This window comes from Dipteris shenzhenensis, chromosome 7 (assembly GCF_047967505.1).
Source record: "Dipteris shenzhenensis isolate YYH24624 ecotype China chromosome 7, Dip_SZ_1.0, whole genome shotgun sequence".
NCBI classification, from domain to species: Eukaryota; Viridiplantae; Streptophyta; class Polypodiopsida; order Gleicheniales; family Dipteridaceae; genus Dipteris; species Dipteris shenzhenensis.
Window position 1 is genome coordinate 2198522 of NC_141602.1, and position 72089 is coordinate 2270610.

Genomic DNA, 72089 nt, shown 5'->3' on the forward strand with positions numbered 1-72089 from the left:
TATGATGATTGTAGTGTACTTAGTGGGTCATTTTTCAATGGGTTGTACCATCTTGATGCCTATGAAATACAGCCAGCTTTTGAAGCAAATTTGGCCTCTAAACTTATCATTCAATATTCAAATTTGTGGCATGAGAGATGGGGGTTGGTGAATATTAAAATTCTTATAAAAATGCATTTAAAGGATATGGTTGTAGACCTCCCACCCATGCATGCACGTGCCAAACATGTCTATGAGGGTTGCTTATTGGGCAAAATGCATCGGTTCTCATTTCCCAAGATGGGGCCATTGGTGCATCGAGGAAGTTGCATCTCATGCATAGTGATGTATGCAAGCCGATGCAAACAACATCACTTGGGGGTGACTTATACTTCTCCACTTTTGTGGATGACTTCACCAGATTCACTTGGGCTTATGGCATGAAGGCCAGGTCAGATGTCTTCTCTTGTTTCCAGCACTTTCTTGCCATGTAGTTGTGCTTGACTTTTTTTCTTGCTTCTTTGTATGGAGCTTCTTTCTAAATTCATTTTATGGATTACATTTCATTGAGGGATTTTCTTGGAAGTTTCTTTGAGCCCAATAATGTGTGGTGTGATTTGGAGCTCTATTTTTCAGAGTCATCAAATCCAAACAAGTCTGATAATACACCATATAAACTCCTAAAGTGAGGACTATGGCTGAAGAGGTTTATTGCATCTTGGATCCTAGCAAATTCCTCTAAGTTAAAAGTGATATTGCATTGAGAGGCTCAAAAGTGGGTACTAGTGTTAAGCAGCAAAAAGAAAAGGTATAAAAAATAATAAAAAGAAGAGGGAGATTTGGAGTCAGCTAAGGAATGATGGGGTTAATAAATGACGATGGAAAAAATCTTTGAGGATCACAAGAACCTCATCTAGGTCCATTTTTATGTCATCAAATTCCCCTTGCAATCAAACAATCCTTTGGAGTTATTGGTGTAGGACCACTTGTTGTTCCATATATGGAGGAGTGCCTTGGGACACTAAGGGTTGATATGTCTTCAATTGGCCTTAGACCTTGATGAAGTAATTAAGGTTGCATATCCTTTGTTGGTGAGGATTTTCTTTCCATGGTAGCAACATTTTTTTAAGGTCTCTGGTATCTTTTGTTTGCACCAAATCCTTGTGGGTCTACTCCATTGTTAGCAAGAGGTTTCTTGTGGGTCTATTACTATGGAGTTGGACTGAATGCCGCATTGAAGGAGTGACTTTGTATTTCCTCATGGGAAAACCCATTAAGGCCTTGAACTATCATTGCCTTGCCCTTTGTGGACCTTGCATAGGTTCTTGCCTCACTATTTCCTTTTTAGGAGTAGGTTTTTGTGTAGCCACTATTAGTGTATCCTTTGTTGTTAGTGTTTTAGGCTCAAACTTTTATGCTCATTGTTGTGTCTATAGGGGGAGTGAAGTGACCCATGAGGTAAGCAAGAGAAGGTGGGATATTGTGCTAACAACACCTAGGGATCCACATTTGAGTGTTGCCATTGTAATATCCTTGGGCTTGTGGTAGTTCCTCCTTGATCCCAACCTTCTTGTGCCTTTGTCAATTGCATCCTTGAGCTCATAGTAGCTCCTTGATCCCAAACTTGTGCCTTTGTCAATTACATCCTCTTGCATGTTGCAAATTTGTTGGATCACCATACTAAACTGATGTATGCTTATTGTAGTAGCAAAGTTGAGTAGGACCGCAATGTCTCATATATCTTTTGTTTTTGTTGAGCCTAAGTTTTCGCTTCTAAGAAAGTTGCCAATGAAAATAATTCACCATTCACATTGAAAGGTTCTTTTGTAGCTTCCATGATGTTTAGCATGGTTTGTGGGATTGGTTCTTGAGTAGGTGCCATGAACCAAAATTTTCACTAAGGAAGGTTCTTGTGTAGCTCCCAAAGTAGATTCCCTTTTTGTCTTGGTATATGTTATTACCTCTTTTTTTGAGAGAGATTCTTGTGTAACTATGGTTTTCCTTGAAGATAATGCAATGAATTCAAAGGCCCTAGAATACATCTCAACTAGGATACAATACATTGAAAAAGTGGTACCACTTCCAACAATGAGGAATCATTATGTTTTAAGACATGAATTGAAAACTATATAGGTCTTTGTTGTAAATTTATTTTCAAGGTTTCTTTCCATAAGCCCACAAAATATGCATTTACTACTAAAAAACACTAGAGGGAAAAGCCTCCAAAGGTCTTTTCTAAACACCATAGGAAAAAACCATAGATGAGATAAAGGAAAACCTCCAAAGGTCTTTTCTAAATAACAAGGTATCGTTTCTATTTTGATTGCATTTGATCGTTCAATCCAATTGTCTTTCCTCAACAATAGGATTAGTAATGGGATTAATCACAAGTATGGTAATTAGCTCTTGAATTCCCTCTTCCATTTCTCCTTGTTTAACTCATTCATAAACCACACCTTTTGTGGGCTGATGCTTGCTAGCATTGACAAGCACTTTTGTAGGATCAAAGACCCAACCTCCCTTATAATCTTTTGGTGCTTGTCAAGAAATGTGTCAAGGCTCATTATCCTTTGCTTCACAAAGTCACATTGCAAAATATATTTCTCCATGGCCACCAAATGTCTTCCTTTCTTTAGTGCATAAGTTGTAGTAGTACCGATACCATCAAAGAGATCCAACATCCATTCATTTTTTGTGAAGAACTAGTCCAAAAGATTAGTAATTGACAAATGTGTTTTTGATAAGTATTCAAAAACTCCCCACTCGTATCCTTGGATGTATGGTAAATTTTATTTGTTTATATAGGTATTGACTAATATGAATGAGAAAAGACTCTTCTAGATGATCAAACTTTATATTTTCCATGGATAATCCTATAACAAATTTTAGGCTTGTCGTTGCTTGATTAGAAAACCCAAAGATAAACATAAATCTCAATTGTGAGCTACTTCTGGCATCACTCTCTATTTTCTAACATTATTGACAAAATATTGAAATCTCTATGAAGCTCCAACCAAAGCATCATCTTTCTATGGTTGTCACTAGTAAAATTACAACCAAACATATAGCAAATATCCATTCATCCAATTACTACAAAATAATTCATAAAAAGCAATAAGACATGCATAAATCTAGCTTAGTAGCATGACATGGAGATAAGAATAGATTTGTAATTTATTAAAAACATTTCATGACGAACACATATTGGATGCTAGCATTCTTGACATGCAATCAAATAACCATCATGCAATTAAAGTTAATGTGATGCTAGCATCACAATTGCTAAAAAATATTTCATGAAAAGAAAAAAGACATGCATAAATATAGCTTAGTAGCATGACATGGAGATAAGAATAGATTTGGAATTGATTAAAAGCATTCATTAAAATTCAAAGGGGTGATAGCATCCCAAAAGTCACAAACCTTTCTATGTCGTTTATAACATTTGGTATGATAGCATCTAGAGCTAGAGAGCTCAGACAAGGATCCTAGCATCCCTTCAATAGGTTTGGAATGCTAGCATCAAGTTCATGAGTTGCAAGCAATTATAGATGCTAGCAGCCTCTTATTATGAGAGAGACAAAGTTTGTAGTAGTGTTACTACCAAATAAAGGGATGCTAGCATCTATAATTGCTAGCAGCCTCTTATTATGAGAGAGACAAAGTTTGTAGTAGTGTTACCGCCAAATAAAGGGATGCTAGCATCCAACAAGATTCATAGTAGCAAATGAAAAAAACAATTATGCATAAGCTTAAAAATATAATAAGAGTAAACACACCATTTCTTGAAAGACATAGAATGGACCAAGGATTTTCCCCTTTTAAGAGACTCTAATATCCCATGAGCCATAGTTCATATTTATTACCATACACTCTTGTATCCACGTAAAAATTTTAATGTCTTCAAAAAAGTGCTTTTACAAATGTAATGACCAAAAGAGTGAAACAAAAATGGATGCCACCAACTAGAGGAGGAAACTAGAAAGACATCAAACAAGACCACCAATTCCACCATAAACAAAGAATATTATGTCATTAACACAACAAACAAACAAGAGAAGTCATGTTGAGAACATGTATCCTTCATGAAAGCCATAATCAATTGCATCATCTCGCTCTCTCTCCCTCCTTCCCTCCCTCCGTCCACCCTCCCTCTATCTATCTATCTATCTATCTATCTATATATATATATTTATATTTATATTTATATTTATTTATTTATTAAATTTTTTGTCTTTGTGCGCGTGCGCATGCATGCATGGTTCACATTGTGAGTTTCTTTTTTATTTTTTTAAACTATCGGAAGGAGATTGAAAGGTATAGTGCATTAAATACCCAAAGTAGGAAAATTTCTACCTAATGAGACCATATTTGCGTGATGTGTTTGGGCACTTGTTTTGGAGGGATTGGATCCATGTGTCCTCAAGCATGAGGATGTCACTGAATATCATTGGTTGGCTATTTTCAAACACTTGAGGGACACCTCTTACCACCAGAGTAAAGTCCAACTCTATCAAAGATGATGTTTACCACAAGATATGATGTTCTTCCATCATATGGTGTTCTAAAGGTTGCCCACAAATAGACACAGTCATCTCTCCTAGGCTACATGCTTGAAAAGTGTTGAGTTTACCAAAAGGGTGAAGGAAAAGGCACAAAAATGTACATTATGGTATGTGCTTACCAAGCACCATGTCAAAGGACATGTAAGAAAAAGGTTATTTGTAGTGCCAAATGCTAAAGTGGAAGGCCAATAATGAAGAAAACAATTTGCCAATCCATGGGACTAGGCAAGAAGCCCTAGCAAAGATGATGAAAAATCAAATGAATTTGGGCCAAGCATTGTGCTTAGAACTTTCACTATGGAATGCCAATCAAGCCTTGAACATGCGAAAATGGCTTTAAATATGGTGTAATGCATTGAAAACGTGCTTTGTAAGGTAAGATCAAACATGTAGTGTGTTTGTACATGTGTAATGGAGGAAAAGATTAAGAAGAGGAGCACTCAAACAATGTTTGGAGCTATGAAAAGTATTTGGGGGACTCTATTATCTACACAAGAACAATTGATGGCCCTACAAGCATGCATGGGTGAACTTGAGAAAATATACGTAGAGGTTAAAGAGATTATCACTTATTTAAAATAATATTATAGCTACTTCTTTTTCCAAAGGTAGATGTATCATGCTAGAGAGACGAGACAATCTACCAATCTAACTAAACTTGTATTTCTTCTTATTAGTATTATGTCCTATCTTACTCAAGCCAAAAATCAATCTATTGCTTATATTGCCTTCCTACTACTATAAAAAATAAACAATAAATACTTAACATGAAATTGAAGGGCAATATAAGCTCACACTTAAGATGTTACATAATTTAGAGAAACAATAACATGACATTATTATTCCCTCCCCACCACATGCATGTGTTGACAATGTTGGTTGCTTGTACTTGAGGATAGATGTGCTAGCTGTTGTCTCCTATCTAGGATGAACATGTAGTCAAGCTAGTCATCTTACCTTACAAACATAGCCACCACTTGATTTGCTTTGTTATGATGTGCTTCATGGGGCTAACCACGTTGTTTTGGAAAACCATACAAAGAACCCAAAGGGAGGCAAGATTGTTGTAGTGTATGTGAAGATGTTAAGATAATTTGAATGAAGATTGATCTTGAATTGTGTTATTTAGCACAAATAACATAGTTTTAGCATTTAGTTTAATGTGGTTATTAGTACTATAGATAGTGCTAGCTAATAGACTTGGTGACCATTCTTTGCGAAATGCATATTAGCTTTGTTGACATTTCCAATTAGCACTCTTGACAATGCTAATACTCACTAAACAACACTTCTAACTACTACTTGCTAGCACTACTCATAGTTCTTATTAGCAATGCATAAATGTATATTAAGATAGTCATGATGAGCATTATTTACTATATTGTTTGATATGCTTTCAAGCACTATTAAGAGACTAGTAGCAATGCTTGTTAGGACTACTAACAATGCTAAGTATCAGTTCCAAAAGTGCAAATTTAGCACTCTGAATTTTCCATTATAACCAATATTGAGTAGCAGTAGTAGACTCATTATTCCCTATTAGCATGACAAGGTTGTTAGTACTATTAACATAATTTGAGCATTTTGTTTGATGTGGTTATTAGCAATGTAGATAGTGCAAACTAACAATCTTGATGACCATTATTTAGGCAATTCATATTAGCTTGTTGACATTGCCAATTAGTCCCCTTCATAGTGCTAAATATCACCTCTAAAATGACCAATCTCTAAAACTATTCACAGTGCTTGTTAGCAATGTACACAATGTATATTGACATAGTCCTAATGACAATTATCTACTATGTTGTTTGATGTGCTTCTTAACACTATTATATATTCGTATTAGCACTCTTAATAAGCACTCTTGACATGATAAATACTAGCCTTGATAGTGATAATTAGCATTGCTGATAGTGATAAATAATAGTCTTGATAGTGCTAATTAGCTTTGCTAGTATTGGCAACTACCTCTCTACAAAACCCATTGTAGCCAATGCTAATTAGCATCCTACTCCTTGTTTGAACTTTCATAGTGCTTATTATCAATTTAGATAGCATTGTTGGCACTCATGTTAGTAACAACTAGCATGTTATATTATAAAGGTATGTTTGACATGCTCATGATTTTTGGATGGAGCTCATGGAGGCTTGATAGAGGAGATCATTGCTAAAGTGATTGTTGATATGAAAAAAGGTGTGAGAAGCCTATGTAAGGAATTACACTAGAGAAGATGGTTCCAAAGAGAAGCAAGAATGACAAGGCCATCATTGTTGCTTCATCACCTTCCTAAATAGTCAAGTGAGCTCTTCCAAAGCCTATTAGTAGGTGCAAAGGGCTTGCCCTCAAATGCATCACCTGAGAGAGCTGTAGGGAGCTTGCCAACTATGTCACCAAAGAGAGCTAGGCCACGGGCTTGCATATTTGCTATGTTCATACACTTGATGCCAATGTAATGTTGACTCTTTGTAATAATCCATTATGCAATATAATATCTACTTTGTACATCGTGGAATTATTTATTAGCTGTACATGGACTCCAATAAATATTTACTTTTTACAATATGCAACTATTTATTAGTTGTACATGGACTACAAGAATTTGCATTATGGATTTATGCATAGATGCACCAATAACAAAGTGAGTAAATATGCCATATAAAGGCACAAACAAAAATGGTCCATAGGGTTATTTGCAAGTGGAATGTCACTATCATGACATGGCTATCATTGTTTGTCAAAGGACCATTCATATTGTGGTGGAAAAAAAAATCAATCAAAGGGCCATGCTATGCCATCCTTGTTGAAAGGCCGTTTTTAAAACTAAATATGGTTTGGTACAACAATAAGGTACCAATATTCTTGCCATTATCAACCTAGCCCACCCATATGGTTCCTTTCCTTGAAAGTAATCTTTTTCCAAGATTATTTGTGAAGGAGCATCCTGCCTTGATCCTCGATATGAATGGGTTTCTAATGCATATGGTTGATTGACATAAAGATTGGTTTTTTCCTCCTTGGCACATAGCCTAGCATGATAGGTGATTGTTCTTTATCATGGCCCTCTAGGTTTTGACATCACATGGTTGGTGTGTAGAGATGTTGAATAGTTCTTGCAATGGGATTTCCAATGTTTTGATGTACATATGTGGCCCTCGCAATGCCTTGTATGGTTTTTCAAATGTCACTTTCCAAACATGGATCCAGCTTTATAGGCTTTCTTGGCCAAATACAATTTCTTTTTTGTTGGTGTGAAACAAATATTGCTCAAATATTTGCAAGTCTTTTGGGCACATTGGATGCACTATGGATTGGAGAGGATAGTGTTGCTGGATGATAACTTCCTTTGCATTTTCCTTAGCCCTTTGGGCCTTTGACTAAATTAGCAAGGAACCCAAATGCGGTTTACATAGTGGTGCTATCAAGATGTCGCAATTGGAGCATGTATGTTTTCTCATTCTATTCATAATCCATTGTTGATGGACAAGCTATGGACATGTAGACCTATGGAAGTTCTATTTGGGGGTGTTTTTAGTACTAGTAAGGATTATGAGAGCTTGTATGTAATGGAAAATTTATCATCTTGCATTGCTCTTATGCGTGTATTGTATAGTCAATAACTTTTGAAAACTATATACAAAAACTCCCTAATGTTGTGCTGAGAAAAATAGTATGGTTCTTATGTACGACTTATTTGATTGCATACCAACTCCTAATTAGCACCATCAAATGCTAGATAATAGTATTTTAAGTATGGTTCGTAGCTAATATTCTTTAAAATGCAATGTTGAATTTCTTCAAGTACATCAACTACTAGTTTCACTTATGCTAATAGTGCTAGTTTTACCAATGCTAGTCAATAGTGTAGTTGAAACTACTAACATAAACACTTGAAGTAGTGCAAACACTGCTAGTTACCACTTCAACTATTGCTAGTCAATAGTGTATTTAATACTTCTAATTAACACTTGAATCAATGCTAGTTAACACTTCTAGTCATCACTTAAAATAGTACTAGTTTTACTATTGTTAATAGTGCTAGCTAATAACATTAATAATTAATAATTTTATTAGTGTTAGTTAACATATTAGTTAAATAATCCTAACACATAGTGCTTGTTGACCCCAAGTACCCACATGTGCACAAGTAACCTTGGGTAACTAAGGAGCCAATCACCAGCAAAGAATGTGGCAAGTGGCACCAAGCGGTTAGGCAAATTTGCTTGGCACAGGGCATCAAGACCAACACGAGATGGCATAAAACAAGAGCAACCAAGTTGACATCTCCAAAACCCTGCTTTCATAAGGCATAAGCTCATAGAATGGGTTGTTATTGTCATTGTGGCTAATTAGACTATTGCTCGATTTTCATATAGACTTTATGTTGATAACATTTTGTCTAAAGTAGAGGCAAGAGCGAGTTTAGAGAGTTTAGGCAAATTTTATTCGCACATGGCCGCAAGACAAGCACGAGATGGCGCAAAACAATAGCAACCAAGTTGACATCTCCAACACCTTGCTTTCATAAGGCATAAGCTCGTAGAATGGGCTGTTGTTGTCATCGTGGCTAATTAGACTATTGCTCAGTTTTCATATAGACTTGATGTTGATAACTTTTTGTCTAGAGTAGAGGCAAGAGTAATTTTAGAGAGTTGAGAACATTCACTTGTTTAGCATTGAGCACTATGTTATAGCTACAACTATTATAAGGGGCTATGAGCCCTCTTTTGATGAATAGAAGTTGTCTTTTCCATTGTACTCTCTCTCCTCTCTTTGTATTTTGCATGCTCATTCCCCCATCTCCGTATGATCCTATCCATGCTTGCAATTACCTAGGAAGTAGATGCTCATTTCCTTGTAAGCAAACATTGATAAGGATGTTAAGTAAGTTGGGTAATGTAAGAGGGCATCATGGTAGCACACACATTGAGTCAAGCATCGAGTGCTAGTCAATCGAGGGGTGAGGGAAAAAGATTCAACATTTGGCAATCACGGTGTGCCATGCTACAAAATGAGTAGAGCAATTGAGTGGAATAAGTAATAGCAGTCACTAATCATAAGAGAGCGTGGTCACTGTGAGCATCAGTTCATGTTATCAAGCAAATGAGAGTCTAGCACAATGGGATGAGAAAGTCTGCACCTTGCTCAAATGTAATACTTGATCACTAAGTTCCCTATAATCAATGTACAACCATCCAAGCTGCCAAGGTGACATGGGCTAGACACGAAGAAGGCAATGTAGGCTATGGTGGCCCTTGCTTACTTCTTCAAATGCAGTTACCCCCATGTGCTGAGCATTAGCAACCAATAGTAAGATGTCTACTAATTCTAAGACCACTCTCATCAAGGCCAAAACAAAACATGCTATGGCTCAAGCTGCCTCTTTTGATGACAATTCCGTTGCACATGCCTAATTGCTCCTCGATGTTAGCTTCTAGGTAGGCCCCCTTGCTCCTCTCTATTACTAAGTTGTTGGCCCCTTCCATCCATGGGCTTTTATGCCTTGCCTCCCTTGTTTCTGGCTAGTCTTTCTTCACCAAGGTATTGGTCCAATGTGGCCACCCAACTTATTCCCCATAGATGGCACTCAATGCAAAGCCTCTTCATATCCACATCTAAACTTTTTTCCCTCCATTCTTCATCTCCCCATAGATATACTTCGAGCGATCCTTGGGGAGAGAGCTTACATATTGGATTTTGCACTTTTGTAGTCGTGCACAAGTCTGAGGCACCAAACCCTTACATGTATCAAACCTTGGCTCAAGTCATCCCACTTGATTATCTTCTAGATAAGGTTAGCTTATACAACCAAGCAAATCATGATTTTGATTGGGCAAAGCCATATCAATGTGGCATAATCTTTGGGATTCTCCCAAAGCCCTAGCACTATGTGATTTGAGCTACAAGTTGCTCACAAGTGCCTAAAATATAAATTTGCTCATCTTGGAATCATTGAACCAGATGTTGTCAAAGTGATTGAGATGTCGAAGAAAGCCTAGTGCATGTATTTTGATGAGTTCCTAATGGGAATCAATGCTTGATATCCATGGCCCCCAAAAATAATATTGGTTGGGGATTACAACATCATCTTTTTCGCTCCACCAAGGTCTCGTACCTCTTGTTTCCCTCCAATGACCATAGCCAGCTTCAAAGCACCCCATTATCCATACTGGCACAGTGTCTAGCCTCCCAGTTTTAAAGACCAGCTTGTCTCTGCAAACCCCTTGACTGTTGTTTGGCTTCCCAACCATGAGTACTCAGTCAATATTAGAGACAAGGCAAGATGTTGAGCTCGCATCCCCACAAGTACACAAATAATCTCGGGTGACCAAGGAGCCAGTCAGTAGTAGTAGCTGAGCTATCAAGATTGCAGTTTTAGTCGAGCATCAAAGAACATGGCAAGAAACAAAAGCAAGTTGCTTAGGCTTAGAGTTCATCAAGCTCCATCACTTAATGAAGACACTTGGTGATGGCTTCAGTCAGTGCCCGGCTACTACTCGGAGGCTTGGTAAGAGGAATTTGAAAAGGACCATGGCTTCTAGCATCCTGAATGGCGTTATGTTTATGGCAACCTTGGATGGTCATCTTAGTCTAGTCATTGAGCATTGTCCTATGAGTTGTGTAAGTTTGGATGCTTGAAGGCAATGCTCAATGGAACTTGAACAAAGGCCCTAATCTAAGCAAATCCATAGTGGCAATTGTATGTCAGGTATTTCTCATGAAAATTTCTTATTTTGAGAGGTTACTAAAGATTAAAGGATAAGGAGGGATCAATTATGGTGAAAGAAGGCTAATATGTCCATAGACATAGCCAATTTCTTGCTAGCATGTCCATCGATAGCATGGAAGATTCAATTTCTACAAGTTGGCACAAGAAGATGGTTAGACTCATTTTGGTCATGTTGAATAGAAATAGGTTTGTGTAGAATATTGGAGACTTGTGTTATTAAATCTATGCGATGCATGTCTTCAAGGTGAGGGAAAATGGAAAATGAAACTAAGAGTCCCTCCATAATGTTGGCTATGTTGTAATAGCTTATTGTCAATTAGCAATCTGGCAAGTTAATGACATGTCTTTTGAGGTTTTATATTATGTAAATGATAATGTATGCGGTACAACCATCTAGCTCGGTGGAAATATGAACATGTTTTTAGGGCATGCCTTTGGATGTGCTGGCTCTATCTAATCTATATTTCTTGGTGTTACAACTTTAGCAATGGCAGCTAATTGCCACAAATATGCCAAACTAAAAATCTCCTATTAACGTTAGCTATGTTGTGGTAGGTTGTAAGTGCTTGGTGTTTGATGGTAATTTGGCAAGATCTGGGAATAAGATGGCTTTTGGAAAAAAATATAGGTCAAGTCCATATGTGAACATTGCATCTTTGTAAGAGATAAGTTATAATGTACAACCCTTCTAGTATGGGGGAAATATGAATTATTTTTGGAGCATGCCTTTGGATGCTTTGGCTCCTTCTAATCTAGTTTCTTGCATATTACTACTTCAACAATTTGAGCTACATCAACAAGACAAATGTTGTATCATTAGATTCTTTAAAAAAGGGGATGGAATCCCCCACTAATTAAACCTCGGTGAGTATCACCTCTCCTTCATAAAAAGGAAACTAGCATGACTCTTGGTCAGTTTCCACGTTTGGTTGCAAGGCTAGAAGAAAAAAGGTTTTTAAAGATCTACTTGTAGAGACTTCTTACACATGGATTCAAGACATCATGTGATCTTTATTTAGATGCACTTCATTTGCATATGTGATAGCTTCCATAATGCGAGTGATATAGAGAATGCAAACCTCAAATGGAAATTTCCACTAGCATCATGTAGAAAATTGCTAGAGGGAAAATAAGAGCAAGCATATGTATAAATATATTTTTTAGGATTGTGAATCAAACTAGACAATTGATTAATGATTTTAAAATACTACGATTTCTTAAAAAGGATGAGCATACATAGACATAACTATTTTGTCCAAACTGATCAAAATCACTATAAAATTATCATCCCATTTGTACTCAAGAAATAGAACAAGACATTGTTTCCCTACAAGTCTTGTGGTCAGAGGACATAAGCATTGAGAGTAGGGTTTGTTACCCAAAAGCCTACTCCTAATGATGAAGAATTTCTAATTAAAAATGTGGGGGTTTGATCCCCAAATGTTGTAGGAAGTATAGATGCCTTAATGGGAAAATCACTGTTCAAAAAGTATGAAAAGAAGCCACAATATTATAGACGTGCTTGCATAAAACTAGTGAACTATGCATGAAAAGCAAGTATCATAGTAGTGCAATGACATTGCCAAGTTGTGAAGAAGAGTATAAAATACTATCTATAGTTGTGGCACACATTTAATACTTTTTACATGTAGTGGCCATTGCTTATGATGAAAAATTTGGCACTTAGTGACATTTGAGATGTAGAAACTTGATGTACATTCCTTTAACAAATTTGGAACACCAAATTTTTGAACTTTAAGTTTGTAACTTTGGGATACACAAACTAAATACATGAATTTTGGGATACACAAACTAAATACATGAATTTGAAAGAAGGTTCCAACATTGCATTATTGTCCATAAATTTTTTACTTACATAATTTTGAATTGTCACTTAGTAAAACTGCATGCAATTCAATTTATTGTCTTAACTTATTAATGTCATGTGATATATAGCTTAAAATATACATTTCTTTACTTTTTTCCCTTTTTTCTAAAGTATTTAACCATATGTTAAATATTATTGTACTTCAATTGATAATTATGGATTGACTAAGTTCCCTATAATGTTCTAGCTACAAACTTTCCCTTGTGTGATTATAGAGTATTGTACCATATGTGATTTTTTTAAAGTTAGAGTATGCATGTGACCTATAGAAGACACAAAACACATGTATGTCACACACTTTTCATCTTGTGCTAACAAACGTTTACACGAAATTAGGGCAACAAACATGCAGAGTCCTTCATGTTCCCTTTTTAGTGTTCCTAAATGTCATCAATCAACCCATTAGAATCAAATATATATTTTATCTCTTTTAAATTTGATGGCTAAGTATGTTTTCAAGAACATGTTATCTTAAATTTTTGTAGCATTGAGCTTAAATCATAGCCAAGTACACTAGCACAATTGAAATAGGTGCAACAAAAATATTGCATCTTTACATGAATATTGTAAGATCTTGAGAGAGTATAGCTTGAGACATTTAATTTTAGGGGAAGAAGATTTCAAGCAAGGAATACCATTTAGAAGCTGGGCAAACTTTATAGGCCAAGGAGAGAGGTCATAAGGTGTATGGGTACCAAAAGGCCATTAAATTTGAGAAGACCTAGGAATGTTGGGGAGGGTAGAGGGGGAGAGGGGAGGAGGGAGAATTCTAAAAATTGGGTGGTTCTTAAAGGAGTGTTCTTTTAAAAAACTAAGATATGTCTGATGTGCTATTTTCAAAGCATGAAAACATCACAAGTAAAGGAAGAGTCAGGGGGCCTATAGCATAGCTATTTTACTTTGTCATGCTATAAGCTTTAATCGATGAATATAAAATAAAGTTTTAATAGAAACTTTACAAGTTAGGAGGGTTTCCTTAATTCTTTAAAGGGTAAAACTGGTTGGCAACCCTACTGTAGCAATGTTTTAGACAGGGAATGTGCCCTTTTGTAAGCTATCATAAATATGTCCAAGGAGGGAAGAGCATGTCGAAAAGGTTAATAATAACCAATTTTTATCTTAATTTTATTGATTTAGATAGGTAGGACGCATGTATATTTTGTGCAAAGTGCTCTTATTAAGTTTTATTTAGTTACTAAAATTTCAATAAAGGTTTAGTAGTATTTTAAAAAATCTTCGTTTACATAAAATTGATGGCTAAGTGAAGCAAACTAAAAGTAAAATTTGGTGAATTATATATTACATAAGTAGTCAAAGCTTTCAATGAATGTAAATTCAATTCATTCAAGCTATCTTAAAGCCTTCAACAAAAAAATGTGCTGCCTAAGTCTTGAGCTAGCTTGCAATTCTAAAGATGTTAAAACCTTTGAAATACATTGAAAGGGGGAATATGCCACATATTAGAGATAGTAATCTTCTTGGCAAAGGGTTTGCATTAGCAATGATTAGCGTACATGTGAAGCCACAATGCTATTGGTCACTTTAAATAATAATATAGAGACATCATATAGTGTCAATTTTGTTAGCTCCTAAAGCCCATACAAGGATTACATACAATAGCATAAGTTTGTTTTGCCACTTTAGTATATGAAGAGCAATGGATTTAAGAGCTTCTTGATCACCTCTCAAAGTTACGATGGATTGATTGGAGGACTTTAGATGAGAATGCATATGGTTTGGAGCATGAAGAAGTTGACAAAGACAAACGCTTATACTTATTTATACCAAAACTACATGTACTTGTTGAAAAAATTGGTTTAACATGAAACTCCTTTTTTAGCACACCCCACATGATACAATTGGGAAAACCATTAGACTTTTCTTTCAAAAGTGGCTTGATAAATCAACCATTGTCTTTTAAGTCCAACGTGTACAATATAAAGCATTGTCATCAATGCCAAACTTTAATTGTTTGAAAAAAGTTTCACTAAACAATCAACAATTGGTGGGTGATAGGAAAACTTTGTAATAGAGAGCATCTCAAAAGCATTGCTTTGTGTTGGTAACCATAGTTGATTGCAATCGCTTCAATCCAAATCATAAGGTAATATTATAAAATTTGGCACATCCTATTGGTTTGCTGACGTCTTAGATAAAGGTGGTCCTGATTTGGGATAACACACTTCCTTCGATTTTGCATCCTTGCTAGCATGAAATGGGCATGGGGCATGGGATATAATTTATTTAAGCTTTACTAGCTAAGTGAACTTACATTCAAAACATGGAAGTATGGATCTATTTTCTTTTTATAATTTAAAATAACTAGTAGCACCATCACATAGTATTTCACGTGGCTATCATAGGCTACTACATTTAAAAGTCATTGATACGTTATGAATATCATTAGCTTTAAAGTCCTTTAGGTGTTAAAGAATGAAATCTAAAAGGGAAGTTGATAAGTAGTCTTGCATATATAGGAGTTGCAATCAATTATACTTGAAAGCTATTAGAGGCATGGGGAAGATCAAGCATAAAAATAGAAAGATAGGTATATACACACTTTAATCAAAAGATAGATATAGACACACTTTTTGTTCAAATCAAAATAAGAAAATGGTCAAGGTTATAACATCTGAGAGCTAGGGTAAGTTTGTACAAAACTTGGTCTAAGTGACATTGAAGGTTTTGGAAAGGATGCTTAATGACTCTTGCTAAGAAGTTAATATTTGAGTGTGTGCATTTGGGCTCTTTGCAAATACAACAAAACCTCATTTTAAACATAGCATATTTTGATTAAAGCATATAGTATGCAATTAGTAGGGCCCCAATGAGGGCAAAATTGACCTATGGGAGAAAAGTTTGTATTTATATAGTAAATAAATAAAATTTGAGTGGACGCGAGCTGATCAAATCCTGGACGAGTTCTTTTAAGGGAAGGGAGGGTTTACTTATGCCATCTAGGAAGAATATCATGGGGTTGAAATGAGGATAAGGGCAAAAATAAATAAAATTGTAAACTTAAGGGGATTTTACTTCATTGTAATAAAGGGAAGATGGGAGCTAATTTGGGGATAGGAGGGCTATTAGATGGATGGAGTCGGTCAAAAGGCAAGGGTGAGCGAAAGAATGAGGGATGCCTAAAAAAGGGGTTTTGTGGGATTGAAAATGAGGGGAAAGAAATGGGAAAGTAGGGAGACAAGACTGCATATGGGGCATATTAGGGTATGGGATATAGGGCTCTTGTTGTGTGTGAAACAAGAAGCACCTCTCACATATAACGGTGTGCATGCCAGTGATCACCTCATAATACCCATACAAAGAGAAGATACAATTGCACAGGTTTGCTTTGGTACCTTGGTGTATCAAAAGCAATGGATTTAAGCTCTTTTCAATCAACTTTTTGATGATACTATTGATTGTAGGGATATTCGAAATTATTGCACATCCTCGTTTTGTAAAAATGAAATAAAATAAGGAAAATAGCACTAAGAGAAAATCCCAAATGAAAGCATGACAAATAGATGGCCAAAAGATGTCATAAGCCTTTGAAAGCAATTCGCAATATTTCAAACAAGGAAATTACAATGCATCACGTGACTTCTCACAACACATTTGTTCGCATATGCTTTAATTGCTATGCACAATTTCATTCTTTATAACGTCATAAATTAGATGAATCTTAGTTTTAAAATATTTCAATTATGAAACTATCTGACAATGTATATAAAAGCTTGATGTTTTGTTATACGGATGATTACCCTTATCTAGAAAAGGCACAACAATCACTATCAGATCATATTAAACCTACTTAAACTTTAAAACTCTAAAAGTACTTATTTTAAAAAACAATAATTCTGCAATTAGTGATACAAAACAAATATTTAATAATATTTTGATAGATGCAAAGAAGTAACACGTGTTTTTGTGCTTCTTCTTTAATAAATTATTACATACTAGCGTGGTTATTAAAATGAGGTGAGAATGGATTTGATTTAGAGCATGAAAAAGTTGACAAAATAATAATGGTCAAACTTACTTTACAAAAAGTATAGACCCATTGTACTTAAAAAACATTTTTTGCGTATTGTCGAGATAAGGATTTTAGTCAAAGCTTTTACTAATATATTTGTCCTAGCATGTATCTCCTTTTTAGTACATCCACATAATATGATTAGAAAAGCCATTTTTTAATGAAGTGGAGATAAGTCAACCATCATCATTAAAAGTCAAACATATTCGTTTTAAAAGTATCATCATTAAATCCAAACATCAAGTACATGACAAATTATTCATCAAAGAATCATCGTAAAGTGAGTCCAAAAGTACACTCTTCTATCTTGAATGTTCTAGATGTTCTTTGAGTGATAGGCAAACTCTTCAATTGGGAGCATCATAAAAGTGTTGGAAGTCATACTTGACTACAACTACTAACATTCAAACTACAAGGTACAAAATACGAGCAGATTTTGTTAGTTTTCTATGCTTCTAGATAGATGGTTTTCTTATGCTTTTGGATAGATGGTTTCCTATTTATGTTAAAAAAAAAGAAAAAAGGCATTGCCCTAGATTTTATCTAATTTCGATGGATTGTTTAAGAAAGTTAGCCATGCAATATGCATATCTTATTATGTCAATTGGACTCTAATAAGTGACCTTTATTTAAACCATGGTAGCATAGGCCACTTGCCATTTCTTGAGCATAGCTTTTCATGTGGTAGCTGCATTTAGAATTAATTGACAAGTTATGAATATCATTGGCTTTGAGTCCCTTAGGTGTTAAAGAAGGAAATCTACATCATTGGTAATGTGTACATATAGATATTGGTCGCTCCATGGCCATTTGTTAGGGCGACTATGTTTTTAGCTATATGGGATGTAAGGAATCGCATGGTGTTCCAGCACGGCATTATCTTGGGCTTCAAGGCCACAACAGTAATTGCGGGGACAACCTTGTACATCAAAGACATCAGGGCAGGATCTAGTAGTTAGTCAAGCTCTTTTGGATTTGTATGCAAGTATGCTTGCAGGCTAGGCTGTCCGCAGCGCAGCCTTTTAATAAAATTTTCCAAAAAAAAAGTGTACATATAGATGGTGCATGTATACTTTTAGCCTTATCAGACATAGGAAAAGAACTACAAACCACTTTTGATCAATGTCGAGTATAACTTTGGGAAGTTTGGATGAAAGAGGGTGAAGTAGTTACATAATTTGAGAGGCCTTTGATTGAAAAATAATAAAAGATTGGAAGGAGAGGCTTGTTACGTTCGTTCATGGGAGATTGCATGGCTTGGACGTTCAAAAATTTGAATCCCCGGGGGCGGGCCAATCCAATCCAATGCAAGGAGAGTATTTTGGGGGGAAGGCATGGAGAATTAAACAGAGAAGGGCGAAGTTCAACTCAATTGGCTGGAGGAGACGAGGAATTAGGATTTATTAGGGTGGTGTGTGGAGCCCTTTGTCCTCGTTGGCGTTGGCGTTGGCGTTGGAGTTGGAGGAGCGCAAATCTTGCCATAAAAACACCCCCTCTACCTCCCTACCTACCTACCTCCACCTTCGCCACAGCACAGCAAACACAGCCTCTGCCACCCCCCTTCACCCTTGTGCCATGCAACAACACCACCGCACCCTCATTCCTGTGCAAATGCATCCCCTCGACGCCCAGCGCCATGGCCACGCTGCTCCTCCACCCGACACTCCCCAGGAATACATTGGCTTTGCCCCTTTTCATCCACAGCACCAATCAGCTCCCGTGCCTCGACAATCCGAGCCCTCTCTGTCTTTAAGCCTCGAACAGCCGGAACCTTACGCTGGCATGCCCGTATTTTCTGCGCTTGTACAGCAGCAGCGCCTCTCTATCCCCTCCTCCCGTATTCACCAACCTTTCCCTCATTCCCTTCTTCGTTCTTCCACCGTCCGCACATTCGACCTTGAGCAGCCTCTCCAACACGAAGAGCCGCACTTGCAGTCAATTTATTTAGGCAATACACAGTCGCTTGAACAATACAATCAGATACCACAGGGCTTTGAAATCAAGCAGATAACGGTGCCTGAGCATCTCGGCGTTCAGCCGTCGTCTCCCGACAAGGACCTATCTTCAGAGCAGGCTGACGGTCTGGAGCTTCAACTTGTACCAGCATCGGAATTCCACTCTCATGCTCAGAGCGACGGCGAGCGATATCCGCCGCCCTTGGCGACCCATGATGCCGTGATTCAGGATGTAGAACTCTTCAGAGTAACCCTCGACAATTTTCTGGCAGCTCTTGGGACGACGCTAACGTGAGTGGTAATTGACACTTTTCCGGACTGCACAAATCGGGAAATTAGAAAAAATGCATTTGCTGTGGTCTTTGAATCTGTAATCTTCTATGTGCCGCATTTTTGTTACGCGTGTGTATAGCATCATAAGGATAGTGATGGTTTCTTGCGTGGTCATGAAGCTCACCTCTCCTTCCAGTTAACAGTTTAGTGATGATGTGATGGGTCTAGGTCATTGGTCTTAAATTCTTGGATCCAATTAGATATCAACCTCTTGTGCCGTTAATTGAATTCTGTCACACGTGCTTGATCGATCTTAATAATTTATTCCTCGGACGGTCAGACGGCCCATTGGCATGCCTTGTCAATGATTGAGCGTATATAATAGCATGTTCTCCACGCCTGCCCACCAGAACCAGCAGTTTACCGAAATGCACGCATCTATAGTTTCGTCGAGGCAAATATTTTTGCATAGGATAACGGTGAAGGGGCGACTTTTGGTGGTGCCGAATAGGCAATCAAAGGAATGTTTTGTTGTGGCTTATAGAATGGTTTGTTGGACAGTATTTTGGTGATATCTTGGGCTAAAGGGAGTAAAACAAGTGAGTACAAGTACTCGTGAGCACTGCCTTAGGTTCTGCCAGATGCAAACGATTTTCAAGATGAATGGATGATGCAACTGCTTGCAAATGCAAAGAGATTTGCAAACTCTGCGTGTGAGAGAGAGAGAGAGAGAGAGAGAGTTCTTAAAAAAAGAAAGTGTGTGTGTGAGAGAGAGAGAACCAAAATAGAAGGGGGCCACTTGACAAGTAACTGTGGGGGACACTTTTTAACAAAGTGTTAGGATAGTGCTACTTGGAAGGCAATGCTAATAAACATCTCGCTCTTTCTAGAGAATTTTGGGGTGTATGGGGTTGTCAGGCACCTTGGGCTTACGTGAGCTCACCATTAACCCAAGTATTCGAGGAGAAAGCCTTTAACCACTATAGCGTTTCTCATGAATCTCTGACATATTGCACCTCGTCTACATCTTACTTAGAAAGGTTTTGGTGATTCTTCTTGACCAGAAAACGTGAGATCTAGGAGGGATTAATAGAGTCCCATAGGTCCCCTTAAGTAAAAGATAGATGTTAGTTTCGAGTATGGGCAGCAGTTCATTGAAAAAAGACAGTTAAGAAAATTGGATAATAGGGCTTTCAACTAAGTTGACCCTCAATTAACCAATGCTGCTATTGACAAATTACCATGCATATCGAGTGTCCCAGATTGATGTAAGGTTTCTTAAAGGATGAAGATTAACACCTAACTTGTATGGTTTGAAAATATTGTACCATCATTAGAGAATCCTGCATGTGAAATTATGTTAAAGTATATGATGACCTCATGTATCCTCTGTGTTCACAATTAGGCTCAGGATGTCAGAAGTTTACTCAATGTCTAGTCATCTTTGCACATGATGGTGTGATGGGAACTTAGGGTTGCCCTACCGCGTCGTATAAAATTCTTTAGGTTAATCAAGGAAGGAATCCAACCCGAGCGAGGGACGAGGAATCATCCCCAAGATTGGGATTGTTTTAGGGCATGATACAAGTTATCTCAAATGTTGAGTGTAGGAAATCTTGTATCTATAAATACTTCTTTGTAATCTGAACTTTAAGGACCTCTTATAAAGAGTGCGAATTCGGATGTATTTGGTGCCATGAAGTGCTAGCGTCTTTAGTGTTCTTAAACCAAGGTTTGTTCTTTGACAACCTTTTGCCACGAAATTCAGTGGGGAAAGGACCTTCATCGTTGTAGAAACAATTCTCGAGAATGCAACTGCACATGCTTTGATACCCATTTTGTCACATGAGTTATTCATGACCTATCCATTCTCTCCATCTTTCTAGTAATGACCTTTCTTACTGTCTCCAGTACGGTCTTATCTTTACCATTCTCAGCATGGTTACACCATCTATAGTATGGTGATGGATCCGCAGTATCCATGATAGTTGGGAGCTAGTGCATGAGGTGTACTTTACATCAGTGAAGCTGCGAATTGATCTCCTTACTGGATTGCCCTCCATTCGATAGTGAATTATCAACATGTCGTATGAGACTCACGACTCTCCGCCCATCCACAGGGTTTCCTAACACTCGTAGAGTCTACAATACTCCTTATTATCCTTGACACTTTCGGACTATCTTTGGGGGTGAGCCTTGGTGTGTTGGGAAATGACGTAGTTTTTACCATAAGATACATCAAGGTCACATAGTTCTTGATCATGAGGCAGATGTGATCTTCAAGACCGGGATTCCATGAGTGTAGTAATTAGCACCTTGATCACTCACATGCGCGCTAGCACATTGAGTTCTTATTGATGGTTTGAGTTTGGGTCAATTCTATGAACATAGCATGCATAGGATTATTTTTGTTCTAGACGTACATGTGCAATTAATGGTGTGAGAGTGGACAAGAGGCTAAAATTATTAAAAAGATAACTAAGAATCATTAAAAAGATTCTAGGCTAAATGAAATTTAAAGCTAGGATTAAATGTAATAAAGAGCCCCTTTTTCTTTACTTTTAGCTTTTAGCTTTCCAGCTTTCTTTTTAAAATTGGCTTTTAACTTTTAGTGGTCTCACTCCTCTGAAATCATAAGCTATCCGAGTTTCATGAAGCTTGCAAGGCTAAGCGAGATCATCTCACTAACATCAACACATCTAGAGCTCACTACTACTTCCCCTCTTCTGGCCTCACCCTCGCCATAACCTCATCTACTTTCAATATTGCACCTTCTTTTCCTCATTTTCATTGGCGGTTGGTGCTCCCTCCACATGCCAATCGCTTGGCATGGGTTGCTCAAAAGCCTCTTGTCATGGGCTGCATTTGGGCTTAGGGCCATGATAGAAAGCCTAGGGCTGTCGTACAAGTCCATGATCTCTCTAGACGCTAATTGGGGGTTTGAGAGGAGGGATGGGGACCCCTTGGAAGGCTCCACTGCCATACAGATGCAAACCACTATGCACGCTTAGAGAGAGTTCCATCTCTTGCTTGGCGTTTTTCTTTTTTAAAAGCGAATGCATCTTCTCTCTCTTCTGCTCCCAGTTGTCCAGACTCCCTCTACCTTGCTTGTTCTTTATTTGTAGCCTTTTTCCCTCCTTTCGAGTTTATACAATGCAAGGCGATGTGATAGAATAGCCGTGGAGCACTTTCCCAGCTTGTGACTTGCCTCTCCCTGTTCTTTTGTGGTCTAGAAAACAGCCTTGAAAGCAAAATTTGACTTTTTTGCTTGCTTTCCAAGCCAGCTAGCCAAACGTGGCTGTCCTTTACAGATTTAGTCAGTTTGAGGCCAGGTCAGTCACAGTAAATTTCTAAAAATTAGAAATTCACGTCCCCCGTGACTGGGTGCCATGTAACCCCTTCCTATCCATCAACACTTTATTTCTGAGGATTTTGTCTCCATAACGAAATATCTTTTCAGGTATGTACTTTCGGTCCCGATTCATCCATTGGAAGCAATCCTACAATAATTAGAATATCCCCTCCCACATGCTTGTGAAGCAAGGACATATGGAATACATCATGGATCTTGGTGGAGGAAGGCAGGTCCAACTTATAGGCTAAGTCACCAACTCTTTTAAGAATTGTAAGGGCCATAGAATCTGTGAGCTAGCTTGATGTTGGTGTTCTCTCTCAATGAGGCATACCTATGCTTGTGCAACTTGAGATACACCCAATCTTCTTTCTAAAACTCCACACGTCTTCTCTTCAAATCTACAAACTCTTTCATCCTATATTGTGCCCTGCGTAATTGAGTTTATAAGGTAGCTTCACTTGGCATTCATATAAAGCTTTAAATGGGGACACCCCAATGGAAGCCTTCCCTTGTAGAGTTATGACAGAATTCTGCCAAACATAACCACTTATCCCATGACTTTTGTGTGTCGAAATAGAAATGCCTCAAGTATTCTTCCAGCCACTTATTGACCATTTCAGTTTGATGATAAGATCGGGCATGGTAAGCTGTATATGGGTCCAACTGTAATAGTAGGGTACACTAGCGTTAGCAGTAGCTACCCAAATGGGGGCCCAATTAGCCTTTAAATGGGGTCACATTTCATGTACACTTCAGTGCTCTTTTGTACACTTTAGTAGGGTACTAGGCTTTATTGTGGGCTTGCCACGTGGCAGCCTGTTGTACTAGGTGTTGCTGGCCCAATTCCCAGAATATAAAAGGGGCTTCAGCTGTACTTCATTTACATTGAACACTAATACAATCACACATCTTTCATTGAGAGTTGTACCTCCTAAGCATCAGCTTGAAAGCTGTACATGCAAGAAGGACAGCACCTAGCTTCCATGCTAGCCAGCTCACATGTGTCACATGCACCCTTGCACTTGAGTGCAAAGTGACACAGTGGCTACATCGACAAGTGCGTAATCGTTCCCTAATAGGAGTTTTTGTCGTATGTTGTGACCCCTTTGTGAGCCCTATCCAGGGACAGTCAGGCACAAGCTACGTAAGTCAGTCTCTCAGCCTTAGGTCAAGTCGGAAGACCAGTCCTTGTTCACTAGTACCCACTGGAGAACCGTAGGGTAGTGTTTCCGTCTTAGGTTTAGGGATAGGTTTAGGTCCAGCCTAGGATAGGAGCCCTTCTGGGCCCCCTCAGGGCTGGAACAAGTGAAGAGAATGGCAGGGGAAGGGCTGCTTTTATAGGCTACCCTGCACCACTCCCTAGGCTGCCATCTATGGGGCCTAGGGCTGCTGCCTTTATGGGGCCAAGGGACCAGCCAACCAGCCCCAAAAGCCATATAAATAGGGGGCCTCTAGGTCCTCTTTACTCATTCAGTTCTCCCCTCCCTCAGCCTCCTACAGCTCCTCTCCAGCCCCCTCTGAACAGCTTGACACTCCTTGCAGTGGCATTCTAACCAGCCTCAGCCTTTGGCATCAGCTCAGCCCTCTGGGAAGGTGTTACGCAGCGCATCAGACGGGGAGTCGGGACAGAGATCGGAGTAAGGTTTGGGGTCTGTTTCAGCAGCTCTTTTCAGTTATCTCTTACAGTTTTACACAGCTCATTCTCAGCTCTTTATTTCAGTCATCTCTCAGCTCTCTTATAGGATCTATCACTCCTAGCTTTCACTCTCTCAGTCACGCAGTAACCTTGCATTCCAGTGGACAGCACAAGCCTCTCCCTTGCCTTGCAGAAGCGTTCTACATCGTCAGTGTGGACAGCATCAAGGTCTTGGTATTGGTCGGCGTTGCCTCTCAGGTCTTTGGGTCTGCTCTACGTGTGCACAGTGAGCTCTTCAGAAGCGCGTTTCGTGCTCTCTTGAAGAGTGTTCTTTGTATTTCTCAGTTCTCCAAGTATAAAGCAAATTCTCCCCTGATTGGGGCAAGGGACCCTCAGTGGGTACAGGGACCCAATCGGTTGTCGACTCTACTCTCTCTACCCTCATCTTTCTCTCTCTATGGTGTACAACGCTAATTCCTCACTAAAGGGTTAAAGGTGGTCTTGCTGTGAATTACACAATCAGATTACTGTTGCATGTTACACATAGGAGCTGCGAATTCCCATGCCCTCTTCCAAGTAAGAGAGACCTTCCATCTACCCCATTTCTGTGTTTTCTACCAATTCTTGCTATTCTCAACTATTCTAGTCCCTAAACTAGTAGCAGATAGCAGATTTAGTAGAACCTCTGTCTCATTTGGTATCAGAGCCCTTTTTTGGGACTTTTGTGGGTGAATATTCATGATCTCGTCCTGAAATTTGGAGCATCCTATCTTGGCCCAAGGGCTACCTCTGTGCAAGAAGTGCTTTGGATTTTGTTCTGCCACGTGTTGTTCTGGGACAACTCTGATTTCCAAAGTTATGTATCAATGTGTAGAAGATGGTTCCCTCATCAAAAGCCCTAAGGTATCACAGGGAAATTCTAAGTTTCAAGCTTGAAATTGCCCAAAAAACATTGCGCTGCCAGAAGTCTTAATCTGCTGTGATTTCAGATTGCCTGCTGCAAATGATGATTTAACTGCATACAGGGAGTCATCCCAGCAGCAGCTAGCCCCGTACCAAGTTTGGGTCTGATTGGATTTCATTTGCCCTTCATCTGACCAGAAGTCTGCTCCAGCAGGTGCAAATTAGGGTTTTTCTCTACCTAAGACCTTAGAGATTGGGGCTTTTCCATTCTACAGTCTATCCTGATCTATTCTCTTCTGCCTAACGCTAAATTGCAGCAAACATTGTTAATTGAGGCTTTAAAGTTGGAGAATTAGGGCAAATACGGTGGATTTTCCACGTGGCCACTTGATATTGCGTCAGATTGAACTTCTCTAAGCAGTCTGCACAGAGTTCTAAACAGGGTCTGAACAGTGCTTCAGAAAGTGTTTTTCTATTCAAAATCAGGCCCAGACAGAGAGCCTACTGTCCAAACACTTTCAGACAGTTACAGACAGTGTCTTGAGTGCCAATTGACTTGGATCACCTAGTTCTATGGCCCCAAGGAGGTCTGTTTCTATCTCTAGTAAGGGCAAGTCTACAAGGGATTTCAGCCCTGAAGCTGAGTATGAGGAAGCCCAATTAGTGGGACAAGCTGAAGCAATGGCACTTATGGAAGATGCTCAGGCCAGTGACCATGAGCCAGAAGAGGCAAGTCCTTCAAGATCCCCTAACCAATCACCAACCAAGTCCCCTCACCACAAGGACAAGCTGGATTTTGAGGGTTTCATGGCAATCATGTTGGAGCAGCAAGGCAAATGATGGACAAAGAGAGCAAACTGATGAAGCAGCTTGTGGACCAGCAGCAAAAGTTATTTGGCCAGCTAGGGCAACTCACTTCAGTGCTGGAACAAAGGGTTGAAGGTGTGGAAAGAGACTCGAAAGTTAAGTTTGACAATGCCTTCACTGAGTTGAGGACCATGAGAAGTGATGTGAACCTAGTAAGGAGTAAGGTTGAGCCAAAGGGTAAGGAGATTGCCAGGGATGATCCACATAAGAAGCCTATGGATCTGGGACAGGCTGGATTAGGAGTGAATTTATGGCTGATGCTAGAAAGTGACATCCACAACAATCTCCCAAATCCGTACCCTCATGGAATGTAAACTCAGTTAGGAGGTTCAGAATTTAGTCTAGCCCATGGGACAGTCTTGATGGTGTGCTCAGCTCATCCAAAGTGTATCAGGCCTCCCTTAGAAGAGGTGAATTCTTGACTCGGAAGTTGTTGGCCTACAACTAGTTAGATCCCTGAGGTGAGAGAAGCCACGACCTTTACTCAGTTTGTGAAGGCTACTCAAGGTGAAATTCAGGAGGGCTTGGGACAAAGGTACAAGCTTGGGCAAGGATTATAAGGATAAGATCATTTTACAGAAGCTCAAGGGGGAATCTAATTCACCTAATGAGCTGCAGGAATGGATAAGTAAGTTGGAAGACTACTTTAATTTGAGCCTAAGAAGTGATGCTGCCAAAATTCAGTTTGCAGTTCTTCATTTGAGGATTATGCCCACACATGGTGGAGGCATTACCTTCAGGAAGTGGACAGGAGACTTAGACCAGCTATTGCCACATGGGAAGAATTTAAACATGAAATGGTTATTACATTCCTCTCCCCTCTAATTGTGGATCATTTTGTGTGTCAGTGGTATTACTAGTCCAAATTGGGTCAGTTAGACACTACATCAAATAGTTTTGGAAGCTTTCCTTGTTTGCGAAGGGGCTAGATGAGAAGCAGAGGATGATCAGATTTATACATGGGTTGCAATCATCACTTGCCTCAGATGCAATGGCATCAAGACCCAAGTCTTTGGATGAGGCAATGCACCTTGCTGAGCTATATGAGCCCAAATACAACCCTAGCGAGAAGTCTAATGGAATTGGAACCTTCTAGAAGCCATCTTCTGTGGATTATTGTGGGAGGAAGACCATGGGTGAGCAGAAATTTCATCTGGGTACTAAGCCCTTTCCACCAATTTATGGGACCTCAGGTAAGGTAATTCCTGAATATCCTACTGTTAAGGTTTCAAAGGCTAATACAAAGGCTAATACTCTTGGCAAGGAATCTAAATAAGAAGGTAGACTGCCAGAACATGATAAGGATACGAAGGAGGCTCATAAGCAATTCTCCCACTCTCTAATGGACAAAAGGAGGAAGAAGGGCTTTGTTTCAGATGTGGAGAGAAGTGGAGTGTGGACCACAACAAGTCACGTAAGGCCAAGTCAACTCCAGGCAAGTTGAGCATGATCATTGAAATCTCAGATTCTGAAGGTGAGTTGTCTTCCTCAGAAGATGCAGAGGAGTTCCATGATTGTGGGCAAGAGGTTCAAAGGGATGATGAGGTATTGGATGAGAATCATCCAGGTGGACATTTCCATGGTGAACTGAGAGCTTTAAATGGCTCTAGATTTTGGAATTTGATGCCTTCTTCCTCACAGCAGGTACACAGCTCCTCTGCAACAGCAGGTAGTCATTGTTCCTACCATCTTGAGGCCTCTTTTGATTGCTGTGAGCCTTGCAGGGAAGCTGATGGTTATGGGACTGTGAGTGACGGGGAGGTTTTGTGGGACACCCAGCCAGAGTTGTATGCCATATCCACCCATCCTTTAAAGGGGATGAGCAGTCCTACAATCTTCAGGATTAAGGGCTAGGTAAGGAGGAGAGATGCCTACATTCTAGTGGATAGTGGATGCTCTCATAGCTTCATAAACTCAAAGTCTATTCAGTCCTTGAGGCTGCCAGTGGATGATCAACCTCACAGCCTAAAGAGAGAAGTGGCTAATGGCACCTTTGCCACAAGTCAAAAAATCTGTCTTGATGTTACTATTAAGCTCTCCTCTAGAGTATTCATGTATTATTGATTTCTTTGCTTTGGATTTGGGGCCTATTGACATAATACTTGGCTGTGACTGGCTCAGGACCCTAGCAAGGAGGTTTACATTGAATTTGCAGGACATGACCATCACTTTCCTAGACATGGGCAAGGAGGTTTTGTCTACTTGGAATTCAATCTCAGAAATTGTAGAAGATATCAGCCAAGCAACTCAGGATGCTTCTCAAGTTAGTTAAATTGCCCTAAAACTTGAGGAAGAGAGCACTCAAAATTCTGGTAAGATGTTCAAGGTGGATGATAAAGACATGCTGGAATTGCTGATGCAATATCAGGATATAGTCAGAGACCCTCCACCAGGTCTTCCCCAAAAAAGGGATGTGGACCATGCCATACATTTAGAAGAGGGATCCAGACCTTTCAAGAAGGCTCCATATAGGTTGTCCAAAGTGGAAAAAGAGGAGGTGGCTAGTCAGCTTTTGGATAAGGGATTCATCACCCCTAATCAGTCACCTTTTGCATCTCCAGTTTTATTGGTCAAGAAGGAAGATGGTACTTTCAGGCTGTGGATTGATTATAGGGAGTTGAACAAGATGACTGTCAAAAACAGGTTTCCAATTCCAAGGGTTGATGACTTGCTTGATGAACTCAAAGGGTCCAAATACTTTTCCAAGATTGACCTTGGGTTGGGATACCACCAAATAAGGATCAAGGAAGGAGATGTCTGATGAGTTCAAGACTGCCTTCAGAACTAAAAGAGGGCACTATCAATTCAAAGTGATGTCCTTTGGAAAGGGAAGATTTTGAAGAAAGTTGCTTTGAAACTAGAAGAATTCCCTTCGGTTAATTGCTCAAGGCAAAGTAACCATCTTTCTAAAGAAGATGAAACTCTTCTTCGAAAATTTCATAGGAATTTTGTCATTTCTTATATGGACAAATGTTCCAATAACTTTGTTTTTATTTGCAAAAAGTTTTACTTAGAATGTCTTTTGAGAGAAGTGAACTTGTTTGCCAAAACTTACGCCCTTGCCTTAGTTTCCCAAAAGGATTTGATCTCAAAACATCAGAGTTTTTGCAAGTCTTCTGGGTTTGTTTGCAATCCAAGTATACCTTTTCTTTGTGCTGCTTGGAAGTTTCACAAAACTCTAAAAAGGCCGAGATTTATTGCAGCTGCTTGTGAGACTACTTTGACAGATGTCTCTAAATGGCTAAGCTACTGCTTTAAAGCCATGTTGCCTAGTGTCCATGAACTTTGGAGGGATTTATGAAAAGAGGCAAGCTGGATTTTAAACGACTCTGTAGGAGTGATTCCTGTTGTAAAATTTTTAAATTTCTCTTGAAGCATTCAGGAAAAAGAGTCTCCTATTCTCCTTCAAACCTCAGAATTTGAACTTTGTTTGAATAGTAAGTCCTCTGTCAGAACACTATATAAGAGCCTGTGTGAGATTGAGAGCACTGACTGAGGCATGGTGTGGATTAATACTATCTGAATCAGAAAGTATCACTGATCAGGGCAGCAGATTCACTGCCATGTGTCAATCCTGACTGGACAGTTCACAGTTTGGAGTTCAATTCCCAACCAAATGTTCAGATTAGGTATATATGGGATAGAATAGGTCAGATTAGCTGGAAAAACTCAAAAGCCCCAAATTTTTGAGAAACCATAACTGCTGTTAGCCAAAACTGTACCTGCTGGAACCAATTTTGGAGTAGAAATTAGGGCAAATGACATCTGATCAACCTCAAACTTGGTATAGGGGTGTAATAAGCTGAGGCGAAATTGAGTATGCAGGAAAAACCAGACTTGGTGCAGTAAAACCCTAATTCAAAGCAGAATCAGTAAAACTGGATGCGCTCATAAAACTGTTATAATGGTAGTGAACCTCTACGTACTCGGTGGATTGCATGCAATAGCCAATTGCATCTGTAAATCAGCCTTAAGGCTGTAATTTGCAGAGTAAATGGCCAAGTGATAAGCATGTCATCCACGTAAAGAATAAGGATGAGCAAATCTGCTCCACAATTCTGGACATGAAGTCTTGTTTGAGTAGAGCTGTTCTAAAAACCAAGGTGTATAAAATGTTGGAGGTGGTGGCCTTCACCCCTCTAAGTGCATGGTTAAGGAAGAATGGGGGGATGCCCCGTGCTGTTGACACGTGTACTGAGGGGGATTTCCATCCCATAAGCACAAAGTACCCTTGGGTAACCTTGAATATATTAGACCTCTTAGCCCTCCACAGTCATCCCCTCCCGGGGTTCTTTTGGGGGGCTGTGGAGCATCCACGTGGCTATTGGGCAGGACTTGGGGACCCGCACCGGGTGTGATTTTCGAGACACGTGCAGCAGCTGCGTGTCTCTACATTAAATGCATAAATTTTGCCATACCATGCCTACAATACCAGCTTCAATCCATATAAGGCCTTACGCAGTCAGCATACCTTATTTTCAAATGCCTCAATCTCAAAGCCAGGATGTTGAATTCCTCAATTCACCATGAAGAAAGCCAATCTTGATGTGTAGTTGATGCTGTTACCAATGTCCATGAGCTGCAATAGCAATGACACAATCGATGGTAGTGATACGAAGTGCGGGCAAATGTTTCTTTGAAGTGAATGCCTTGCTGTTGAGTATAGCCCTTGGCAACAAGATAGGCTTTGTAGTGGTATATGCCGCCATCATCTTTCCACTTCAATTTGTGGACCCAATTTGTGCCAATGGCACGCTTGCCAAGAGGCAAGCCCCACAGCTCCCATGTGCCATTGTGGTGAATGGAATCCAACTCTGCCTTCATCCTTCCACTCCTTGCTCTCAAAAGCATCCTTGTGAAATATGGATCGCCATTATAGGCTGTGGCAATCAACGCAACATCTTAAAAATGACCATGCATATGACATTCAAACAACCAAAGACTCTCATATGTGAAATCACGAGCTTACGGCCTGTCCATGCCTCATAGGGTGTCGTCTTCAATCATCAATGCCCTTGTTGGTGCTCTATTCAGAACATAACAAGCCCCGTAGGGATGGGTTCTGTGTGATAGAAGTCTTGAAGAGTTTTAGTGAGAGTTATTGAGTCATTTGTTGTCTCAAGTTTCTTCTAAGCTCTTGAGTTCGTGTTTTCATTTTCGAAACAGCTAGTTTGATTAAGATCATTTCATGCATAAAATTATTTGAGGCACTTAGTTAGTTGCAAAGTGGAAGAACTGGACTTTAATGGAAATGGTCGGGTATGTTGAAGGGAAAGTCTTTGTCCAACAAATCTTGGTTGGATGCGATCATGTGTGCAAACTACACATGGTCCATGCTATCTGGCTGAAAAAGAATCGGTAATCACCCTTTAAGTGAAGTCTGGTTGAGCAGGTGCTTTTTAGTCATACGGACTTGTGAATGAAGATCACTACTTGTCTCTCACCTGGGTGAACCAAGAGGCTGGAGAGGGGTCCAAGTACATCTCAATGGTGGCAGACTTGGGTCTCATAGTATACAAGACATCTGAAAACAATGGGTTTCTCTGAATCAAGCTCATAGAGATCACATAGAGTGCAAATGCGGTCCTCCTCTAGGTATGCTCTAGACTTGCTCGGTCTTAATCCATGGTGGAAAGAATCCTTAGGTGGATTTGTGTGTAGGCAAGCTGATCAGTAAAGCCCTCCTCTGATATCTATAGGCAGTGCTCTTTGTAGAAGCTAAGCTTCGCATATTAGCTGCTAATGAGGTCCCGCTCTTTACAATAATCATGTATAGCCACAAAGGCTTACCAATCACACACACAAATGATGATCTCTACATGCGATATAACCAACAGCATCGCCTAGAGCCTGCCGCCTCAAAGAAGCTTGTCTTCCTCCACGATATCCGGCTAGCTTGACCTCGCATGTTTACGAAGAGTCCTCCACCTCCCAAGTTGCGGCCTGCTGGTATTGTGATAATTCTTTCTATCTTAAATGGTGCATTGCCCTATCAGCTAGATTTAGATTTAGATGCTCGTTGGGGAGAGACTAAAATGAAAACGTTTATAGACTTCACAAGTAGTTGTAGCTTGAATGAAGAGATTTTGGACTACCTTTTGATTAGCCTTCTCCTTTAGTGCTAGCCTTCGTTATGGCTAAGTCTGCCCTTCACCTCCGGAGTGCCGACAGAAACTCAGTACGAAGACTTTGTATAAATGGATGCTCAAGTATGTGTGGGTGTGTGGTATTGTATGTGTGAGAGCATATTTTTATACTATGGTCTACACCCACTGTTGGGCGTTGATAGGATGAGTAGCTATGGCGTAGAACAAGGCATTGAGAGGACAACCTTGTCTCATTGAACAAAAAGCATCCAATTATGCGTAATATCCCCTGCAAAGTTGCCAGTAACTTGATTGTCTTGATAAAGCCAATAAATAAGATGTTGCATTTTAGCCCCGAAACCCAGAGCTTACATAGTCTGGGAGATAAAATCCCATTGTCATGTGACAAATGCTATAGCAATGTCCACCTGCCACAAGAGCACATCCCGCTCGGTGTACTTGCCATATTCTATCCCCACATAAGCATTAGCAATATTGTCGGTAATATGCCTACGGGGAATAAAACCATAAGAGTATGGGTCTCCAATCTGTAAAGGACTCATATACGTTCTTTTTGGGGGAGTAATTTTACCAATCCTTTTTTCCAACTGGTTGGCATCTGTTGTGTGTCCCATGCTAGATTAACCATATATAGTATTGCAGGTGATATGGCATCCCAATATTGTAAATCAAATTATCCTAACCACTCCCTGTAGTTAGGGATTGTTAGGGGGGAAAACCTCTAAAGAGGGAAACCCACTTATTACATTACATTGGTCACTGCCTAGAATATGGCAATAATTCTAACACCCCTCTTGTAGTCCCAATGTGATGATGTACAAGGAAATGATCAATCATCAAAAGGAGATGAATTCAGGGCATTGTGAAATGCCTCAAACTTCTCACGTGGAAGTGCTTTGGTGAAGATGTCTGCAACATTGGCATGTGTTGACACATAGATCATACTGATCTCCCATGCATGCAACTTCTCTCTGACATAGTGATAATGAACCGTAATGTGCTTCGTGCGAGCATGAAACATAGGATTCTTTGCAATTGCTTTAGCACTTTGACTATCAACGAGAATTGAAGAAGGATCCTCCAATGAAAGATGATGATCAGCAAATAAGCGGCGTAGCCACACACATTCAACTGTTGCTCTGAAAGCTGCATTGTACTCAGCTTCACATGAGAAAGTAGCCACAGTGGATGGTTTCTTGCTTAGCCAAGAAATGCAAGCATGTCCCAAAAAGAAACAATTACCACTTGTGGACTGTCTGGTGTCATAATCTCCAGCCCAATTTGAGTCAATGTAAGCATGCATCTGCAAGCCATAAGACTTTGTGCCTTGCAAGTAATGGAAGATGTGTTTTACAGCCTGCCAATGTGTTTGTCTTTGGGCTGTGCATATATCTGTGCACCTGAGATACTGCGAACTGAATATCGGGCTGTGTATTGCACAAATAAATGAGGCATCCAATAGCTTGGTTGTAGAGTGTGGCATCTACTGATTCACTTGCATCATACATAGTAATCTTCAGCCCTGGCTCCATGGGACTGGCTGTAGGCTTGCAATCTTGCATGTTGAATCCATTCAAGAGCTTTTGCACATACTTGGATTAAGACATAATGATGCCACAACTCTCTTGTAAGAACTGGATCCCCAAATAAAAATGTGACATGCCCAAATCTGACACGTCAAATGTGGCTTTCAATTCAGCTTTGAAATCTTCAATTTTCTTTTCATTTGACCCTGTGAGCAGCAAGTCATCTACATAAAGAATGATGACCATGTAGAGAACTTTTCTGGTAAAAAAGGCATCAATTTTGGAGTACCATGCACGTGGGGCTTCTTTCAGCCCGTATAAAGCTTTATTTAGCTTGCAAACTTGATGTGCATTACCCGAAATTTCAAGGCCAGAAGGTTGCTTGACATAAACCTCTTCCAACAAATCTCCATTGAGAAAGGCTGTTTTTATGTCCAACTGATGAACATTCCAAACAAAATGTGGAGCCATAGCAATAACAGATCTAATCGTGGTCATCCTGGAAGCAAGAGCAAATGTCTCCTCACAATCTATGCCCTTTTTTTGAGCATAGCCTTTTGCAACGAGCCGTGCCTTGTACTTGTCAATGGACCCATCTGGATTTCTTTTGACTTTGAAAACCCATCGGGTACCTATGGCATTCTTTCTTGGTGGCAAATCGACAAGATTCCAAGTCTGATTTTTCTCAATAGATTGCAACTCATCTTGCATGGCATGCATCTAATGCACATTGTCTTTGGCTTCTTCACAAGTATCAGGCTCTTCCTCATCAAGAAGAGTACTTGCATAAGCTGATTCAACAGAAAGAGCCCCCCCTTCGTGCCTTGCTGCACTACGAGTTGTGCCAGGCAAAGGAGCATCAATCCTACTCTCCCTGAGAGTTTGGAGCAGCCAATTCAGAACAGTTTTGGCTGCGTGTATTTCTGTAATCTCTTGCTCGCCGGCAGCATCTTCCATTGCCTGTGGAGGAACTAAATCAGCCGGTGGCTGAATCGGGGCATGTGGAACAAGAGGAGCCTGTTGTAAATGCTGATTTTCAGCAGGGATTTCAGATGCAGAACCCAAGGAAATGGGTAGTAATCCCTCAAAAACGTCGTCTGATGTGGAAGAAGCTGGCATCTTAAATTCAGCATATGCAAAGATTACATCTCTACTGACAAAAATCTTGCATGTTGCACGATTGTAGAGATGGTAACCTTTGCTCTCTGCACTATACCCAAAAAAATGCATTTAAGTGCCTTGTCTGACAGCTTATGTTGAAACTCAACAGGCACATGGGCATATGCAACACATCCAAAGACACGGAAATGTTCCAATGAAGACTTTCTCCCATGCCAAACTTCGTAGGGAGTCTTTGTTGTCAAAGCCTTAGTGGGAGCCCGATTCAAAACATAGTTGGCACACATGAGACCCTCAAGCCAAAACCTGTGAGGCAACTTTTTGCTCGCGAGCATGCATCTATCCATCTCCATAAGAGTTCTATTCTTCCGCTCAGCTTTATCATTTGGCTGAGGGATCAGCCTCACTATAAGTTGATCTGTAATGCCTCTCTCATTCAAATAAGCCTCAAATTCACGAGACATATACTCCCCCCCTCTATTTGTGCGTAGTGTATGCACCTTGAGTCCTGTTTCATTTTCAACCTTTACCACAAGGTATCGAAAATGCCTAAACACATCTGATTTTTTCTTTAAACGATAGACCCAAGTGTAGTTTGAGTAGTCATCAATAAATGTGACATAATATAGATAACCACCCAATACAGGAGTCCTCGTGGGACCGCAGACATCACTATGAATGAGCTGCAATTTTCGAACAGCTCTTACTGCACCATCCTTTTTTAAGGGAAACATGTGCATCTTCCCAAGTATGCACCCTTCACTAGCATGAGGGGGAGGTGATTCCAAGGGAGGCAAAGCATCAACCATAGCATGTTTCTGAAGTGTCATCAAGCTGCCATAACTCATATGCCCATATCTTTCATGCCATAACTCCGCATTCTGCATAGCAACAGTGGGAGTAGAAACTACAAGTGCATGATCTGGTCTTTTTTCAAAAACATCAAGCTGAAAAAGACCACGAAAGAGTGTGCCAGATAGTCTCAAGGCATAATCATCTTCTCTGTCTCGAACTACACACTCATCCTCAAAGACAACCTGAAATCCACTTTTATTGAGAGAGGACACTGAAAGAAATTTTCTTGATTCCAGGCACATAAAGCACATCATGAATTCTGAAATTTGTGCCATCTGTGGTTGTAAGCACAATCTCACCAATACCACAAACTGAATAAGAAGAATCATTTGCACAAGACACCCTTTTTCCAACGGGTGGTGGATGCAGAGAATCAAACAAACTTTCCTAGAAGTGATATGTTTGGTGGCAACACTATCAAAATGCCAATTATTCAATGTCTCATTGACATTGAAAATGCATGCATCTTTAGAAGGGTCATAACTGCAAGTCAAAATGGCATAAGAGTCATCCTTAGATGTTGCAATCCGGAGCAGCCATCTGAGAATCAGAAATGCAAGTCAAAAAGGAAGTCTTCTTCCACTAAGTTGTATGGATCATTTGGTAGATTCGGGTGCCTTGCATGGTCTACAAATGCATGGCAACAGACCCTTGATTGCACATGCATATGCAGATGATTTCTTTTTCCTACTCCAAAATACTAAAAGATCTCTCATGTCTTATGCAAGCTCTATCCCTTTATGGTCTGGCTGCTGGTCTGCATGTCAATTTTCAGAAATCTAAACTTATGCCCCTACATGAGAAAGCCTGGCATCGCTTGCTATGGCAAGGTCACATTGTTTTACCCAGGAGGGATATTCTGGCAAGTAACCCTTGCTGAGAGTATTCATGGGCCAAAGGCTTTCATGCCTGGCCCTATAGGAACTTCCTTCTCTTATTTCCTTTGGTCTAAAGGTATCTATCACGTGGATGATGTGCTTGATGCAGGGGGTATGGTCATATCTTTTCCTACAGCTGTCAAGAAGTTTGATCTGGGAGAACATTATAGACCTATATGGGATTTATTGTCACACATGCTCCGTGAATTTTGGCCAATACCTCGGCTTGAGATTCATGATCGCCTCAAAGATTGGGTGCTTCGATATCAGGATCGTGTTTGTCGTCTGTCACTATTAGCTGCTTCTTTATATAAGATCTTGTTGCCTCCACCTTGGGTTTCTCTTCATGCCAATTGCATCTGGTCAATGGCACGCTCTCTAAGTGGTGGTGAAAAAGGTTACACCATATTTGGGATTCTAAGCTTCCTCTTTGGTAAAAGTTCCTTTTGCTGATGCAAGTGGGGAGGGAATTGGGGCTGGCCATGGTGTCATTGCATACGAAAGCAGGAGATAAAGAGTACATCTTTCCAACTCATTACAAAGTGGTGCTTGCTATTGTACATGCAATCAAGAAGTGGCACCACTACCTATATGGTAGTCATTTCAAAGTAAGGACGGATTGAAAGCCAAACCAAACCTCAGGAACAACTTTTAGCCCTAATTAGCAGCAAGACAACACCTCCCAGATGAAATCGCAATTCACTATTGGCACCCTGAGACAAATCGCGATCGATGCAGGACTCCTCTGAGAAGTTTCTGGGAACCAATCCAATATGGAAATCCAAATCTCAGCGAAAAGGATGCTCTAGGAACAAATCGCAGCAACAACTGGGAAGCCTATAGATGGCTTGACAGTCAAATTGCAGCAGATGTAGGCCTTCTGGATCAAATCGCAATCACTGCCATCATCCTGGGATCCCTCACTGGAGCCAGTGCCTAGTCTTGTAGAATCCAACACCAAATCATCCTCTGGAGTAGGGTCAAAGTTCCCCCATCTGATGATTCTTAAACTGATTTCCAGATCTCTATGGAGGCATCTTGATAACCCCAAATCAATTCTGAAGTAAAAAGACTGTTTAAACCGTAATTTAAACAATGTTTGGGTAGAACATATTGTCAGATTTCTTTGAAAAATTGTCAGATGCTCTGAAGCAGCAGAATTTCCAGAGTGCTTAAACCAAGCCGTTTAGAAACACTGTACAAAACTTAGAAGACTATTTAGGAGCACTGTGTGAGATTTAGAGCACTGATTGGCCCACTGTGTAGAAAAATATTATCTGAATCAGAAAGTGTCACTGATCAGGGCAGCAGATTCATTGCCATGTGTCCATTGCACAGAGTTTGCCCCTCAATCTCCAACTTAAAGGGATCAATGATCAATGTATACTGAAATTTGTGTTTAGGGAAGATAGTATGGAGCAGAATAACACCTGGAACTGGAAAACCCTAATTTCTAGGGTCTGTAGATAGAGAAAGGCCCAATTTGCACTAGCTGGAACAAATTTAGTAACAATTGAAAGGGCAATTGGACTCCAATCAGGACCAAACCTGGTATGGAGGTTCTCCCAGCTGAGGCGACTCCATGGATGCTATAAAATCATTAATTGGTGCAGTGAGTGTCCAGATCGCTTCAGAATTAGGTGGCTGCCTGCGTCACAGTTTCTTTAATAATTATAGCCCAATGTTGGAATTTCACAGCAGTATTTGGGGACTTATGATTAGGAGATCAACCTGACCACAATCATGTATAAATCATGCAAATCGGAGCAGTTTGAAAATTCAAGCGTCTCAAAGACTGACATGTGTCATCTGATCATTGGAGCAACTTTTGGCGATGACATTTTGCAGAGAGGTAGGCCCCAAGCTCAAGATGCCATGCTCCAAATTTCAGAATGAATTGACAAGATTTTCCCAACACATTTCCATGAAAAGGGCTCTGATACCACTATAGCTAAACTAGCCTATAGCATGCTAGTTTAGGTCTAGTTCAACAGCCTAGTAATGTAGAAATGCCATCAAATGAATGCAAAGGTAAAGGACAGCATGTAGGTTGCAGAAATCCATGAGCTGAACCATCAAAGTACATGGATTTGTGTGTAGATCCATAGCTAGTGAGGGGCTGCACCAAGCTACAAAGCGCTAGGAAGGGAGATTCCTAGGCTAGGAGAAAACATCCTAGTTCAAATGAGTGATCACAAGATTGCATTAAGAATCAATGGGTACATAGTATAGCATGGCCCCCTTTAAAAGGTGTGGGCCTGGCATCAATTACAAGTCTACCTATGGGATGGCCAGCCTATGATGCCACGTGGCAACCTATGGCTCCCCCTACTTAAAGAACTATTTATTTACAAATCATTCTAAAAGCTAACCTTTGTTACAGGTTTTTTGTGGGCAGCAAGTTCATTTGCAATTATAGCCTTGGGGCTTGGAGAGTTGCATTTGTGTAGAGGTATTTTTAATCTATTTAGGGATTTTGCTTTGTTGCTTGATAGCAGTGGCCAACGATGATTTGCTTAGTGCTGAGGACAAGCTTGATGGCACCAACTATCTTATGTGGTCGTACATAATGTGCTATATTATGGTTGTCAAAAATCTTCGGGGTATTGTTGCAGGAACTGATGTAAGCCCTGCATCACATGCATCTGCTGCCACTACACCCGTTGCCATTGCTGCCGCAATGCCTCCTACTCACGACTAGATTAGTTGGGATGGTAGAGATGCACTGGCACATGCTTTAATTGCCTGTTAGTCAGGAGATTTAATGTTCCTCGTATCAGACCTTGCAGGACAACAAAGGCTGCATGGGATCAATTGGCGTCTCTCTGCAACTATGTCCAATGAGGTTTTTTATTTTATGCCCACTCTCTAACGTAAGGCACCCATGAGGATGTCTTGCTAACAGCAACTCCATTTTGTTGCAGTGTGTATGGCACTGTGCACTGATATATGATGCCCCGAGCTGCTAAAAAATCTACAAACCAATGGGACATGTACTCACACCCCCTGCCGTGCGGATTGTGAGGAGCTTGTGTCCGCTCTCATTTTCAGCCATGGCAAGAAAAGTAAAGACATCTGACTTGGATTTCAAAGGACAAATCCAAGTGTTCCTAGTAAAACTCGTCCGCAAAGGTTAAAAAGTAAGAGTAGCCTCCAACAGATGTCCTCCTCATGGGTCAACATGCACCACTATAAACCAAGTGTAACTTACGGGATGCACCAAACATCCCATCCTTGGGAAAGGAGAACCGATACATCTTCCCCAGGAAGCAGCCCTCACAAATGTGCTTTGAAAGTGCATACATTTTTGGAAGACCTACCATCTTGTCCTGCGAATACATCTTAACCAAGCTACGTCAACACTTACGACGTTAGTTTATCTTTGCTTTTTAGAATCAATGTCATGATCTTTATTATTTAGCCACAAAAAATTAAAACATAAAGCTCTTTTCTCAACTTTAAGCACTTTGCATCTACCTTTGTTAATCTCAGCTTAAAAACTTCAGCCATTAGCTTTTTGATTCTAGACTCCAGATCTTCTAGCTCGATCTTTGTATAAAGCGTAGTAAAATCTTAGGTCTAAAGGAGAATAGAAGACTCATTCCTTATAGACAATGATAGAAAGACGTTGAGAAGGATCGTCCTAGTCCCTGCTCACTCTAGAAGCTGGTTTGAGGGTCGACTCCCGCGTATTCACAGAGGTGGAGGACTCTTGGTGAACATGCGAGGTCAAGCTGGCCGGATATCGTGCAGGAAGACAAGCTTCTTTGAGGCGGCAGGCTCTAGGTGGTGTTGCAGGTTATATAGCATGTAGAGATCATCATTTGTGTGTGTGACTGGTAAGCCTTTGTGGCTATACGTGATTCTTGTAAAGAGCAACAAGCCCCGTAGGGATGAGCTCAGTTTGATAGAACTTAGAAGTCTTGAGGAGTTTTTGTGAGAGTTATTGAGTCATTTGTTGTCTCAAGTTTCTTCTAAGCTCTTGAGCTCATATCTTCATTTTCGAAACAGTCTGTTTGATTAAGATTATTGCATGTGTAAAATTATGATAATTATTGTGTTGGTATATGCATGTCTCAATCTTCTGCTCTATGGCAGTCGGATACCAAAATCGTGAGGCGACGAAGGAGTAAACGGCGTGATCATCGAACTTCCCTACACATACTTGCAGAAGCTAGCTTCAAAGTTCTTCTCAACCCTCAAAGACTATGAGCATGGATGTATCTAAGAAGGATAAGCATGGAGCTATTCTCGTAACCTTCAATGGCAAAAAATTCGCATCATGGCAATTGGCCACACGCTTGCTCTTCATGGAAAAAGGATTGCGGCGAGTAGTGGATGGCACAGAAAAGAAGCCGAAAGAACGATCTCAGGGCGCTGACAAGATACCTCTCTAAGAACAGAAAAATGAAAAAGCAATAGGCTTCATGGGAAGAGCTCTTGGACCCGATTACTTTCATCATCTTGATCTGAAATCAACCGCAGCTGAGAAATCATAGACTCTTGAAACCCTTTTGGTGTTCGTATGAAGCATTTGAAGTCTAATCTAAAGCAAGATTTATTTGACCGTCACATGGATGAATCAGAGACACTAGGAGTATTTCTAAATCGCATGCAAGCACTCCTCAGGCAGCTGCGTGATCTTAGAGCACGGGTCGAGGACGAAGATAAGAAGGCGATCCTATTAAGAAATCTACCCACAGACCAATATGGAGAAATAGTTGCATGGAAAGACATTGATAGAAAGACGTTAAGAAGGATCGTCCTAGTCCCTACTCACTCTAGAAGCTGGTTTGAGGGTCGACTCCGGCGCATTCAGGGAGGTGGAGGACTTATACCTAGATGAATCCAGAAACATTCCCAAACTCATCCTCTAAAAACACAACATAGTGCAGTTTCAATCTCATGATAGTCACTCACAAGGTTGAAAACCATAAACTCCATCATGCATAGCAGGACTAGCTACTATGACATCCCCACCTGAAGCATCACCACCATCATGTGCATGAGGAGCTGAATTTGAGATAGCCATGCTTGAATCCTTTTTCTTTTCCTTGGTAATTCTTTACTTGCATTCTCCTATGTAGTGACCCAGCTTCTTGCAATAATGACAAATGCCCTTTTTCCTGGGCTTCTCTGCATCACTCTTAGCCTTGTGAGAAGGCTGTCCAGAATCAGCTTTATGCTGATGTGTAGGCTGATTTGCATGCTGCTTATGCTGCCCCTTCCCTTTGGGCTTGAATTTTGAAAGCGTGGCATGCTCGCCAGCCCTTGAAGCCATGTTCTTCCTGGTTTGCTCTTCCTGCAACAAAAGTCCTATCAGCTCGTGAAAAGTGAGAGGGTTGCCACTCCCCTCAATGACAAATTCAGCGAGGTGTGAAATTCAAGATACGACTCAGGAAGAGAATTCATAGTGGTGGTTATCATCTCTGAATCAATAATAATCTCATCTATATTCAACAATTGCTCTCTCAAGTCTTGAAGCTTGGTGAGGTGATCAGACATTAAGTCATCCTCATCCATGTGAGTATGCGATAACTCCCTTTTCAGGAAAGAGACCCTGGTATCATTGTCGGCTGCAAACATACTCTCCAAAATATCCCATGCTACCTTTGAGGTCCTGCATGACCAAATGTGCGGGATAATAAACCTTTTGACAGAGAGAGAGATTACTGAAAATGCTTGTGTATCACGTGAATCCCACCTTTTCTGTTCCTGTGTGGAAGGCACAACCGCAGCAGCCACTGCACCTAGCACTTGTCCTGCACCCTGAGCTTTTGTCCTCTACCTTTTCCTCTACCTTCTTGAGGAGGAGTGGCAGGTGCAACTACATTCTCTAGCCTTGTCTGATCCCCAGTGACATAATCCCACAAATGTTTGCCAACTAAAAGATTGCGTACCATTTTTTTTGCGCAAAAAGTAGTGCTAGTTATATTACTTGAAAGCGAGAGTACAAGAAGGCCTAAAGGCCAGCGGGCTGTAATCACAAAACGGATTCAGCCCGAGGAGTCAAAATGCTAAATACAAGCCTCTTAGGGCATAATCATCGGAGAGTGGACAAACAGCCACGGTGGAGGGGCGTAATGCCACTGAAGACTCTGAGTGGAGTGCTGGAAGAATAACTCCCGGTGGTCCCAGTCGTGAAGGAAACGTCGTCTCTTTTCCTTCCCTGCCCGGGACTCTCCCTGAATCTGATCCCACTGACCCTTGAGCGTGTGAATGATCGTGCTCCAGATATCTGCTAGGGTCTGGGTAGTAGAAGTAGTCTGAGCTCCTATAGTCTGCGCGCATCTGGAAGTCCAGATATGCCAGCCTGCGATGCTCCCTGTGATCTCCCAAACTGGGTGCCGAGGCATCGCTCCTGCATCTGTCTCTGTCAGATGCCAAGGGAAGCTGTCCATGTATGCCCAGGTGGCCTGCGTGATGAAAAAGACGAGATCCTGTCTAGAGAACTCATAGGCCAAGTGATGTCCCGGCTCAGTGCTGCACCAACAAACGGCTCCCCAAGTGATCGGTCCTAGCTCGGGTGTAGCCCTCGCTAAGATCCCCATGATTCCCTTACAAACCGTCTGCGCATGCGAGCAGCTCCAAAGGCAATGCTTCAGGGACGACTCCTCCTGAAAACACATCTGGCAATGCCCCTCCTGCCCCATCTGTCTCAGCCAGCTGCCAACTGGAAGCCCCTTGTGTGCCACCATCCAAAGGAAGTAGGAGATCTTCCTCGGACGCCAGTAAGCCCATAGAGTCTTCCAGAAAGTGCCAAGAAAGACCAAGGATATCCCCTGGGCATACCACCTATGTGCCTGTGTGGGTAGCCCACGCTGGAGAGTCCCAAGAGCACGCCGACCCGTGCGTGCACTGTAAGAAAAGAAGGGGGTAGGGTTCTCTGAGGTCTCCGATGGTGGCCAACGCCACTCCCCTGGGTCCCACTCCACCTCTGACAACGGCCCTCCCATATCCAGAGTCTCCAATCCTGGTCTTGCATAATCAGGGGCTCTATATGCCACGTCTTCCCTTGCAGCCCTACAATGCGAAGGCGCTGCCAGGGAAGCTGGGGGTCGATCACGGCCTCTCTGCTCTGTAGGCGACTGTCATCAGTGATGGAGAAGAAGTGTACCGGGGAGTCCGAGAAGAGGCCTGCCACCACCAAAGGAATGCCTCGTGGAGTGAACTGTCCTAGCCACCTCTCATCTCCCGGGAAGAGCTGTCCGGTGACTACGGGAATCCTCCAACCTGCATGGATGGCAGCATCAATCTCCGCTCGCCGAGCGTGGATCCCACGTGCCGTACCTACTGCTGCTGCCAGCTCGCCTGGGCTCAGCTGACTGTAGACGTCCCTCCAAACCCGGAGTGAGCGCATGGGCCCACGCGCCCAGAGCGCCCAAGGGATATGGGATCTCTCTCCAAGCTGACGACCTGTATCATCTGTCACCTGGCTGCTCCAGATCAGGGGTTGTCTGTCTATCTCCTCTCGGCAGCTAGGGGGAACCTGGGAAAGGCTGTGTCGCAACTTCCTCCAGACCGAGATGAGGCTACGGAGGAAGGGGGAACGGGGCTGAGTCAAAGGAGCTGAAGTGAAGATCCATTGGATAGAAAGCTGCCAAACACCCCCTCTCTGGGGAGTACACGCACTGAGACCATGCTGTAGCAAGAGCTTCCACGTCTGCCCTCGTGGGGTCAGACCGCAGATGACTAGCTTGCCAAGAAGTGCCTGACTCTGTAGTTCTTCTCTGGCATCTGCCTGCTGGAGAAGATGTGCTAGAAGGCTGCGAGTAAGGGCCGGTGGATCTGCTCCGAAAAGGTGGTGAAGAAAGCTCTAGAGAGGCCATCCTCACCTGGGCATTTCTGCCCATCAATAGCGCTCACCGCATCCTGCATCTCCGCAACAGTGAAAGGGGCAAGAAGGGCGTCGCTCATGCTGGGCTGCACGAGCCGCGGTGTAGATCTCCACACCTCCTCCCTGCAAATGCGGCCACGAGGGTCTGGGGGCTCCTGTTGGAACAATGATCTGTAGAAGTCTGTCGCCAAGTCTCGGACCTTGTCTGGATCTGTCCTGACACTACCATCCTGCGTCCTAAGAGAACGGAGCTGTTCCCCTGCTGACCTCTGTCCATGAGTCCTGAAGAACTCTCTGCACATCGTGTCGCCTTTCCTAGCCCAGAAGGACTTGGAAGCATAAAATGAAAACTCTGAGCGACGTTGGGTGATCTCCTCTAGCATGGCTCGGGCCCGAACCTCCTGCTGTCTCAGCTCCTCAGAGCCTGGAGAAGACTGCTGCATCCTCTGAATCGAAGCAAGATCATGTCTGAGACCCCTCTCCCGTGCCCAACACCGTTGTCTGACCTGAATCGCCTCCTGCTGGCAAATGCGGCTAGACTCAGCAAGCGCGTGAGCTACCTGTGTTGCCATATCCCTGATAGGGTTCCACTCCTGCTCCCATAGGTCCACTATCCTGCTGTGAACCGCTGCTCTGGCGTAGATGGAGTCTGGGATCCGGCATGAACGTGGAGGTGAGGACTGAGAGGCTGCGTCCAGGACTAGGATGACCGGGGCATGGTTTGAAAGTGTCGTCCCTGGAACCACTCTTGACTCTCCTCCTCTGCCAAGCGCCCAATCACTGACATAGAAACGGTCCAGCCGCTCCAAAAGTCTGCCTCCCTCCCTCCTGTAACCCCAAGAGAAGTCTAGACTCCCAGGCCATCTGCGAAAGGAAGGCTCCCTCCAACTGTCCCGACCTCCCACTGCGAAGAGGAAGGAGTCCCAATCTGCCTGCTCTGCCTGAGCTATACCGAGGAACTCTGGGCCCCGTCCCTGCTGATCCTCTAAGGTCTCAAGGTTGTTGAAGTCCCCTCCTACAATCCAAGAGTTTATCTCTGGCAACAAGTTTGTCAAGGATCTCCAAAAAACGGATCTACGTCTGAGATCAGTCGGGGCGTAGATATTGAGGATGCCAATACAGGATCCCTCAATATGCAAGCCCACCCAAAGCGCACGTCCTGGGATCATATTGCCAAAACCACACACATGCTGAACTAGAGAAGCGTCGATGGAGGTACAGACACCCCCGCTCCTCCCTTGCTCGCCAATCGAAGGTTCCCAGTAGGTGTGGGAGCGTCCTGTGAGGACCTTCCCACAAATACTGGTCTGTGAAGCCGAAAGCTTGTGTTCCTGTAGTAGGAGCACATCTACCTTTCCCACCAAGGCTGGCTGGAGCTCCTGTCTGAGCACCATCTTCCTGGGGCCATGGGTGCCCGATGAGTGGAACCCGTTAACGTTCCAAGAGATAATGCGTAAACTCATGAGGAGGGAAGGTGGGCCCCAAACAGCTGTCTGCTTGCGGTTGAAGTCGAGGTGGTCGGAGGATGTCCTGTGTGGAGACGAAGGCGCTTCTGTGAAGGTTTCGAAGGAGAGGCCGGATCATCGGACCCATCCTCTAAAACCTTAAGCAGAGGGGAAAGGTTCTTCGTCCCGTGGTGGTAAGCTCTCTCTAACCAGCTCGACGCCTCTGCCAAGGAAATGCTGTAGAAGCCCGCAACCTCTGAAGTCCTCCATGGGCGAAGCCCTTCCATGTAGGCCCACTCCAGCGGTGGTCTAATAATGACCAAGAGTCGGAAACGTTTGGCGCTGTGGCGCCAACGCAGACGAACATCACCCTCCTGCCACTGCTGCTGAAGAAGCTCCGTTGCTCTGCTACCAATCCAGTCCTGCACCTGCTCCTGGGTCTGGTCTCGTATCGTCTCCCAAACATTTTCATTCGTCCATTGCTCATTCCCTTCACTGGAGATAGTGAAGGAATAGCTAGGACCATCGTGCGGAGCAAGGATGGACACCTTACCCTCCGCCCCCTTGCGGAGGAAGAAGATGCTGATGTCTAGGCATGCGGGAAAGGAGCCAATACCCGCTGCATCCAAGTAATCCCAAGGACCTGCTCGGTAAAACTCCAATGGAATAGCTCTAGGAGCAGCCCTTGGGCATGGGGACGAAGATGAGTCTGAACCGGAGGGAGGGGTGCTGGCCACCTGCGGGGAAGGGCCTCTCCCCTCCGCCGGGCCCGGAGGGATAGGCGAGAGTGAGGTCTGTGCTGGCTTCGGGGCTGCAGGTGGCGCAGGTGGAGGGGGGGATTCCTTCTGGATCATGCTCGAGGAAGAGAGTGGAGCAGAAACCACTGGTGCGGGGGGGGATCCTGGAGGGGGTGGGCGTCGGAGAATCGAGGAGGAGGGGGGAGGGGGGGGAGGGTGGGGTGAAGGATGAGGGGGAGGCTGGCTGACCTTCTCCTTTCCTTTCTCCTTCCCCTTACCGGGCTGCTGATGAGTAGGGACCATCGGAGGGGGCTTTTACTGTAGATGGGCAGGTTTTTTGGGGCCTGCTTTGTTTCCCTTCCGTTTTCGTTTGACCTCCGTCCAGCCTTCCCCTTCGGGAGGGGATGTCGTTGACTGGTGCGGAGTATCTTGAGTTGCCTGAACGGGGGTCTTCTGAGGTTCTGTACCCGTGAAGCGAGGACATGAGCGAGCCTGGTGCCCGAAGCCATGGCATCTTAGACACTGGTTTGGGCGACCAGTGACCAGAATGCACTGCGTCACCACGCCTGTGTCTGTCTCTATCTCGAACTCCGAGGGGATGCTCTGTGGATCAAGGACTGCCACTTTGACACGTGGCATCCCTTGGGCTGCCGCCGCGTGAACGTAGGTGTCCTGCATAGGCCAACCAAAGTGCGCCCCCAGGTCCTTGATGATCGGGCGAAGCTCGGTTGCGAGACCTGGGAAGATAAGGGTAATTGGATGGCGAGGAATGCGAAAGCGGGCATCAAAGTCCGCTACACTGAATCCCATGTACCATGGGACCATGAGGATGATCTTCCCACCCACAGAAGTAGGGGATCGCTTGACCATGTCGCTCGCAGCCTGTGCTGAGGAGAGCTTAAGCCAGAAAATGCCACGTCCCATGAGTGCAACCTCCTCAATGTGACTGTCCTCGAGGTAGAGGGTGGACTGCAACCAGTCCCTGATGTCTGCTCGTGAAGGGGAGTAGCCAATGATCCTCCCATAAACTGATGTTTGGGAGAAATCCGTGGCGGCCTGCTTCACCAAGGAGACTTGGTGCTCTGTCAATGTAACGCGATAGGCTGATGGAGGGGGGGGGTCCGTCTGGGCCACTGGTTCCGGGCACGTAGCCGCCATATCGCTTGACTAACTGCGAACTCTCGAGGCGGGGGAAGGGAAAGGAAACGGAAGGGGAGAGGTATGGGGAAGCAGGGGGGGAGAAGGTGGGGACTAAAGGGGTGGCGGGGGAAGAGGAGGAGAAAGAGAGGGGGAGGTGAGGTGAGCGGAGCGGAGCGAGGCGGGGGGGTGAGGTGAGGTGAGCGGTGCGAGGCGGGGTGAGGTGAGGTGAGCGGAGCGGAGCGAGGCGGGGTGAGGTGAGTGGAGCGTGGCGGGGTGAGGTGAGTGGAGAGGGGGTGAGGTGAGCGGAGCGGGCGGAGTGGAGTGGAGCGGGTCGAGGCGGGGTGAGGTGAGGTGAGCGGAGCGGAGCGAGGCAGGGTGAGGTGAGTGGAGCGTGGCGAGGGGGAGGGGAGGAGCGACGGGCGCAGGATGAGGAGCGGCAGCAGCTGACGGACGGAGAGGGAGGGCCGCGCAGCATGCGAGGGGGGGGTAGACGGGGAACGAAGGAGGGAGGGAGCTTGCAGGAGCTTTTGGATCAGATGTTGTAAAAAACAAAGATTGCGTACCATAAAACTCCATAAAGAGTAATTGGTACCATCCAACTTATCCTCCTGTGTAAGGACGCCAAACACTTCATTGGGATTGTTCTAAGCCATAACTGCCAAAGAAAACAAAATGCAGCAAATGTGACAAGAAATATCCCTCCCTGGAATTTCAGATGCACAAGCAAATTTGCAAAAAAATATGTCCACAATGACAGCTTGCTGTCACAGCCAATCAAAGGCTCAAAAAGCAACCAGAATGTCCTGCAAAAGCCCAAAATGTGCCAAAATAACACTGCAAAAATGACAATTGTTTACAATGTCACTCAATTTAAGTCCAAAACCACTTGCAAAGATGCCAAACAGCTTAATGCCAAAAGCCCCAAATTCTTGCGAAAAATGGCAACTGAAAGAGGGCAAATTGACTGAAAGTCCCAAATTTTGCAATTGTATGCAAAAGCCCTAAATTTCTCTGTACCCAAATGCCCCTGTACCCTAATGTGAAGCTGAAGCAAAATCCCACCAAACACAGATATGGATGGGCTGAAAGCGGTGCAAGTTTGTATGACAATGTACGTGGACAATGTATGGGCTGATACGCAGCAATGTATGGGCACGGACCTGTACTGACAAGTACGTAAAACCTGTACTGGAGATTTGTACAGACAGGTACGGCAGACCTGTACGGCATGTACGAGACGGCTGTCGGGCTTTGTACGGCAGGCAGCACTACAGACTTCGTACAACGTACAAGATGTATGGTGTAGATGCACGGGTACTGTAGGACGACTCAACATCATTTGTATGGATGAGCTGTCGCAAGTGTACAGAATGTACGGCAGGCTGTTGCAGGTGCGGATAGGTACAACGAATCGATCGTACACTTTGTACTGCTGTACAGGGCAGCGTACGAGTGGGCAGGCAGCCAGTCCGTGTAGTGTACGGACTGCACAGATAGGTACGGATTCTGTATGGTGGATGGCGAAGCTGAAGATGAGCTCGACGAAGAAGCTATCCGGGTTGATGGCGAGGCGAACGGGAGCTAGTCTTGGAGTAGGTAAGGGATCCGGGAGCTAACCTTGCTCTGATACCAAATGAAGGAAATGTAAGAAGCAAGAGAGTTGGAGCAAAACGTAAGTTGAATAGAGTAAGAGAGAACAACTACAAAGGAGAGAAGGTTTTATCTTAGTGACAAAACCTTATCCTAACCACTAACTGTAGTTAGGGATCCTAACAGTGGTTAGGGGGGGGAACCTCTAAAGGGGAAAAAGTGCCCCTAGCCCACTTATTACATTACATTGGTCACTGCCTAGGCAATAATTCTAACACATTATAAAGTGGGGGTTTACTTGCCCTTACTCTTTCACTGTTCACAAGTTTCAGTTACTCGCTATCAACAGTCTGACTTGGGCTTTTCTAGTTTGAATTCAAGGACTTTTGGTGCTGTATTAAAGCTTGGAGATCCTTCTTGTTCAGTTAGAATGGTTGCTTACTAGTATGATACGACCTCCAACAAGAAATGACTGGCTTAGAACAAGAAGCAGAAGCAGACCATGGGTCAGGATGACCCTTCAAATGTTTCTCACGAGGCACAATTAGTGTATGAAGTTATGCGTGAAGGAATTGAAGATAACTAACAGGATTGGAAAGAGCCTGCTCCGACAATTGGTATTACGGTTGAGGTGGATGATATTGTGGATCCCGTGAGGAAATATAACAAGAATGCAGTGATAATTGTTTTTCTTGGACGCATGCGAATTGTTGTGTTGTTCAGGATAAAGGCAAGGCTAAGATTGCCCTGCATCAAATGGTAATTCCCAAATACATCCTGTAGCTTAAGCAAAAGCAAGGGATAAATCCTCAAATGAAGGTTGGCGAACCCAAAGGAAATTTATCTCGGCTAGGGGGCCACTTCCGCCTCATACATGGGCAGATGCTTCTTCAAATGGGCACACTCCGGCTGAAAATTCAAGCATGGGTATTACTTGGGCGGCAGCCACTACGAGCTGGACTCTCTTCCCAGAAGATGAAGTTGCTTTATTATTGCCTGGCACTCGGGACCATTCCTTGGATCTTGAGGTAGATATGCAATCTTGATTTCAATCTTGGATGTTATGATTTTGTGTTGTACATCTGTAAATATGTTAGCCAAACTACAGTGCTTGACATATAACGTACAGGGGTTGTGTGATTTGCGTAAATGGAACATCATATGGGCATATATCAATAGATTGAGCCTCATATTGTGGCATTGCAGGAGCATAACCAGCATGGTTATGCAGGTTGGACAAGACACTTTGCGGGGTATGACATATTTTATACCGGCCATCAATCCTTCTTTGGAGTAGTTCTTCTCGTGAAGCATGATCTTCAGCCTGTTGTGGCTTTCAATGAACGGGCTGGTCGTTGGATAATAGTGCAATGCCTTGTGTAGGGTGAGATATTTGAGTTTGCCTCAGTCTACACTCTGCAATCTTCCTGCCATAGGGCTTTGATCTTGCAGAACATGATGGATTATTCATGGAGGCAAAATGCTTTTCTGCGTGGGGATTTTAATAATGCGTTTCAATCAGGTGACAACACATCGGGCCATACACATATGCTTACCTCTAAGACAATGCAATGGACTCAATTATTCTTACGGTTTGGTTGACTCTTGAAAAGCACTCAGCCTTTGCTTCTTGGCTATACCTTTCAGCATTAATGCACAGTCTGCTTATCGAGCCCGGTTATATCGCTGGCATACTTCGATGCACAGCAATCTGGTACTTTCACTTGTCAAATGTGGACTTATTATACTTCTCCTCATTCTGATCATGCTCCTCTATGACTGCACTGTCGTTTTATGAATTGCAACAGCACAGATTGTCAGAAAAAGGCTAGTACCTATTTGCAGCATGATGCATATAAAACCATGGTGAGAGATGCAATTGCTCCTCCATGGTCGCATTGTTGTATAGATGTTGATTTTGCATGGACTCTTGTCACCCACATGCAGCATTTCATTCGTGATTATGGAAAAAGTTTTAGAGGATGTTGCTAAAGCTAAAGATGCATGTCAAGGACTGACAAAAACTAGTCATTTTCAGGAATTAACTCAAGATGAGGCCGCTTGCTTGTGTCAGGCTACACACTTCCTTCGATGCAATGAATATAGAAAAGTTCATAAGTGGGAAACTAGGGGAAGGCAGAGAGCCTTCACTGATAAGGGCTGCTCCTCAAAGGATTTTTCAAAAATCTCCATTATAGAGGCAATCTGCTAATATATGCCGGGTGAAAAATTTGGATGGTACTTGGACAAAGTCCTGAGCACAACTTGTTGAGGCTTGTGTTTCTCATTTCGATCAACCTTCACAGAGAGAGTGTTGAAAGATGCCATTCGTGCTTGTGGCAAATAAAAGAGTCTGGGGTGGTGGTCTTACAGTGGTGTTTTGTCACTTAGACAAAACCTTCTCTCCTTGTAGTTGTTCTCTCTCACTCTATTCAACTTACATTTTGCTCCAGCTCTCTTGCTTCCTGCATTTCCTTCATAATGTGCAAAAAGGACGTATGAAAAGACGAAAAACATAGGCCAAATGAGCGTATGAACAAGTGTATGAAGTGGTGAAGAAAATAGACAAAAGTATTAGGAAAAGAAGAGGCGAAAGCAACTCGAGCAGTTAGAAGCGATATACACAGAAATTTGCAAAGGTCAACGTAAGGACGAGAGGGCGAAAAACAACAGGGCAAAAAGAAGCCAAGAAAAGAGCCCACTAACTCACACACGCAAATACACAGTGAGCAGCAACCACCAAAACGAGGGAAAAGTAACGATGAGATGCAGGTAGGAGAGAGCGCAGCTAGAGTAGAGTGCCAAAGTGTAAACACAAGCAACAGCTAGCATTTGCAGAGGTAGTTTGCCCAACGATGACGGTCATGGATGCCTGTCAACAGGTCACGACAGGGGCGATAGGGAATGAATTGGGGCTGGCAGAAGGGATGAGCAGATTTAGGGACACGCATGGGGTGGCGTAGCACCTGGGAACAGACCACAATCGCCATGGATGTTGTAGCTCCACACACTTTTGTGTGTGGTAAAATCCATGTATTCAAATATTACAAGAGGCTGTCCCCAAAGTGGAGACCAACAAATACAAGATCAGAAAATTTCATTGTAAGACAAATAGATAGTGGCTCCTGACTTGGTGCAGCTCCACACACACACACACACTTTTTTTTTTAGTAATATCCAGTGCTGTATTTATATGCCCATAAATTTACAAGATGGGAAGTCTCCAAAATGGAGAGTATCCCAAAGATCAGAAACATGAAAAAGAAAAGATCTATGCAAGAAGCATCTATATCACCCTCATGGCAGGCATCATATAAAGATTGCCGCAATGAGGCTCGGAAAGATTCATATGACTTGTGAATCTGCCGACCCAAGTATGCCAAATCATGCTCATTCCAGATTGTCCAAAGAGCCCAATATCTCACCCAAGAGAGAAATAGTGAGTATTGAGACAAAGACCTCATAAATCTACGAAATAACCAAAAATGTTTCCCAAATCTGTGACTTGGGAAACGGAGCCGAAGATTATCTGAAATTCTCCCGAGGAGGTTCCTAGAACACGGGCAGTGCCAAAGCAAATGAGGGACAGTCTCTGAAGGAGTCTGACATCTTAAACACGTGGATGGTGCAATGCGTCGTTTGGCAAGTGTGACTCCCACTGACAATGTGCCAAAGAAAAAGGCATGCATCTCCAAAGAAAAAGTCCTTGTTTCAAAGGCATTTTACACTTCCATGATATCCGGAGATTCTTCCGCCACCATGAGAGGGCTTCTTGATATGCCACAGAGTATTAGCATATTGCTGAATCCATGGAGCAGGCTGAAGAAGCCTGTAGGCTTTGATGGAGGTCAAGGCAGGCAGAGGAACATGATGAGAGCATGTAGCAGAGGGTTGCAATTGCCAATCCAATAGCCTGTCTGTGTCAGCCACAAGGGGAACAGGTAGAAAAGGATGTAACAAATCAGCAATTTTCTTCCATATCGACCTATGGTGCATTCCCAATGCATAGGAAGCAGTGGCCTGAGGAAAAGATAAGACATAGCCCTGATTATCTACCACATCATGTATGTATCTAATTCCCAATTTCATGAGATTGTATGCCCGAATAGGTTCCTGTAAAGCGAGTGGAATGTCAAAGATGGCACTCCAATGAATACTTTCTTTCCTCATTGAGTTTGTCCCCGAGCAATTATCAGGAGCCCATTCGACCTTAGAAAGTACTTGTTTCCAGTCAAGTATCAGAGCAGTAGAGAAAGGACAGCCAGGTATCTTCCCTACAAATCTCCCAATAACAACCTCCCAATGATCAGTAGTCCAATGACCATAAGCAGAAGTCCTCATGTTGACACACATGGATGCTATCATACAAGTCCATGGCTGTTGTTGGTGGAAAAAGGTATGGAGCATAGTCGCCTTCCTTGCAAGTACATGATATCTTATATTGAGGATATTAAGTCCACCATGCATCCTAGGAGAGCACACCATTTCCATCTTCATCAATCTCAATGCTTTCACAGCAGTTTTTGTTCTCCATAACATCTCCATAGCTTGAGACATAAAGGCTGAAATATCTCTGGAGGACCAATGCAGCAAAGGCAAAAAGAACTGGACATAGGACATTACAATGGACTGTACTATTCTGAGCCTGACATGAAGTGGCCAAGTAGAAATTTTCCAGTATTCTAGTTTATGTTGAAGTCTTTGGAAGATCCATTTTAACTGCTGCATCGTGGTGATATGCCATCCTATAGGATATCCCAAATGCCTGACTACATCTTTGGAATGCACCACCTGACCTGGCCAGAGAATAGAATGCCAGTCACATTGTTTCAGGGGAAGCAATTTAGATTTGTCAAAATTAACATGCAATCCCGCTGCCAATCCATACAATGATAGAGTGGTCATAAGCATGTGAACTTCCTGGGGAGAATTATGTGGCATAAAGAAGGAATCATCAGCATATGCTTGTGCAAAAAAAGATGCAGCCCCAGGGATTTTAAGACCAATCATCTGTCCTGTGTTTGTAAGATGATCAAGATACATTAAGAGGGGATGAGTCGCAATGGCATAGAAGAGAGCACTAAGAGGGCAGCCCTGTCTAACTGATCTACCCAATGTCCATGACCGAGATAGATGATCCCCAAGAATGCACTGAGAAGTAGAGCTAGAATAAAGCCAGTAAACTGCATTTGCTATTTTTGGACCAAAGCCCAACTTTGTCATGATTTGAGAGATAAAATCCCATTGAACAGTGTCAAATGCCTTAGCAATATCTACCTGCAATATGAGCATATCTTGATGCGAGTACTTAGCATATTCAATTGCAGTCAATGCATTGGAGATATTGTCATGGATTTGTCTTCGTGGCACAAACCCATACTGATGAGGATGAAGGCCCGCATTCAGTATCCCGTGAAGCCTATACACAATCATTTTGGCAATGAGTTTGTAAGCTACAAGCATCAAAGTAATAGGCCTCCAATCTGACATATGGTCACACAGATGTTTTTTGGGCACAAGTTTGACTATGCCATGCTTCCAAGAGTGCGGTAACTGATTTTCTTGCCAGGCAACATTGATCATTTGCAAGAGGACATCTTTCAAAGCATCCCAAAAAGAAATATAAAATTCCATTGTAAGGCCATCCCAGCCAGGGGACTTGTATTTGCTGAGGTGGAACAATGCATTATCAAGTTCTGTATCAGTAAAAGGTCTCTCCAAGGTAAGAGCATCATCCATTTCCACTATTTCAGAAACATATTGGAGGAATTCAGTCCTCGCATCAGTCATTTGATTTGATGGGGAACCAGAAGCAGAGAACAATTTCTGGAAATAATTTTGGCAATTTAGTCCCACCTCTCCCGCCTAGCCTGCTAGCCTCTTTTGTCCCAGCTTTGTCTCAACCTAGCCTAGCTGCATGCAGTGCCACCAACAGCAAGGTGCCGCCACCACCAGCACCGACAACAATAGACTAGGTCGACTTTGCCCTCAGGATTACGCCTCGCCTCACCTCGTTTCGTCCTCGGGTCACCTCAGTTCACAGCAGCCTTAGCTCTCTTTTTTAGTTTCGGATTACCCACAAGTTGGGGTGAACCCCTAGCCCAGATTGGGGGTTAGTTTCAGCAGAGGGGTTCTCAGTTCTACACAGGTCACCATGGAGTCTCCTAAGTTTCTTATGACGAAGACATTTGCACGACCCCAATTAGCAAACCCTCCTACTCTAACATTGCAGCCCTAAGTTTCTTACGATGAAGACATTTGCACGACCCCAATTAGCAAACCTTCCTACTCTAACATTGCAGCCTTGCCGACACCCAAACCATATGCATTGACATTTAAACGAAGGATCGGCTCTGACACTCAAGAGAAAATATCAGGTGAGAAAGATCAGGATTCAGCATGCAGTTCTTGGGAGAAAAGTGAAGGAAATGGCTCTAGAGTAATGGCAAGTAGGAAATCATTGCAACGTCTCCACCAGCACCAATTCTTGTTTCCATGGTCATTACCACTCAAGTCAGCTCAGCCAAGAAAGAGATGGCCATTGAGGCCAACAACAAGATTAATAAAGCAGATCTTTATGCTGAGGTAAAAGAGAAGGAAGCCATAGTACATAATAAAAGGATCCTATGCATTGGAGGGCTACAAGAGGGCTGCCTTAATGATGAAGAGGGGTACACAAAAGATGAAAAAATAACATGTCTCAAGAGGGAGATACCACAAGTTGAATGGATGAGAATGACATCAGTGTATCACCCTAAAGGGAAAACAATTGCAGGTTATTTCAAAGAGACAATAGGAAGAAATTAGATTATTCGACAGACAAATAAGCTGAAGGGTACAAGAATATGGATATCACTCCGACCCAGCTCAAATAAAGAAGTATTGAGCTCACCAAAGCGAAGGATGCACTTAAAGCGGGGAAGTGGGCAGTCTATCGAGATAGACAAGCTCTAATTAGGGATTTCAAAGCTAAACCCAAAGACCCTCAGTCTTAAACTGATGTAATGAAGGCCACTCTACTATATGACTAGAACATAGATGTGTAATTGTAATAACTTCAAGCTGAGATGCATGTGCACTCCTCGACTCTTTGACACTCAGAGATGCACTAACTCTTTGTTATGAGTACTTTGTCTCATAGGCCCATTAGGCCTTCCATGTCTTTCTTTCTTTTCTAATTTTCTTATCTCGCTTGCCACTTTGTGTAGTTGCCTTTTTTAATACAGTGTTCCTATCATATAAAATATAACAATTGTGTTGTTATGTCAAGGTTGTTGATTTCTGGTTATGTACATATGCAATGTCTGGCTAAAGTGAGTCCAATCTGCATTTCTAGCCCATTCTTGGTCATTAGACATGACATTGTTGTCTGCAAGCTGTTGCATGTGTGGTGATCTTAACAATTTGATTGAGGTTGGTCCTCTTTGAAGGTTTTCGTGGGTAGTTGTGTTTTGTGCCTGTCTGATGTACTAAATCCTTTCTGGGCAGTCATATATGACATGGATTTTTAAAATGATGGAAAGCGGTTCTCTTTTCTGGAGGAGACCTTTCCAGTTGCTTATGAGATAGTTGGGTCTTTCTTGAATTTCATATTACTTATCCTATTGCTAATGGGGTAAAGGGTACTCTTTGATCTTAAACTGTCAGGCACATAGTGTCAGAAGGGTACTCTTTAATCCCGAGCTGTTAGGGACCTAGCATCAGAGGAGTGTTCCCTTCTTCCTTGGCAATAAATCGTGCCAGTATAAATTTTGTACGTTGGTCAAACAATGCCCTGTGGTCAAACGATGCCCTATGTTTATATCGGTGGTATGATTAGGGTAATCAGATTTTTTGTTTGTGATACTAAGAAGCTGTAGGTTGTTTGTTTGTTTTCTGCAGGGTTCCAAATTTAGGAGGCAAAGATATGGATTTGCATGCCATGTACCGTGAAGTCACTGCACGTGGTGGACTCGAGCAGGTATTTTGCCTTGGGACGTTTTATATCAGAGTAACATGTGGTCACCTTGGTTCTTGTGTTACTAAAAAGGTGGTAAGTAACATAGGCTGTGACTCAAAGTAGAGATGTTGGGTGGTTTTGTAGAATAATGGCTATGAGAATTGGGTGGTTTTTGATGTTTTTGTTAGTTTGCTCATTGTTATGCCTTCTTAAGTCACCCAGTCAGTCATCCAGCCATGTTGATAGTAGAATGGAAATATCTGCAATGCTGTTTGATTCAATAGTTTGGATGGATATGGCTTAAAGACAGGCTAGATAGATATGGCTCAAGGATGCCTTTGATGCCTTACTGCATGAATTCTAAGATCATTGTATACCCACATAATGCCAACCCATTATGAATGAATGATAATAGGTTTGATGCATTTGATGCCATACTGCAACTGTCTACATATTTAATGGTACCTATTTTTGAGTTTTTACATCAGCTGGAATTTCTTTAAGGGATTCTAAGATTTTGAAAGTGAGATCCTTTTTCTTTCCAACATGGAAGATGAAAGAGGAAGATTTTGATGGTAGTGTTACGGTATGGATCTAACCTTTGAAGGTTCTGGATTGCTGAAGGCTGTCCCTCCTTTTGTCTTTCCTTAATCTTGCAGGTAATTCGATATGCACGATGGAAGGAGTTACTAGATGCCTTAGACATTTCAATACCATTGCTTAGTGCATCTTTTGTTCTTCGCAAGCATTACCTCAATCTGCTATACCATTATGAACAAGCTTATTACTTAAGATCTGATGGGCTACTTCGTTCTCCACCTGGTATAAACTCTTTCTGACCTGCATGCAGCTGTAGAGGGTTAATTAATGTGTACCTTTATTAGAAAACAATCTTGTGATTGCACTCTTTTTGTAGTTGCACTACGTGCACCAAGTCCAGTGCTTGCAGCTGATGTTGGATCTCCATATGAGCCTCCACCTGAAGTTCGTGCATCCTTAAAGAAGAGGAAGAGAAAGTTGAATCCCATGCAAGTCTTTGGAGGTTGTCCTATTGCACTGCTTAAACTCAATCTTTGCATTTTTTAGACATTGTCCTATGCAGACTGACCTACTCTCGTTTTTTTGTGATCACTCTTTGCACTGGTGCCTTTCATTCATCTACTTGAATTCTAGATTTTTGCAAGTCGTGCTCCATGTTTCTGACACTTGATGAGGGTTGCAGTTGATCCTGCTGCATCTGTCGGGACCATTGTTACGGGTGCTATACATGGAAAGTTTGAGGAGGGATACCTTGTTAGTGTTTTTGTGGGTGCTGAGAAATTAAGTGGTGTATTGTACCATGTCTCTGGTGATAGCAACCATCAACAATTTGCCAGCGTGCCTAGTCTAGTCGATGGTGTGGGAACGGAATGGAACACTCCTGGTTTGGAGATACAGCTTCAAGGCAAAAAGAGAGAATTGCTTTATCATTCCAAGGATCCAAATGCTCCTAGAAGAACCAGGACTGGGTACAATATCTTTTTCAAAGAGCAACGTGCAAGATTAAGACAATTGCATCCAGAGAAAGACAAGGAGATCAGCAAGTTGGTCATTGAAATGTGGAGCAAGCTTCCTGATGATGAGAAATCTGTGAGTTGTCTTACCTTTTTCAAGGTTGTGTAGTACCATTAAGGTGAAGGATCTTTTGTTGCCATGCCTTAAATTAATTAATCTTTCATGTTGCAGCATTACATTGAACGTGGCCAACAAGAGAGAGAACAATATAAAAAGGAGTTGTTGGAATATGAAGAAAGGATGAAGCTTCAAATCCAGTTTGGGGATGGAACTAATGTTGCTGGACAGCCTCTTGTAGAGGCTGATCATGCTATGTATGACGATAGTCACGATTATCATGTCTCTCTGGATGTGGAAGGAGAGATGATGTCTTTCCAGGGTGGACAGCCACTAGTGTCAGAAAGGAACGAGTTGCGTCCAAGTGAGGGATATCCTGTTGATGCAGAGGGACTTGGATATCATGTCGATGGGCCTCAATCACGCATTCCTCAATCTGAGATGTCGGATGGTTGTTTGGAGTCGGAACAAGCATTTGGAATGCAGGACGATGACAGTGAATACCCAGAAGAACCTTTGTCTGAAGAAGAGGGAGATCAGGACTTGGAAGAAAGGTACCCTGTTAGTTATGATGGAACTGCATATCCCAACTCAGAACAGACTTATGATAGAGAAGGAGATGGAAGTGAATATCCTGTCGCAGATCAAGAATACAGTGTGCAAGATGAGGCTCACATTCATGAAGGCTCTGCAGCCTCTGAGCAACCATGTTATGGGCATGCTTATGCATATTTGTACCCTTCAAGTTTAAATCAACAGATGTCCCAATCTGAGGGATCTATTGGCCTAGTTGCATCAGGGAAAGTGACATACCAGATTCAAGACAATGGGCAATTTATACATCCTCATTTGCAACAAAGCCACACAGAACCCTCTGGTTCTGTTGTTCGTGATGGATATGTCTATGCAAATGTGAGGCAGGGACAAACACTGAAGGCAGATGCCGTGGGAGTACCTGTGTTATCGGAACAAGCAGCTCACATTGTTAAAGGTGAAGGGCCTGCTTATTCAGCACAGTTACAACCTCAAAATCAGGCTGTGGAATTTAATACTCAGCCTAGATCAGTGTCTTTGGAGCAGGCTCATCAAGATAGCTATGCATATCCTATGCAAGAACCTTTCAAGCAAACATATCCTCAACCACATGCTTACTCAATGCATCTCCCTCATGCTCATTCTTATCCTGTGCATGTTTCTGAGACGCAAACCGTTCAGTATGGGCATACATTTGCCTTCCATGTGCACCAACCTCAGGCTGAAGCCTTGCAAGCTGCAGCCTCTCCACAGCAGATGTTTCAAGTCCAAGATGGAGGACATACAAGTCATGCTAAGGAAGATGGGAAAACAATGTCAGCTTATAAGCATGGATCCTAGGGGTAAAACATACAATACCTTGAGGCATTAGCTCTTTTGTTTTCACAGTTCACACGGTTCAGTTGATCCTCCCACATTGTGTATTCACCTGCGCTTTTGCTGTAGTGCAAAACGAAGGTTTTGCTGTAAATAAGTGCCATGAATCATGCCTTACTAGGATGAAATGAGCTGCAACTGCTTATTTCTAGAAAAAAAGTTATGAGAAGGCTGTGCTGTTGCCATGGATATCTGGACATTTCCAGAGAAATTGCACTTTTTTGGAGTCATGCAGATTTAGAGGTCACGGAAGTCTATTTGTTTACATTGCTTTGTGTACCAAAGTTTTTAATGATGTAAACCGCCTGTTAAGGGAAAGAATTGCTATCCTAATATGGGGGAGGTAAGTCTAAAATAAATTGATTCCTATATGGGTTGCAGGCCTTGTCACAGTGTCATTTGAGTGTTGCCACATTGGAAGAGATACTAGTTCAATCTACTTGCAAAGCTACTTTCCAATCTGGTATGGCTTGTCCTGCCAATGGTGAAGTGAGTGGTCTAAATGTTTTGGGGGCCTTGGAAACTCTCTCTCTCTCTCTCTCTCTCTCTCTCCTACTTTGAGTAAAGTTCAGCCTGGAAAAATATGCCGGATTTTTTCAGTTCTGCTGTTCTGCTTTGACAAGTAATATTTTCTTCTAAGTGCAGCCTTAAAAGATAAGCAATATTTTCTTGAAGGTGTAGCCTTTAATGGAAAACAAAGAAACATGATATAGAGGGGCTTTCTTCTGTGAAATCTGGTGATGCCCAAAGGGTTTCTGGTGATTGGGTGGAAAGGTCTATTATATATTTGTGTTTGCCTAGTGCCATGGTTTTCACTTGATTGCTGTTACAACAGTGTGAAACAAGGCTCTTCAATTTATTGCTATGAATTTTATCATTAGAGTAGAAAGTCATAATACTCTTTGGTTTCCTTCATGCTTTTCAATCATGGACTCGTTCGTGGGATTGGATTGATGACATTCAATGAAGCCTTGTCATTTAAATGAAAAGCTGATGGTCCTCATGATTGCCGAGATTGATACTAGGACTTCAATAACAAAAGAATGTTTGTATAGCCTGAACCTCGATTCCCTAGCATGAGATAGTGCACCTTTGGACCTCAGTACTGACATTCTTCACGCATGAAGCTTGAGGGGCTTTATGTTGGCTTTGGTAGGCGTTGAGTGATGATGCTGATTGACAATGACAGGCTTGGGTGACATGCCTATTCAAAGGAATTAGGGAGATTAGAAAAGCCTAGACAAGTACTTCAAAGAAAACTTACAAAGCTGGCAACAGCATGGTTTCCATTAATTGCCTTTAAGGAGTGAGCCACTAAGGTTATAGTTTAGTATTGAAGGTGGAAGGCTTCAATTATTTTTACAATGGCAACCCGAAATGGTAATCTTTATGTTACATAACAGAGTAGACGACTGTTCATAGGTCGTACTTGATTGGGGATCACATTTCCAATTGGCAAGGTGAAGCTTTAGGAATCCTTACTATGTCTCATCATTCATGGCTCTAGATATAGGTTATTTTCTATTCTAGTTAAGTTCATCATATGTGTATAGAATGTAGGCCGCAAGTTGGATGAAAAGTTTTAGTGTCTATGCTTGAACTAAAGAAAAGGATTCACAACTCATAAAATGAGCTTTAAAATACACCACATGGAATAAGCAATAATAGAATCACACTTATGGACATGGCAAGTTATGCACAACGTCATAAAACATAAAACATTGGGAGAGGATGTCTTAAATTGGTATGATGACCATCACATAACTCACATGATGGCCATTGAGTTGCCCCAAGTGTTCTATGGCAAAAGCATACATGACCTATTGGTTTTCAAGTGGATAGTGGTAGATGCTCATTTTTCCTATTATATACATTGGAAAGTGAGGTGGTTGGCTTCAAACTCCTCATGACTAACCTAGAATTTTGATTAGAACAATGCATACCTATTCCAGATCAAAAAGCTCCTTTAAGCCTAGCCATTAATGGTGATGAGGGATATATATATGGTATGCAAGTCAGACATTTATTCTAGAGAATTGGACATATTCTTGATCTTTTATATTAGCTTCTTTTTCAAGTTACTCCCTTGTGGAAGGAGCTCTTATTCTTGAACTAAAATAGAAAACTTAAAGAAGACAACTTTGGGAATTGGAAATTCACAATTGTCGGAGTTAGAGAAAAAACCAGAATCTCCTTCAACAAGCTTTATAATAGGCTCGACAACCAATGAGGCTAAGTAATTCAGTGATCGGCAAGCACATTGGTATGAATGGGATCAGTAACACTCAACCTCATCATCTTCAATATTGAAGATCCAATGATTCCAATCATCCAAGACAAACAATCTATGATCCATGCATGAAAAACATTAGGTATTCAATCAATTCTCCAAATTGACCTTGTTAGAGAACTAGCTAAATAGTCCCAACAAAACTATAGAGTGAGAGATGTTTAGATTACCTTACCAAACTCAAACATCTTGCAAATCAATTGACATCCTTTGGACATCAAAAGAGATTACATTGAATGGTCTAGGGGTAGATAATGAGTTGCTTGTGACCACAACATTCAAAAGAGATGTTCCACCTACTCACAATGTTTTGTTGGACTTTATCATGCGAGAAAAGATGTGGAGGCATTTCATTTCAGATTCCAAGAGTCATGGGCAGATTTTGCTCGCTAGAGGTAGAAGTTCTCTAAGAGACCAAGGTAGAAATCAATTCAATGCTAGCAAGGGTGATCAACAAGTGGAAGGTAGCTATCAATCAATCAAATAAATGGCACGGTTCTACCACTTAGAGATGGACATGGAACTTGAGAGGTAAAGGTAACTCCACTAGATGTGGTTATCAAATTTAATGCCCTAAAGAGAATTGTAAAGTGTAATTTTTGTAATATACGAGGTCATTCGGAGTTGGAATGCTTTAAGGAGCAACGAGACACTCTCCATGGCCAAAGAAGAATACATTGGTAATCAAAATGCCAATATATGTTAGAATTAATCCCAAGAGAAAACACAACACAACCCTCATCTATCAAAGCATAGTTGTAGGTAAGAAACCGTTTGGACAATGATGAGCCTATTTGGTGGTTTATTTAGGAGAATGCAATCACATGTCTTGCAAAGAAAATGACTGTTAGGTCTGCATCCAACTAGAATTCTAAAGAGAATGTGATCATGGGTGACAATACCCACCCAAGATAGAAGGAATTGCTGATATTCCTCTTCATAGTGACATAGGCAATGCAAGAGGCATCTGTGTTGCTCTCTTTGTCCCACAATGGCTTATATTATCAGATTAGACAAATGGGCTCAGTGAGTTGCACAATACGAACAAATTTATTAGAAATGCTGCCAACATAGCATGTTAGAGAGCCTTAATAGTTGCTCCATTAGAAGCTAGATGCTTATCTAAGCATGCTTTAGCACAAGAGGTATGGACACTTTAATTTGGAAATCTTTGTTTCATTCAACTTGTTACACATGGTTCAAGGCCTCCCACATATTTCTTTTATAGAAGGATGTTTGTGAATCATGTTGTATGGTAGAGCAATCCGAACAGCCTCTTCCCATTTCTTGGTCTAGAAGCATTTAACATACTCTACATTGTTCTTTCATATATTTTGGCATATGTATCCACCAAACAGATGGAACTAAAAAAGTGGCTTTGTATTTGTTGCCAAAGCAATGGAAAGAGATGAACCTATATCATTTCAAGAAGTAGTGCAACTTCTAAAATGTCAACATGCTATGGATGAGGAGTATAATGCTCTCATTAAAATAAAAGACGGACTTGATAGACTTACTTGTGAAGAAGTTGGAACTACAAAGCTAAGTTGGTTGCCCAAGGATATGCCCAAGAGTATTGAATGGACTATGAAGAGACCTTTGTAGCAATAATAAAGTTAACTACAATTAGAATGTGATTGCTCTTTCTTCACACTTTGATTGGGCTACCCATCAGATGGATGTCAAGAATGCTTTCCCGATGGATATCTCAGTGAGGAAATCTATATGAGACAACCTATAGGCTATGTTGTCAAGGGATTGCCAAAGAAAGCCTACAAATTGTAGAAATCTCTCTATGGTTTCAATTGTCAAGGGATTGGAAAAGAAAGCCTACAAATTGTAGAAATCTCTCTATGGTTTCAAATAGGCACCTTGATTCACAAACATTTTTTTGCATTAGGGTTTCAACCATGGATTTAGATGCATCACTTGGCTTACTCTGAATCATCTTGGACTTCATCTGTAGCGTCTTGAATCTTCGCTAGTCGGTCATCGACAAGTCACTCACCTAGAAGGGTGATGCGGTACTCTAAGCAAGGGGGGGAAGCTGTGACATACCCCAAGGTTGAACATCTATTCTAAGATTAGAGTCGACCATGTGCAAAATACTCAATCCGCAACCCCTCGTGGTCTTGGGTGGGCTTTTCCGTTGTGGAGCCAGCATAGTGCAACTTGCACATTTTGTGCAGTGAACAAGATGGATGTGGTGGGCCTGGATAGATGACATATCAAGTGGTGCCTAGATTGGGATGTCGTAAAGGGAGGTCGCATACGTGGACTAGACGCCTAGATCTATGATGGGGATGGGCGGCTTACCCTTAAAGAGAGCCTCCATGCAATAGTGGGATCCCCTCCTTGAAACGTATCGATCTCTTCCTTGAAAAGAATTGATCACCTCACCATCCTACATTGTGTCAAACAACATGATGTTTGCTACACCTCAATTGTCATAAGGTGCTCAAAACTTGCTTACGTATGAGGGGAGATCTTCTCTCTCAACACTTATCAAACCATGGGTTTTGAGGCATCTTCCTAGCTCGGGGATGTGTTTTAGATTGAGTCGTGTGGAAAGATATGGTGGTGGTAACTTGGACCACTAATACCAAAAAATGTTTTGAAGAGGGGTGGGGGTCAATGGGTCCCGTTCTGTGGCTGACATCGTGGTCGATATGCTGAATGCCAGATAGGAGTGGTCAGCACCGAGGGGTAGGGGGAGGGGGAGGGATCATGAGATCATGTAAATGTAAATGAGATCATGTAAATGAGATAGGAGTGGTCAGCACCGAGGGGTAGGGGGAGGGGGAGGGATCATGAGATCATGTGGTCGATATGCTGAATGCCAGATAGGAGTGGTCAGCACTGAGGGGTAGGGGGAGGGGGAGGGATCATGAGGGGTAGGGGTAGGGGGAGGGGGAGGGATCATGAGATCATGTAAATGTGACACAAAGGTTAGGAAGCCCATCAGGTAATGCACTATACTCGTTCCCCCTCCATGTAGGAAAAAGGTGATCCCTCCAAATAACGGCCATCTATGAAGGCCATTATATATTATCAATCATGTATTGCTCCCATTATATATGATCAATCATTACGCTCCCATTTGCTGCTGTGTGTTGGCCTATCTTGTGACCTGTGGTGCATCGTTTGAATGCTCTGCTATCCTAAGCTTTGATGGGTTACTCTATAGTACCCCGAGGTAGTCAGTTTTGAAGTCAAGCAAACCAACCTTGAAGTCACCCAAGAGGAGAGCCTCCCCGTGCCTAGAGACTATTTAAGAAAGGTCTCCAACGGAAAACTTGTTTGGAGATCAAAAGGTTGGAATGATTCTAAAAGAAGAATCTCAAAGCATCAAGATGAAACTCATGTTTTAGAAATTTTCTGCCCTTCAGAGACCACCCCAGCCATGCTGTCCATAGATTGCCGTAGCCATCCTACCAGATTTTTCATGGGTGAAGTCGTGCATTCACTGAGCCATGCAATGAATACTTGCATGGACACATTAGCCCTTGTAGAAGCTAAAAGACTTGATAGCAGCTGACTGAACCATGTCAAAAACTTGCTCTAGTCCGATCACGAGTGAAGCAACCATCCCTCTAGATCTTTCAGAATTAGTCCGCCCTTCAGAGACTGCCCCTGTCATGAAGGTCACTTATTGTGTATAAATGAAGGCCATAGATTGCCGTAGCCATCCTGCCAAAATTTTCATCAGCAACCATCCATGGCATTCTCAGAGTCTTCAAAAGATTGGAGTCATAGTGAAAGACAAGCATCAAACTGAGACTCATCTTTGAGAATCACTCCGCCCTTTGGAGATCGCGACTTGTCATGAAGGTCATGTAGTGCACAACCATGAAGGTCACGTATTGCACAGCCATGAAGGTCACGTATGCTTTGCAGAGATATCTCAGAAGATGTAAGGAATGGGGACACATAAGGGGATGGTGACGCTACTCCTTGCACCATGATGGTCACCAATAATCGTCGCACTGATTTTCTCAGAAGATCTCAGATCGATTTTCCCCCCTCAAGCTCTTGGGCTCACCCGTGGGCTCATGGGTATCCTTGGTCCTTGTATCTGGATTCTGATTTGAGGATAAGGTTGTGACGGTCGCCGATACTACTAAATAACAGATACCGTGTGGGCTCATGGGTATCTTTGGGCCATGTATCAGCCCCTGCCGTGACGGTCTCGCGCGATAAGGGAGTTTCACTGTGGAATGAGAGACGAGTTGCTAGAAGACAGATAGATAGAGAGAGAGAGAGAGATCAAACAAATCATGCTAAGGGAGATTTTAAAAAAGTGCTTTGCTCAGGGAGTTGAGGGTGGAAGAGGAGCACGACAACTTAAATAGCCAATTGCCCACCTCCTCGCTGCAACCTATCATATACATCAATGTAATGTGTGGACTTCCAAAGATCTCCGGGGATTGCATGTCAAGCCCAATGCCGATTAGATCTCTACAATCTAGATTTGACAACTTAGAATGTGTGAACAGTTATAGCTTGGAACCTGTCTTCGAATCATTGCAATGTGATAAGGGAGTCTAGAGTCAAACAAAGGGGATGTAATCACGTTGTAGTGATGGGATAGTGAATCTTAATATCGTATGCAAATACATGATTGCTTTAAAAAATGAGGGTGTACATAATGATAAATCATTGCATGCAAATTCATGATTGATTTCTATCTAAAACAAATGCATTAAAAAATGAGGGTGTACATAATGATGGTACAATGCATGCGAATTCATGATTGATTGTTGTAAAAAATGAGGTTGGTCACTACATTCTACATGCAATATTCATAATTTGTTGTTGTAAAAAACGAGGTTAGCCAATACAGTCTGCATGCAATATTCATAATTGATTGTAGGCGTACTAAGTAATCATTCATTGGCAGGCATGCAAAGGATGAGATTGTGGCTTGCTTACCTATGTTCTTTCAATGCAATCGAAAGTGCCATTACATGTTGGTGAGAATATGATCTTCTTTTCTATGAGGTCCAACATAATATTCTCTCTCTCTCTCTCTCTCTCTCTCTCTCCCTTTCTCCCTCCCTCCCTCCCTCCCTCTCTCTCTCTCTCTCTCTCTCCCCCTCTCCCTCCCCCTCCCTCCCTCCCTCCCCCTCCCTGTCTCCCTCCGTCTCCCCCCCTCTCCTTCCCTCCCCTCCCCCCCTCCCCCCCTCTCTTTGTTTGTGGTTATATGCAACTAGAGCTTATAACACTATTTACCACCACAATGTTTCTAGATTTAACTATCAAGCATCATTTTTTTTGAAATACATGCTAGCAAGTCATCAGCATTATAGTCATGCTTAGGTAGCATTTGTATCCAGATGTCCATGAAATAAGACATATCAAGAAGATATATCCTGGCTTCATATTGAAATGATTTTCCCTTTCTATTACGCTAGAACTAAGCAATTATATATTTAGCACTTCTCTTGGATGATACAATAGTAGTCCCTTAGTGCTAATAATGCTAAGTATCATAGCTAAATAGTAGATCCTTGAGTGCTACCACTCCTATGTAGCAGTTTCCTAGTGCTAATAGTGTTAACTACCCATATTAACAAGCAATCCCTTAGTACATGCTAGTTTTGCTAGCTAGCACTACAAAGTAGCAACTCATGAGCTGTGATTTCTAATAATAGGAGAACCCATACTACTATTAATGGTGCCTAAGGCTATTACCAGTGGATAAAGTGGAGAGAGAGAGAGAGAGAGAGAGAGAGAGAGAGAGAGAGAGAGAGCACATGATATAGCTACCCGTTCACTAAGTTGTATTGAAAATAAACATGAATATATATACGAGAACTCCTTAGGGTTAGGGTTAGGGTTTGTTGCCCCTAATGCCCTATCTAGATGGTGTACTTTACACCATCCTTAACACCCCCTCTTAAATTGCGCAGGGTTAGTAGAGGGTGCATGTACAAGATAATTTTTGTGTTTTGTTTGGTGTATATGAGAACTGATTTTTGTGTGTGGAAAGAATCAGAGTAGTATGTGCATGTGTGAGCATAGTGACTACGTAGCGGAAGCATGCACGATGAGTACATCTTACTAGATCCTATACATAGCATGCATTTCCTCCTCTTAAGTTGTGGGTCATCCTTTGCCTTTGGGAACAAAGCCCAAATGATAGACTGAAGGGACGAGGAAGGAAAGCCAAAAAATAAGATGCCCTCCTGGATCAAAGAATGGTCGATCATAAGATGACTGCATGAAGAATGGTGTGTATGGCTGCATGCCAAACATGTCAAAGCTGACCATGTCATGTGTCATCATGGACTGTGTAGTTGCTTTGTAGAAGAGGCATCCAATATTGAGGCTAGTCGATGTAGCGATGGAGAAAGATCCAATAGGTTGTGACATACGAAGATGTCACCAAACCAAAAGAACTGATAGCAATGTGTGAGGTATGCTGTAGTTGAACTATAATGTCTATCAAATGATGATGCAGGGTCGAAGAAGACCGCATAGTCAATATAGACATAGTGATCCAGGGGCTAAAAATTGGGGGCTAAAGGTACATGTATGATACACTGCTCTACTGATGAAAAGGCGCATAACACTAACAAGGTACGAAAACCTGTCAAACATATATGCTCAACTGTCATGAGTTAAAGGTCATCTAATATGTGCATGGCTAAACATCCATCTGCATAGGATGTAGCATCTGTCAAAAACTCAAGATGGAGCTAATAGTATAAAGGTCTAGAAGCCTGAAATATCACTGGGAATGCATAAAGTGTCCCTGAGACATATGAGATGCCTAATGCTTGACGTTGGGATAGATCTATAGTCTTGGATTTGACCACTAATTTGCATGACCTATGGATTGTACACAATAGCCATAAGTGCATGCTAAAACATTAAGTCTCCCTAGGTCGCGCTATGGTTGTTCTCATGGGTAGACACTCTCATCCACTACACTGATGCATAAATATCCAGCTGTTGAATGATCTGGTGATCGTAGGTGGTGATAACTGAATCCAAGGGTGGTGCAATGCGGCATAACTAAGCTGATGCTAGAATGTCCTAAAAACTAATCTGTTGATTTGAATCGCTTGTGGAAACTGTGTCTAAGGTATGCTCTGTGTCAGAGGTGAAAGCATCGATGATCGATGCTAGAATGAAATCACTTGAAAAGCTGAATGCACTATGGCGTGTATCTCTGCATGTGATTGGAGATGTGAGTGCCTCACACTGAGGACTTACCTACTTAATAACTGCATGATCATAAATGAACTCCTACTGCCTATCTACATCATCTATTGTGATAGTAAATGGAGTCAGAATCATGCATGAATGTGATGGTGGTTGTACATCACTGGAATTTGACTGTACTGATGTGGATGGGACCACCTCTTGCTAAGGGCTTACTATCAACTGTGCCTCATGCTGAGGGATTATCAAGAAATGTGCATGATCAGAAACTATGGGCTGATCTATGCTAACATGTGGAAGATCTATGTCTGATCTCTCAAGACTAAGGATTGAGTCAGCGTCATAAATCAGTACATATCCTGTGGCAATGAATGGTTAAAGTAGGTTCTCTTTCCATCATGGATCTCAACCGAGTCATGATTGGTGTATCATCAATTGTGTGATGTGGATAACTCCATGTTGGAGGCATTCTAGTGCTCTATGCAAGAGGCGTACCCGTGTATCGAGACGAGAGTGTCTACCCATGAGAACACTATAAAAGTTGCCACCATTGAGGGGCTTATGCTAAACTATCAAAACAAGTCATGGTAATAGAATTGCAATGTGCCAAGGATCAAGCCTATAGTAAAGTGATGACAACTGTAACAGTAGCCAAGAGGTTGTACAAGTCTGATGTATGTGTATAGGAACCAATGCTAGAAAATAGTCAACAATGTGTGACTTTACAAGGGTGGCATATGTGCGTGCAAGAAGAACCACAATCCTAAATTCGAGGAAGATCAATGCCAAGAGTCAAACTGACATGCTGAACTACCAAATCCTAAGAGTATTGAACTGGTGTCAGATGTGTGAATGTGTATAACGATGATGGATTCAAAGGGACTGACGTCGGTGGAAACCAATCGGGTAATATGACAATGGCTTACTTGGCTTGGTGGAGTTTAATGTCCTGTATGGCTACGCTAGTCTATAGCTAGACTACACATCAAAGCACAAAATGAAGCAAATGAATTTTATCTGTATTCATTTTATGTGTTGGGTATGCTCCAATGGATCAGGAGGTGGTTTCGATCCTCCAAATTCCACCTGGTTCAAAAGTTATGGCTCCCGAAAGGATGGCCAAAATTTGATCCCACGGGAGAGGGTAAAATGATGATGTGCACATGAGGTGATGTGCATAAAGAGGTCACATGTAGTGTGCCTGTGCCTAGGGAGCACTTTGCCTAGGTGGTAGTAGTAGTTGGATGCACAGGGAAGGTGCCAAGTGTGCCTATGAAGGCTTCTCCTCTTTATCTCTTTGTGAAAATAATCCTATGTTACTAAGATGTGACTTTGGGCAAGGGAAATCCACTTCCTCTATGTTTAAAGTAGACTCCAAACTCTTTGATCTAAAATTTATTCAAGATAAAATTCCAAATATTTGAAGGATAGCCTTCATTATTACTAGACCTAGTTCTATTGCATGGGATCATGAGATTAGACATACTCAGGGGGTGCTCAAAAGGGCCATAAAAAGTGCAAAAAAATTTAGGGCAAAGAGCATGGATGCCATATATCTCAAAATTATAGATCTTGAAGAGAATGCAAGATTAGGTGATGCCCAAATTCAAATTCATCTACTTAATGCCACAAAAAAGAATGAGAGAGAAGGATGAAGTCAGACTGAATCAAGCAAATATCTTCTTTAGAGAGTGATGGGCAAGTAAAATAATCATGCTTAAATGTAATTTTAGTTAATGCTGACAATGAGGCAAAACTTGACAGTTTGAACATTCTTTCGCATGTCGAACAAGTTCCAAACTCAGTGATACTTTGTATATGTCTTAAATGGGATATTATGGATGAGCATGAATTTTAATGTGACCTAATATCATGTGGAACATTAAATTTAGACCTTATTGTGATTGTTCATTATGCTACAAGGGTTTAATTGACATCAGCAAGACCTTCAAACATTTAAATCATACTTACAAAGTGCCTCTAATCATGTTTGAATGATATCAATTTAAATAAGTTTTATGTAGAACACTTATATATGAGATAATTCAAAACTATAAATGTGAGATTTACTATGCAACCTGTTTTGATAGTTGAGATTAAGTACACTTAATCTCTTTTAGTTGTAGCTTTTATTGTAGTGTGGTGACTCTTCTCTAGGATAGGATTTTAGTGGATATGGCACTCTGTGGCTATTATCAATGCAACCCACTCTAGTTAATTGCTAAATCAATCTTGCTAATATTATCTTTTAACAAA

General features: G+C 42.0%; 1 protein-coding gene across 1 annotated transcript; it reads left to right on the plus strand.

Annotated features, from left to right (window-relative positions):
* The first annotated feature begins 18715 nt into the window (after window positions 1-18715).
* Window positions 18716-60575, plus strand: LOC147899809 (uncharacterized). Its single transcript, XM_087377578.1, has 6 exons — window positions 18716-19436; window positions 57295-57373; window positions 58012-58174; window positions 58269-58394; window positions 58575-58981; window positions 59078-60575. The coding sequence occupies exons 1-6, from the start codon at window positions 18766-18768 to the stop codon at window positions 60335-60337; spliced, it is 2706 nt and encodes a 901-aa protein (XP_087233704.1). The 5' UTR covers window positions 18716-18765; the 3' UTR covers window positions 60338-60575.
* Window positions 60576-72089: the final 11514 nt, after the last annotated feature.

What these genes read in the sequence shown, in the direction of transcription:
- LOC147899809 (XM_087377578.1), top strand. Translation starts at nt 18,766, where the DNA reads ATGCAACAACACCACCGCACCCTCATTCCTGTGCAAATGCATCCCCTC. An exon ending in CACGTGGTGGACTCGAGCAG is followed by an intron (nt 57,374 to 58,011) that starts GTATTTTGCCTT and finishes TTAATCTTGCAG; the next exon opens with GTAATTCGATATGCACGATG. An exon ending in TCCCATGCAAGTCTTTGGAG is followed by an intron (nt 58,395 to 58,574) that starts GTTGTCCTATTG and finishes TGAGGGTTGCAG; the next exon opens with TTGATCCTGCTGCATCTGTC.